A 71,562-nucleotide genomic window follows, 5' to 3' on the forward strand; every position below is an offset into this window, starting at 1 on the left:
CAATAAGTCAATATTTTAAGAAAAGTCATGAGTTTGAGATGTCATTATTAAGAGAAAATAAGTTTTTTGAAATTTAAAAAGTCATTATTTAAACATAGTAAGTCAATATTTCAAGACAATATGTCATTATTTCAACATACTAAGTAATCAGTCTGGACAATATGATATTATTTAGAGAAAAGTTAACATTTCAAGAAAAATCATGACTTTGAGATAAGTGAGATAAGTTTAATGAAATTTAATGTAATTATTTCAAGATATTAAGTTAATATTTCAAGAAAATAAGTCATTATTTTGCATACTAAGTAACATGTATAGACAATAAGAAATGTTTTTTTAGTCTTTATTTTAAGATACTAATTCAATATTTCAGGAAAATAAGTCATTATTTCAACATAGCAAGTCAATATTTTGGGAAAAGTCATTTTTTAGATGTTTTGTCATTATTTAGAGAAAATAAGTCATTATTTCGAGAGGCTAAGTCAATATTTTGACATAAACAGGTGACCTTTTCCTCTCTGCCTGGCATTAATTAGCTTCCATAAAAGAGCTCCACATATTCAATAAAGTAAAAAGCTGCTGCATTAAAACAAAGTAAAACTGCAAAGAGAAATGAAACAGTCAGTGAACAGCACCCTACAGTGACAGTGTGCTCAGACAGTCATAAATCCGGTGATGCTTGTGAGAGCGCAGCGTTTAATATGCATCCAAAAATCAGTTTCATCTCAGCCTTTCTCGCCGGCTGCGTTTCCTCCAAAGGCCAGAAGGGGTCAGTGTAATGCAGCTCCATTTACACTGGTGTCCCTCTGTGCTCTGTTGTCAGTGGCTGTGTGTCTGTAACAGACTCGGTGACACTTATAACTGTATGAAGAGTGAAGAGGACGAGCAGTCGTTTTAAAACCCACGCTGTGTCATCCGCTCAGCACTGATTTTCAGCCCACGTCGCTGTCTGCTGCCCTTCTGCCATATCCGGCTTATCTTCATGTTTGGGTTCAGTGTCTGTGTTTGTATGGTCCATTTATCCACCTACATCACTGTTCCTCTCTTTAAAGCAACAGTAAGGTGGTAAAAATAAAAAAAGTGTGCAGTTTGTGTGGTTTATGCACCAAAAACATCATTTATTTTATCATAATTCATTTCTACATTGTTTTCCTATTAAACCAACTGCTTTTGTTACTGTGCCTTTGAGACTGAACTCCCCCAGGTAAAATGATATATTTTGTTGACTTTCTAAGTTAAAATAAGTGAACACATCCCCTACAGAGAACTTCAACATCGCATTTATCTGCTAATTTTAGTGCACAGATTCTATTTATTCTAGTTTAACACATTAAAAAATTAAATGCAAAGTATAAAGTGTGCCATAACTTTGCAGATAAGCAGTAATTGTGTATTAAAGTGTGCAGGAGTGTGTTCTCTGCAGAGGATGTGTTCACTTCAATCAACAACACACATCACTTGACCAGGGGCACACAAACTTTTGCACACAGCTGTATATGTAAATGAGCTCTATTCTGATTGCCTGCTATCATTTCAAAAGCAGCCTGTTTAACTTCAGCGCGAGTGGGCAGGGCTAAACAGCCGCAGGCTGAATCAGCAGATACATAAAGTGTTGGTTTTTGTGACATCACAAAAACACTGTTTTCAGAACAGGCTGTTTTCACAGCTTGACTGTATGAACTGGGGAGCGAATAGAAGGTTTTGAAACTGACAGTGTTTGAATACTACATCAAACTCAACTAAAGCAAAGAAAATTCAGTTTTGCATGATATGGGCTCTTAAAGTGTTGTCAAATAGACTTGCTTGTCTATAGAAATGGACAAAAGTGGACGGATGTGTTTAGACTGGAGATGTACTTTTGTTCTCTTTCGCCAAACTATCGCTTTAAAATCTCAATCTGATCAGTAATTTTCACAGAAGACCCTGATTAGTTGGATCAGCTGTGTTAGATCTGGGTGGACTTTATACTGTTGCATGCAAAAGTTTTGGCACCCCTGGTCAGCATTACACACTGCTGACTTTCTAAGTGTAAATAAGTGAACACATCCTCCACAGAAACACACTTCTGCACATTCTAACACACAATTACTGGTTATCTGCTGAATTTAACACAAAACAAATGTGGCCTGTGCAAAAGTTTAGGCACATTTATATTTTATGTTTTATTTTTTACATGTTAAATGGCAAATAAATTGAAACTGTGCATTAAAATTAGCAGAAAAATACCATTTTTTCAAAGAACATGTCACTGGACCGGGGGTGTTCAAACTTTTGCACACTTTGTGTGCGTGTTGGTGCTCACTGCATGGCTAAACGCCGTCTCTCAGGGCTTTTTGGCAGCGATGCGCTGTTTCTGTTTGCGCAGGTGAGCCTCGATCTCATGTCTGAAGAGCAACATTCCCAACTGGCCGTGCGACGCCTCGTTCATGGCCTTGGACTGCATGCACATCTTGTACTGGTCCGGAGGGAGCTCGTCTGTGCAGTGCTTCTCGTGCCACAGGTGGAAGAGTCCTCGGGATGGAGCCCGGATCACCAGCAGGTTACTGTGGAGGTACTTCCTGTAAAGATGAACATCCTCTCCACCCCAGCCTTTAATATCCACATCAAAACCACCTGAGAGGAGAAACACAGACAGAGAGTGAGGCCTCTTTACCAGCAGCAAGCAAATGATCTGAATGTGGCGAATAATTCATTCTGGAATGTTAGAACAGATTATGATCAATTATAGTGATATGTATAATAAAAAAAGTATTAATATTAAAAGTATGGTTGAGGAATTCTGAGCCAGAATTCTTTTCCATTTATTTTGATGCTACAAAAAGTAACAAAAAATGATTTGGAATAGGCACTTTCCTCACAACTTCTTCACTTCTGAGGTACAAGCCAGAAATAACTAAAGGGCCCATGGCCTACACCAGTGGTCGCAACCCAAATGCTAAGAAGACCAATTTTGTCCTTTCAACAAAAATCAAACCACTTCGGGAGCCACAACGTTTAATATCCATTTTACCATCTTGGCTGTAAATTTGTCTCAGTATGTGCTAATGTACTAATATAGGCTAAAAAATATAAACGAAAACGCAGACTTACTGTGCTCTGCTTTAAACTTTAGCTCAGCTGTAGACACTTTTCTCGCATCTCCAGCAGGAAACATTTCCACAAAAGTAGAGTAGTTTCTTGTAAAATGTCTCTCAACGGCCGACTTTTTTACGTGGCTTAAGTCAGCTTCTCATTCGCCAGCTTCATGTTCAAATTTTTCTGTTCCACCTTAAAAGGTGCCTGAGGTGCCAGAACATAACTGCTGCCCCATTTAAGGTGGAACGGGAGAATTCAAAAGAGAAGCTGGTGAATGACAAACTGACTTCAGATTCACAAGTTTTTAGTGTTTGACAGTTTCTCATTGTAGATTAAACATATCAGGAAACCAGCTGGAGTGATTAAAATACAAAAAAGTCCATTCATCTTTAAATTATCAGTGTTCGTCGTAAAAATCTTTCTCTTTCCCATTTCATTAGCTACTAGCTAAGTAAGATTGTTGTCTGTGCTGCTATGATGACCAGCAGTCCGTGTGCCAGCCTTCAGGGTTAAAGAGTGAACTAGCAGTTATGCAGAAACTCCAGCGTTTAAGACCATTTAGTGTTAAAACTGTGTTAGAATGATCAGCAGAGCTTTATTTTACTGCAAAGGAGGATCATTTTATTTTTACCTAAATATCTAGTTCTGCTGTGGAACCACAACAGGGCAGTAAAAGAGCCGCATGTGCTCCGGAGCCACATGTTGCCAAGCCCTGGCCTACATTGTCTTGCATTTAAATTTTTCCCACAAGTTGTTGCATTTTTACCCATGAGTTTTATGTAACAACATTTTAAAATTTTACGTTACACGTTTTACATGAAACCTCTCTTTATTCCCTACAATTAAACAAGTTTTTTTGTTACTGTACCTTTAAGACTGACACATGTAAATGAGCTCTGTATTGATCAGCTTCATTCAAAAATCCTACAACAGTTTAGCACCTCCCACTCACACTGAAGCCAGAGGGCAGCCAATCGGAACAGTTGGAAAACTGTAATGTAGAAACAAATGATGACTAAATTAATTATGTCTTTGGCACATAAATCCATGCAAATGTCAAAAAAGTGGAGACAAAAAAGTACAAGAAAAGTCTGATGGGGCCCTTTAATATATAATCACATGCTTTGCTGTCTGTGGCAGTAGCTGTGATGTTGAAGGGTTAAAAGCGTCTCTAGTCTGAATGAGCTCTAATCGCTGATAATACTGAGCTGCAAACACACCAAACGCACTTTCATCAAAACTCAGACGATCGAGTGAAAAGCATATTGACTCAGTGTGATTGATGTTTGCTGCTGGTGTTCTCCTGAGAGCATAACAGGGCCAAAGCAGCCGCTCCGCAGACACAGCACAAATCACTGCATTTCTTCACCTGCAGATGGACCCCGATCGGCTAATGATGCCTTTACTGCTAATTTTCTCCCGCCGTTCAGACAGCACTTAACTGTGATTCTGCGTACATGCCCTGGAACCCATCAAGTGGAATGTGACTCATACAGACTGCCATCATTCCTCCAGTAGGAGCCTGACAGTTTTACTCTGATGAGGCTACAGAGGGCGTAGGGCACAACTGGGACTCAAAACTGGCCCTCAGCAGTGAAGTTCACCTCTGTAGAAACAGCAGTGAGCTACAGATGCTCCAACCATGCATGCAGGACCTGGCAAAAAGGTCATAAGGTCATAATAATAATCCAGTTTTCTCAAGGAGGGATGTGTACCATTATATACACTGAGTTGCCAGTTTAGGTGGTAGGTAGGTGTTTCTAATAAAGCGGCCAGTGAGTGAAAGCACAAGGCAGGTGTTTCTAATATAGTGGCCATTGAGTGGCAGTACAAGGCAAGTATTCCTAATAAAGTGGCAAGTCAGTGGAAGCACAAGGCAAGTGTTTCTAATAAAGTGGCCAGTGAGTGAAAGCACAAGGCAGGAGTTTCTAATAAAGTGGCCATTGAGTGGCAGTACAAGGCAAGTATTCCTAATAATGTGGCCAGTCAGTGGAAGCACAAGGCAAGTGTTTCTAATAAAGTGGCCAGTGAGTGAAAGCACAAGGTAGGTGTTTCTAATAAAGTAGCCAGGAAAGGTAAAGTATGTAAATACCCCAGCAACACTGCTGTGTCTGATATACTTGTACCAGCACCACACACACCACTATATCTGTGTCAGTGCTGTGCTGAGAATGGACCACCATCCAAATAACATCTGGACAACAGCGGCCCTGTGGTCAGAAACTGACCAGTGATGAATGTGGTGGAGGGGGCTGAGGAGTTGTGCAGGGCTATGGTCTGCAATAGTAGAATTATATAGTGGAATTAAGATAGGTGGAGCTAGTAGTGTGTGATGTTAGTGGGTGATACTGGTTTATCTGGTGTACTGGTTGAAATTCCTCCTCAGGTATGAGTTTTATCTTTACCTTTTTACCAGCATGTCAATAATAAGCAAAGACAACACAGCATACAAACAGTACAAAACACACATAGACTGTTTAGCTGTCATCTTTTGAGCCATGTTTTAGATGAAGATGAAAACCAGCAATCCCTCGATCACATCCTGCTGTGTGGTCTGCTGCAGTCTGAGGTACACATACACATCTTGTTAACGTTAGGGTTACAAAGCACTAATGATATAAGATAATATAGATATAGATCCTCCCATCTGGCAGGCGTTACAGGAGCCTCCGCTAGGCTCAAGAAGAGCTTCTTTCCTGAGGCAGTGACCCTGCTGAACTCCACACCACCACTTTCACCACATCTTTGCACTTTACTGTACTTTATGCCCTAGTATTACTGCGCTTTTCATATTTGTACAGTCTATTCCTGCACTATTCATATTTGCACAGTTACTGTGCAAGTTTACTCTGTATACTTATCTTTTTATATATGCTGCCCTCACACTCCATACTACCTACATTTGCATTCTGTCCACTCACTCTGTGTGTATATATATATATATCGCTGCTTTTTTACAATTTCGGACCGTTTCCTTGTTTCCTTTGGTCCTTTCATCATGAAATTAACACACAATCTAAAGGGCAACAGGCATTTTCACATTATGTCAAAAAGTGAAAAGTAGGTATATATACATGTACATACATAATGTTATAATCTTTGATAGGCAGATACTTTCACAGCTACTGTAACCCTGCCGAATCATCCCAAGAACCAGTTGGTCTGGATGGAAATGATTATTTAATTGAGCCATTTGCATACATCTCACAGTCACGATGAAGGCTGAGTGCAATTTGCGTTTCTCCGCTGACGTGCAGTGTATTTACCTATGTTGATGAAATCAGATCTGTACTGGCAGGTCATTCCGAAGCCAAAATCCCGCCAGAAGCCGGTGTCCTTCTTAATGACCTGCAGAGAGAAAATTGAGACACTTTAAAGTCCTCATATTCTGTCTCTCCACTTTCTAATGGTAGATATGCTGGTCTTAAAGGAACAGTTCAGAATTTTTCAGCCTCATCTCTGTTTGCTGCATCTGCATTGTAATGTTGATTACCACAGACAACACACTTAACAAAAGCCTCAGCATCTGCCCATTGAATTTAAAAGTTTGTAGTATTCAAAGGAGAATTCCACCAAAATTTCTGCATAAATAAATGGTTGAGATATAAACAAAGTCATTCAGAGTGGTTTGGTGTAAAATGAGAAATTTACTAAGTCAGGGTGCAGGGTGTTGTGAGGCAAAAAAGGCCCCAAAGAAAAACACTTTTTTTTTTTTTCAGATTTTCCACTATTTTACCATCATCAACATTCCACATAAAAGCTCAGAAGACACATGTAGGTTTACTGGTGGTTTTTGATAGTAAATAAAATGTCTATATTTAAGTTGTAGTCATGGCGACCCCTGGTTCCTATCACCACCACTGTGAAGAAATCAGAGTCTCTACAATCAACCATTTCACACCAAACCACTCTGAATGACTCTGAGTACATCTTAAACACTGAACTAGTAGGGGAATGTTTGAGAAAGAACTTTAAGTTGGCTTGACAAAGCTGTTTCTATGAAATCCCAGATGGTTGCTAGGCTGTTGTTATGTTATCCCAAGTGGTTGCTAAGATGTTGCTAGGCCATTGCTATAAAATCCCAAGTAGTTGCTGAGGTGTCGCTAGGCTTTTCCTGTGCTTTGTTATCCCGGGTGGTTGCTAAGATGTTGTTAGGCCATTGCTAAGCTATCCCAGATGGTTGCTAAGGCGTTGCTAGGCCTTTGCTATGATAACCTTGTATCCTAGGTAGTTGCTAAGGTGTTGCTATGTTATCCCAGATGGTTGTCAAGGTGTTGTTAGGCCTTTGCTACTGTATCCCAGACGGCTGCTAATGTGTTGCTAGGGCATTGCTATGGTATCTCTGTGATTGCTAAAGTGTTGCTTGGCCATTTTTTGTTATCTCAGGGGTCAGTTATTAAAGTGTTGCTAGGTGTTGGTATCCCAGGAGGTGCTAATATGTGTGTTAAAAAGGGGCAGTGTAAGCGGAGGTCCATTTGTGACATCATTTGAGACAGATTAAAACTTTTCAAACATTCTGCCATTTATTTCCTATGGGAAAATAATCATGTCTGAATAAATACTGTATGAAAACTGTAAGTGCGATCAGTCCCAAAAGCACAAGTACACTTTTCCTGAGTAGGCTCTATGATTCTGCAAAGTTTTGTGGTTCTAGTTCAAAGATTCTAACACGTGAAAATGGGACAAAAAAGATCGTGGAATATAAAACGAACAACAGTAATTTTGCTTTGTTAGGCCAACTTAATTATGCAGAAATTTTGAAAAAAATGGTGAAATTCCCCTTTATTCCCTGACTTTGATGCACTTTATCTGTGAGAACATCCTGCTTTATCACAATCAAGCCCCCGGTACTCCTCCAGAATGTAAATGCTGGATATTTGTAATTACTAGATGTATTTAATCACACCCTGGGCTGTAATCAATCACATGTGACATGACTGATCATTCCAGCATGCTGATAAAAAGGTAGCTGCATTACCAGCTGCTGCTCAACAGGCGGAACGTGCTCGCTGCTGCCATAGATCACTGCCGGGTTATACTGACTGAACAAGACGGGGTAAAACACCTTCTTTCCTGAAACAGACCCAGAGAAGAGAGAGGCCAGCAGGTTTAAAGCAAAAGTTTAACAAAAGATTAAAGTTACACAAATTTAGTTGATCAATTAAGTTTGGTGTCTGAAGTTTTCACTTTACTCGTAGAACTGGAGCTACCCACCAATTAGTACTGCGCTAACTGCAAGAATGAATCAACATGCATTCGGGTCATTCTTCATTTAGAGTGGGAATTCAGGTGGATATATTTTTAAAAAATCAGTTTCTTTCATCCCAAAACTAAATAATCTTAATATGTCCATTACCATCTCCTATTATCATATGTGCAAAAGGGAGAGCTTAATTCTAAACATATTTTACAGTCACTGGTGTTGTATGAATGTGGTGTAACACCAGTGACTGTGACTGCAGTGACATTCTGGTTAAAACTGAGGATTTTGTAAATTTGCTGACTCATTGGTGGTCAGGTGACCTTGTGCAGCTATTTAAAATCAGTAATAAAACTGATATATGACATTGGCATGATAAAACTTGAATTATCCAGCCATTAAAGCACATAACATCCATGACACATAGAAGCTATTCGCTGCCTGATAAACAGAATTATTAATAAATTAATGAAATACAGTGAGAAGTGTGAACTCGCCTTCTCATGCCTTGAGATGCTTCCTCTCTGATGAGCCTTGACCCAAAGAAGCAGATTAATAGAGCTGAAAATACTGTGTTAAAATGTGACATAAGAGTCCTGACAACACCAGTGACCAAAATCTGACGAATTTTTTAAAATAAATACATATTTTTTAGATGTAGTATAACATTAATGATATAAAAAGTAAACATGAACCTATTTTATACAAATTTCTCAGTTAAACCTCTTAAAAATATTGTTTTTGAAAATGGTTTGAAAATTGCTTTTGTGACGAGTTGCTTTTTCATATGCAGAGCGATTATGAAACAGGATAAAAAAGAAAAATCAGAAAATCACAAGGGGAAAGGATTATTTAATCTTAGGTCAACTGGTCATACTGACTTTTGGAGCTGTGCCTAGTATTTCAGGCATCTTTTTAAGCCCTGAAACCTTTGTGACATGGTTTCCCACTCCAAATGGAGAATGACCCATTAATTTCTGAGTTGAGTTGTCTGGTAATCTCTATTAGACTTGATTAGCGGTTTCTGACACTGTATGACTCACTGTTATCTAACAGAAAAGTGTCCCGTTCTGAAAGACAGTTAAAATCATTGAGAAACACCGGCGATAATCACATAACCCTACATCTCCATGTAAAATAAATCCCATGGTGATAGTACTTTATACCTATAAAAATGCACTGGTGCATCCATGATGCATCGACTTGACGGTAGTGATTTAACCGAATCAATTTTGGAACATCAAAACCAATTATAATAATATTTGAAGCTACACTGTGTAAGATTTTGTTGTTAAAACTGAAAGAAGTGTCATTACTGAGTGAGGAAAACAAAAACAGGCTAAAATATGGTGGGCGTGCAGTGCTGTGAGTCACCCTGTAAAGCCTGAAATAATAATTTAAAAGTCAGAGGTGTTGGGTCAGGAGTTTTTCACACCACGTCATATGTCTTTACATATTAACGTCACACGCACAGACTCAAGGCCCAGCTCAGTGTTTAGGTCTCAAATGACCTGAAAATCAACAGTATACTGACGAAGATGTGAAGACCAGGGTAGATAATTCACTCACATCCTCAAAAGACGGGTCCTTCAGCAAGATTTGACTGAGTTCTCTTTGAATCCTCGTTTAAGACACTTGCAATCATCAGATTCATCTGCTCGGTGAAGTGGTCCGAAACACAACCCACGCTACAAAATGTTCTTCCACATGTTGTGTGCAATTACCCAATTCCACCAGAGGGGTCTCCAAATTCCCAAAACTTACACAGTGCAGCTTTAACCCCTTAAAATCTCAGGCTTATTACATACCAAGGCTTTTTATTCAGTAACTACAGAGACTAAAGTGCAAACTGGTTGAGCTATTCTTACTTTATAGAAGAGTGTAATAAGCTTTGTCCTGAGGGTTTAATAAAGGATGCACATTTCTTGGGCTATTGTCAACCATAAATATAAAAAAAGCTTGATGTATTGTTTTTATTGTCTGTATTTCACTACTGTGTAAATACTCCAGTTACATTTGAGCATCAGCATATTTTTTAATTATTCTGAATCATACTGAAAGAATTAAATAGGATCAGATTGAATAATGTGAAATGTGAGATTTTATAATGCACTAAATTGTTTTCAAAGTCCCATACTCTCTCACTCTCACTCTCTCTCTCTCTTTCACCTGGTTGGGTGTTCAGTCTGCAGGTGTTGAGGAAGTCGGAGGTGAAGATGATGTCAACGTCGCAGAAGAACAGCAGGACATTTCCTCCCTTCCACGCTCGGGCGCCCACATCTAAACCACGGCCGCGAGAAAACTCCTCATTCAGCTGAATCAGAGTGAAGTTCCGGAAATTCAGTCCTCTGATGAAGAGAAAGAGGAATAAAGAGCAGCTGTGGTTAACAAGAGCTCCTGCTGAATATACACAGAGTCAGTTTACTAGAAACACCAACACTGTACTTCCGCTCACTGGCGACTTTATTAGAAACACCTACACTGTAACTCCACCTCTAGAGTTATCTGTAGATGTACAGTTTGTTTTAGCCGTCCTCTAATCCTTCACCAATGATTTATGACCACAGATATTTTCGGGCGCTGGTCCACTCTCAACCTACTGTGTACAAATCCATGTCAACCATGTCCTTGTTTATATCAATTGTGCAGCACATCTTTTTGCCACACTTTCTCAAGCCAAACAACAAAGAGTTAACCTGCAACAAAACTGCAAGGTTAAAAAATACTGAATTAGAAGAGGAGGCACATAAGAGGAGGCCACAGAATAAAAGAGGCAGACAGACTAACCTGAATGTGCAACACTAGAAAACTCTGCACAGATTACTGTGGTTTTAAAACCAGGTTACTGTAGCAGCGCAAGAGACATTATTATATATTATATATATTATTTATAGCTATAGATGCAGGTATCTGTCTCTAAATGTTGCATATATAGCTATATATGCAATACTTGCAGATTTTTTTTCCGGTTTGAAGAAAATTAGAAATTCTGAAATTAGTTTTTGATATAAAAACAACAATATATATTCATCATAAACAAGGAAAATCAAATGTAAATTAAAGAATTTTGGCTTTGCTGATTGTTTACTTTCAGAGAGCAGACCAAAACACCATGGCTAACCTCTTTCTACACTCTACACTAATCTGACTAATCTTTTTTTTATTCACAGGACATACAGATGTAAATTATTATTTAAATAGTTTTATTTAAATATTTTTAAATAGGGTAGCAAAACAGTGTAGACTTCTAAAGGTTAAACTCTAAAGGCTCAAGTGTGGATCAAAATTACGTTCCTCACTCTCACAACCATTTCAATATGGATACTGAATAATTCATAGCAGATGCTGAATAATTCGTAGTGGATACTGAACAATACATAGTAGTTACTGAATAATTCAAAGCGAATACTGAATAATTCATAGTAGTTACTGACATTCACAGTGGATACTGAATAATTCATAGTAGATACTGAATAATTCATAGTGGATATTGAATAACTCATAGTAGTTAATGAATATTTCAATATGGATACTGAATAATTCATAGCAGAAGCTGAATAATTCATAGTAGTTACTGACTAATTCACAGTGGAAACTAAATAATTCTTAGTGGATACTGAATAACACATACCGAATAATTTAGAGTAAACAATGAATAATTCATAGTAGATACTGAATAATTGGTAATAGTTACTGAATAATTCATAGTAGATACTGAATAATACATAGTACATATCGAATAATTTACAGTAAACAATGAATAATTCATAGTAGATACTAAATAATTGGTAATAGTTACTGAATAATTTATAGTAGATACTGAAATATACATAGCAGTTACTGAAAAAATTCAAAGCAGACACTCCATAATTCATAGCAGATAATAATTCATAGCGGACATTGAACAGGGGTGTAAAGTGTACTGAAAATCCCTACTTAAGTATAAGTACTGTTACTGTAGTGATAATTTACTCAAATACAAGTAAAAGAATTAGTAAATAAAATTACTCAAGTACGAGTTACTTAGTTACTTTTTCGTATTTCCACAACCTGAACATATGTCTGAGCTGACTCGTCTACATCACTGGAAATAATCTGCATAGAAAAACACTAAAGCTAAAGTTCTGAGAGCTGAGACTGATCACAGTCCGCTCTGCTAGTGCACATTTACACACCTTTCTATGAACTGTGTAAGGAACAAGGTTTACGTTACACTGCATGCATTTCATCGTTTGATGACTATATATGATGTCCTAGTTTATCTGTTTCCAATAAAGTATTTTAGAATCCATAAAAGACTGCGCAGAGGTTGAGTCTTATTTGGAGGTTTCATTCTTATTTGTTTCTCAGCTGCTATGCTCATAATTTATTTTTACTCTGTGATGTTATTAAAAAATAAAGTAGCAAAGTATTTCATCAAAAATTAAGAGTAAAAGTAAGAGTAAAAGTACTATGATTTAATTCTACTCCAAAAAGTACTGTTACAGGGAAAACTCTATTCGATTACAGTTACGAGATTAAATGTAATTTGTTACTTACACCTCTGGTATTGAACAATACTTAGTAGTTACTGAATAATTCAAAGTGGATACTGAATGATACTAAATGATACTAAATATTTCCTAATAGCTACTAAACAATTTATAGTATTTTTGGAATAATTTATAGCGATACCGAATAATCCATAGTAGATATTGAATATTTCATAGTGGATACTGAATAATTCATAGTAGATACTGAATAATTCCTAATAGTTGCTAAACAATTTATAGTACTTACAGAATAATGTTCAGTGAGAACAAACTCAAATATTCTACTTTCCGCTCAACAAACCACAGTGATTACAGTTAGACAGCACAAAACTCTTAATGAGAAATGAATCTTTTAAATATGTGTGGACAAAAAAATTGGTCTGTGATCCTGAAATATCTCTAAGGCTCATTTACATAGAGAGAGTGAAGGTTCTCCTCAGGCTGGCAGCAAAGTGCTTAATTAGAGCTCCTTCATTAAGGAGATCCGTCTACATCACACGAGTCCCAGCAGAGGACCTTCACAGCTGGAGATCAGGAGGAGTGTTCTCCAACCCTACAGCGAGATCTCAAGGTGTCAGGAGCTCTCGCTGCTCTCTCTCATGTGACGTCACTGTATGCACTAAATATAAAACATGTTCTAAATACACATACAGGCCTGTAAACGTTGCTGAAACATCTGATATTATGTTTAGTTGTCGAGGCCTCTGTGTAACTTTCTGTTTTCAGCTTTTTTCCCTGAAGCTTGTATATAATGGCCATTTTGACAGGAAATGAAATAAAGGAAGGGTGGTCCCTGACCTTTGCACAGTGCTGTACATATGGGTGATTTTTTTTTTCTGTTGTTTGATTTGAAAAAAAAATTATTTGCAGTCTTTATCTCAGATAAGACACAACGAGCTATTTTTCTGCTTGAGAGAGAGTATAAAAAGAAAGAGAAGGAAAGAACAGGTGAGTGGATGCTGAAAAAGGACCATTATAAAACGCACAGTTGTGGTCCTAAAATCTGATTGGCTGAGCTGTGTTCGAAGCCATTAATGGAATAATCTTTGACTTATGCTGCTTGCATGGATCACAGAGTGTACTGAGGTAGTAAGAACACGTTTTTTGTTTAAACCGAGGGGCTGGCGACTTATGTTCTTAACTAGAACTAGGCTGGTCAGCTAGCTAACAGGCTAAAAGATAGTCAACAGCCTGACTCCATCATTAATATCACAGGCTTGAATCAAAGTACTTATGGTATGATTAACTGTAAAACGGCAGTATAAAAGTCTAAAAAATGTCATTTAAACGGATTACATACTTCAACTGTTGTGTCAGTCAGAAGTAGCGCCAAACCCAGGTTGACTCCCAAACAGCTCTGTAGTCCCTTAATAATGTGCTAGCTATGAAAGTTCAGAGCCTCTACAGCCAAATAGTGCATCATTTACCAAGTATGGATGAGTCCCAAATGACTATTAAGTGTTTCTGTCTGTTCCTGATGGTTTTGTAATGGGTTGATATCACAGTGTAAAGGATCCTAATGGTTAACAGGTGACCGATGGCTGATTCTAATTGCATTTGATTGTTTCTTAATGGGTTTAACAGGAAAATTATGGTTTCTATTGGAAACCATTCAGCTAATTCCTATTAGAAAGCAAAATCATTAGGTTTTCTTCCTAATGGTTTCCTCGTTCAGCAGAGAAAGCAGTGATCCTCCAGATCAGCTAGTCCACGTTAGCGTTACTTTAGCTCCACAACAGCTATTCCCAAGAAAAAGAATGACCCTAATGTTAGCCTTACCATAGCAGTAGAGCCATCTCCTTGAACAGCTTGTTAATATTGTAGCGCTACATTAGCACTACAATATCTGTTCCTAACAAGAATGAGAGCAGAGTAATCTAATCAGCTAGCTACGTTAGCAATTTCTAATCAGAGAGAGCAGAGTAATCCTCAAAATAAGTCCTTATAGGAAAGTCTTCACTCGGCGGCCATCTTGGCAATGCTGCCGGGCAGTTATTTCCACTTACAAGACCAGGGAAGTACCTACAAACTCGAAAGTAAACGCCAAAATGCCGTTTCAAAAACATTTAAAAATCACTGATAAAATCTAACAAAATTCATATAAATAGTTTCTAGCTTTTGGCTCAACAACACACAAAAACCATGCATGACTGTTCTGGCTAGTGTACTTGTGCAAATCTCTGCAACTGAGGGGAGCTTTTCCCGCTCATGGCGTGACTGCAGGGCCGTAAACAGACGGCGTGTTGAGCATTACGAGCTTTCCTAATTATTTAACAACCAGCGACAGTCTCCTTCTTTATAATGTCTCTGGAGTAGCTAATGTTAGCCCTTTAATAGCAAATCCTAATGTGACAGAGTAGAGTAATCCTCCATAGCTAGCTAATGTTAGCCCTTTAATAGAAAATCCTACTGAGATAGAGCAGAGTAATCCTCTAAAACTAGCTAAATGTTAGCCCTTTAATAGAAAATCCTAATGAGACAGAGTAGAGTAATCCTCCATAGCTAGCTAATGTTAGCCCTTTAATAGAAAATCCTACTGAGATAGAGCAGAGTAATCCTCTAAAACTAGCTAAATGTTAGCCCTTTAATAGAAAATCCTAATGAGACAGAGTAGAGTAATCCTCCATAACTACCTAATGTTAGCCCTTTAATAGTGAATCCTACCAAGAGAGATAGAGTAATCCTCCAAAGCTAGCTAACATTAACCCTTCAACAACTATTCTTAACAAGCAAGCAATACTCCACATTTAGTTAACATTAGCTCTAACACAGACATTTCTAGAGAGAGAGAGAGAGAGAGAGAGAGAGAGAGAGAGAGAGAGAGAGAGAGAGATCACAGCTCACTAAGCTTGTTGACAACCTCAGAAAATAACAAGACTTGTAGAGCTAGTTTAAGCCTAGTCTTTGACTAGTTTAAGCATGTTCTTGGACTAAACTGCAGGGCCAACTATTTAGTCTAAATACAGAATGAATCATTATGTGTGCCATCAATATTTTATTATATTGTATATTGTATGAAGTGTCATGCTTAATATTTTGGCACCCCCAACTAAAAATCTTTAACCTTGACTGTTTGGCATTTAAATGACCCATATCCTACATTTTTTCATGCATTTTTTTTGTTCCTTGAAGTTCCTCCATGATATCTGTACAGATTTATGTACCAATAACACTCATAATTCATTTTCACATAACCATTTTCCAAACTCTCCTTACCTCTTAGAATGAAACAGGATGTTTTTGTTAAGGTGCCTTTAAGACTGACACACTTAGCCTCATTCAAAAAGCAGTCTGGGCTGAAACACTCCTTATAGCTTCAGCATGAACAGGTTGGGCAAAACTGCTGTAGGCTGAATAGATGGATATATATAAATGTATTAATTTTTGTGACATCATAAAAACAATTCCTTTAAAACAGGCTTTTTTCAGCTTATGAGCAGTACATTTTGAAACTTTACTAATGTTTACACACTACGTAAAACTTTTTTACATACAAAAGTGAGAAAATTTAGTTTTACATGATATAGGCCCTTTAAAACATTAAAACATAGTAGGTTGGAGGCCCAAGTCAACTAGTTCAGCTCATTCATAGCTCGACATGGCACAAATCTGAACCTCTGCGTGCTTGTGTTTGATATTGTGGGCCTTCACTTTCCCAGACCCAAATTCTTAGCACATGAACGCATTGTTTCGTGGAGCTGTGGGAGCCGCTTCACGTCAGATAAAAACCTTTTCAAACCGCTAATGCTTCAAAATAAGCTGCTAACAGCCTAAATGGGCCAGTAATCGGGGCGGATTTGGAGACGTTAAACGACGGCAAACACGATTTTATTGCAGGCATATTAGCAGAACGGGTTTAGCACAGAGCCTGGTGTTTTTACAGGGTGTGTGTGGGTGTGTATGTGTGTGTGTGTTTGTATGATTCAACCTGCCCTTGGCCAAAACTGACTGCAGATATTTCCTTTTGTGATACTGGCTTGTTTTCGAGGTTTGGGGACTGTCTAGGACAATTTCTTTTTCCGCCGCTGCAGTTTGTTCATCGCATTTTTGCACTGCACTGTAGCTCCAGGCCAGACTGTTATATCAGCAAACACACATACTCACACCAGCGTGCCTGCCGTCTCAAGAAAGAGGACACATTTATAAATAGTTTAGAAATTCGGTCCGGAGGTCCATGTGGTCAGAAGAAAACAAAAATATCTCATAACTCCCAGCATGCTCGCTGATTCCAAACAGTAAACACCTTTCATTACTCTCAAAAGCACCTGCAAACAAAGACTGCTTTCTTTAGGGGAAACATTCTATTTAGATTTTGGCCAAACTATTTAAAAAGTAAGTAAAAAGAAGGATATGGGGCCCATATGGGCCATATACAGGGCCCATATCCTACATTTTTCATGCATATTTTTGTCCTACAGTCAACTTATAACATTTGTTTAGCCACATGTACCAAAAAAACTTACCAAAAACAGCCCATTCTTACATGACTACTTTCCAACCTCTCCTTATCCCTTAGTATTAAAGGGCCCTTATAATGGAAAACTGAATTTTGCTCATTTTTTTCTAGAATAAAAGAATTGTAGAAAATGAATACTGCTAAATTTGTATATCATACCCCTGCCCATACAGTCCATATATGAAAACTAAGCTACAAAAATGTCTGAAGTTTTGAATTCATTGTTTGTGATGTCACAAAAACAAACGCGTTTACATATATCCGCTATCCAGCCTACTACAGTTTAGCTCCACCCATTCATGCTGAAGTTATATGAAGTGTTTCAGCCCAGACTGCTTTTTAAATGAGACACAATATAAAGCAGCCAATCAGAACAGAGAACATTTACATATATCAGTTTTAAAGGTATACTAACAAAAACATCCCATTTAATTATAGGGGTGATAAGAGATTAGAGTATGGTCATGTAAAAATGAATTAAGACTGAGTTCGATACACATCGAAACCATTATAAGTCAACATCAAGGAAAAAAATTCAAAATGGAAGAAAATGTAGGATATGGGCCCTTTAAACAGACGGTTTCTTACAGTGCCTTTAAAAGTGGTATATGCCAATGAGTTCTGCTCTGATTGGTTGCCTCAGTCAAAAGCCAGTGCAGGCATTCAAGCCAGTGCTGGTTAAATCACACCTTATAACTTGGCAAAGGGGAGGGGCTAATCTGCTGCAGGCTGAATAGGTAGAAAAGTGTAAATGCATTTGTTTTTGTGACATCAGAAAAACAATGAATTCAAAATGGACTGTTTTTACATCTTAGTTTCCTTATATGGAGTGTATGCACTGGGGAGTGAATGCTACACTTCAATCTATCTCATATTTCAAAAAAAAGCCATGATATGGGCCCTTAAAACACACAGGCTGTTCTTTCTTCCCCTCCCTTTAGACAGAAAGAAAGACGATGATCCTCATCACTCAGCAGAATATCACTGCAGTGCTTTCTAACACAGCCTGGCGGCTCTTTAGGGGTGTTTATTTCAGAGAAAAGCAACCGCAGCCACGCACCTCACGAAAGCAGAACAGTGATAATCAGCAGGGTTCAGCGATGGCTCAGACACCTGCCTCTAGCGTATAATCCACAGCGAAGCTGTTATTTCCACAGAGGCCCAGAAATCAAGCGTGTACAATTACCTCAGCTTACGAACTTCCTCTGAAAAACAGGAAAGGATTTTCTACAATTACTTCATTCCAAACGTCAAGTGCAGAAGACATTCATCCACTCCAGAGCTACTCTACCGTCATCAACATCCAGTTAGATACTCTTAGAGCTGAAAGAGGCTTTAAAACAGTAAAGTGCTGCTGGAGTGTTTCTACAGAAGCTGGTTTAGGCTTTAGGTGTTTTTATTATTACAATACAGACTGTTGCTAAAAGAAGAGGGGATGCTACACAATGGTAGACATGGCCCTGTCCCAACTTTTTTGAGATGCGCTGCTGCCATCAAGTTCTAAATAAATTAATATTTTTCATGAAATGGTAAAATGTCTCACTTCCAACATCTGATATATACGGAGCCCCGGAGATTTGTTTTTATAACTTTAAATATTTCTTTATTGATTCACATGCATTAAAGTGTTAATGTTAACCCTGCTTAAAAATCACCATTTCAAGTTTCTGCTGGTTCCTGATGGTGTCCAATAGTCTCTAATGGTGTTTAGTGTTTTCCTGGTGGATTTATATCACAGGACTACAATGGTTTAACAGGTGTTCTGATTCCAGATGCATTCGATGGTTTCCTAATGGGATCAAAAGTTGTCCTACAGGTATGTATACAATTACATGTTTTTGTTGATTCTCTAAGTGTAAATAAGTGAACACATCCTATACAGAGACACACTTCCACACATTTCAATACACACTTTCTGTTTATTAGCTGAATTTAGCATATTGGGAGGAAAAAAAAACTAAAATGTGGCCTGTGCGAAAAATGATGACACATTTTACATTTATGTTTTATGTGTTAAATTTAAGCTGAACTTGTTAAACTCAAGAAACTGTGCATTTAATGAGCAGAAAAATGTCATACTTAAGTGTGTCTCTGTAGAGGATATGTTAACTTATTTTCACTTCAAAATCAACAAAATGTAACTTTTAACTGGGATGTTCAAACTTGTCCATACAACTATTTATCGTATTTAACAGAAAATTACACAAACGCCTCAACAACTAAATATAATATCAGAGGTTTCAGTGTGTTTCACAATCCAAGTAATCAATTTTTTAAACACATTTATTGTCCTTTGATTTTCTGCTTCCTTATGCATGTGGATCTTATATCCAGTCTCCTCAGAAATATCTCCTGAAAAATTAATAACTTCTACTTAATGGCTAGTTTGACTGGAAACAAAATAAATGACTTCTGCACAGCACTGTATGTACCTCTTTAGTCCAGTGTTGTGTATCTGTATCTGTGTGATGGCTGTGCATGTTTAATTACACTCATAGAAACTGACTGTAATTTGGATAATGATCGACTGTGTACAGCTGAAGATAAATAAGAGAAAATCAGTCAATCAATACGTAACCCCGACTGACACACTTCATCTACCATGGTTCAGAGCGGTCAGAAAGCCTCGGGCAATCCACCCAACACACAGTCCCCATGATTAATTTATGAACACATACGCCCCCCCCGCCCCCTGCTCTTATATCCTATGCTGTGTGATGTGCTAACAGAGTTATCTTCAGTCCCAAACTTTCCATCTGCACTGCTGCGCTTTAAAGAGGCCTGAACACACATCCTTTTGGCCAAGGTGAATCAATAGCCATGAATAATTTGTGTTCATTTGAGAGGGAAAAGGGAAGACAGAGTACACATAAACATCCTCTTCTCCCAGAATACTGATGCACAGAAAAACGCCCGCTATTATTTACTCTGTGGCCACTTTCCAGTCAGAGGAGACACTTATTAAGCTCCTGATGCTATTCAGCACCGCGGGTCTCAATGCAGAGCAAAAATATTTAGAATATTTAGCTGTTTTTAGAAAGATTTAAAGATATTTGAAGAAGGAAAGAGTGAGAGTGAGACAGGCAGATCCACACCATTTGCTAACAGGTGGATAAAATTGAGCACATAGCCTTGCAGTCTCGATAGACAAACACTGGCAGTAGAATGGGTCGAACTGATGAGCTTAATGACTTTAAACATGGAACTGCCATAGGATGCCACCTCTGCCACAAGTTAGTTTGTGAAATTTCTTTCCTGCTAGATCTGCCCCTGTCGACTGTAAGTGATATTATTGTGAAATGGGAGCATCTAGGAGCAACAGCTCAGCCACAAAGCAGTAGACCACACAAACTCAGAGTGGGGCCACCGAGCACTGAAGTGTGCAGTGTGTTAAAATCCTCCATCCTCTGTTTCATCTCTCACTACAGAGATCCAAACTGCCTCTGGAAGCAACATCAGCACAACGAATGTGTGTCAGAAGCTTCATTAACAGGCATCATGGTGAGCAGTTAGATCCCATTGTTTTGAAGTAATTGTGTCCCAAAGTCGGAAAATCAGTGTGAAACATTAAGAATTGTCACTAACGAAACACAAATTTACTGTAGTTAAGTATGTTTTTGGGTTTTAATGAATGATACGTTGATTTTATGTGTGTACAACTGTTCAAAGCTGTGTTTGCTGGTTATATACTGGCTAAGTTTTTGAATTCTGCTCAAAATGAGCTAAAACTGTCAAAAATATTGAAAATACTGTTTCGGTAAAGTTTTGATTTGATTGTTTTAGTAGCGACAAAATGTATATATACACACACACACACACACACACACACACACACACACACATACATACATACATACACATTTTATATATATATATATATATATATATATATATATATCACCTACAGAAAATATATACACTACGTAGAAAAAGAAAAAGAGACGAGAGAACAAGAGCGTGAATGTCATGCTTTTTTCTCCCAGGTTAAAGGTCTCTGTAACACTGATCTGATGTTGTGCACAAGCAGCTTCCACACACACTCTCAAACCTACATGGACAAGAGACACTGTGTGTGTGTGTGTGTGTGTGTGTTAATGAGAAATTCCTGCTCTGTGTTGTTCGACTCTGAGTGTCACTGTTAGCCGTACACTGAGAGAGTGAATATTTTATTCATCAGATCACTCCTCTGCATGTGAATATATTCATGAAGGCTAGTTTAGCTCCAGCTCTCCGTTTGCTGTGTACATGAAAGGAAATTATTCATGTGCTGAATGTCAAAGCAGATCACGCTGCTCTGCGACCGTGGAGACAGAGGGACCACAGGTCATGTGACCCAAACCATGACATTGTTAGATGAGTAAGGGGACACGCCTGAGAGGAACTATTCCTTATTCACTAAACAGCGCACTCTTTTACGTTGTCCGAAAACACAGCTGAGAATATACCACACAATATACAGTCCCATAATGCACTCCAAGAAGTCTGTGTCATATGTGATGGAATGTGCCTACTGTGGTGATGTGATCAACACATGTAATGTAGGCTTATGAAAATACTTTAAAGTTTACTTTAAAAATGTATTCAGTTCTTTAATACATAAATACATACACACACACACACACATCTTTTTTTCTATATAGCATTTATATTTTCTCACTGTGAGCTCAACTTCCGAGTTCAAGTTTCAAGTTTATTTGTCATTTGCACAACATGTCAGGACATTTATGCATTGAAATGCTTGTGGTGAGGCTCAGCTAATCACTCACAGAAAGTAAATAAGTAAAAATAAAAATACAAGAAAAAACAACTGAAATATATTAAATATACACAAAATATACACAGAATATATACAGAATATAGAGACAATATACATTTTAAAGTGACTAAGTGACTCTGTGTTATTGTTATTTAAAGTGACTTGGTACTTTTAAAGCAAAGTATTTGTAATGGTCCATAATGAATTTACTTTCAATATCTTTTTTAATAAAACAAATGGAAGTAATGTGGTAAGTGAACTACAAGGCTCTCATTCAGTGCTCTTGTTTGGAGCACGAGAAGCTGCTGCTACTCATCTGTGATAAAATGCGCAGTTACGGTGAAATAAGATCCAGTGCCAGTGGATGTCCACGCAGCACGTTACAGCTATTCTACCCATTTTCTTTAGTGATTTTATAACTTCGGTTTTGGTCTCGTTGTAGAGACGGGGGGATCGCTGTGTCAGTAAAATATCCCTGAGACGGGTCGTGTGCAACATAGCACGAAAGCCCTGTTTTGCAACGACTGAGAACTGGCGTGCAGACTGCAGGTCACAATAGCAACGATGTGTTATTCACATTTATAAGCAGCGCAGTTGGTTTCCTGGTACGTTAAATCTGCAACGAGAGACTGTCACACACTAAAAAGTGGCGAATTCTCCCATTCCACCTTAAATGGTGCCGCATTTACATTCGGCGCCTCAGTAAGAATTTAAGGGTGAACAGTAAATTCGAACAAGAAGCTGGAGAATAAGAAGCGACTTCAGCCTCGGAAAACAGTCGAACATTTTACAAGAAACTGATCTACTTCTGAGGTTTTCTGGCGGAGACGGGAGGAAAGCGGCTACAGCTGAGCTAAAGCTTAAAGCAGAACAACGTAAATCTGCGCTCTAGTTTATATTGTTTAGCCTATACTAGGACATTATCACATACTGAGACATACTGGACATTAAATGTTGTGGCTCCCAAGGTGGTTTGATTTTTGTTGAAAGGACAAAATGTTAACATTTGTGTTGTGACTCCTGACCTAACCTGGCTTTAATGCAGAGGGAGCCGGTCGTATTTCTCGCTCTTCCACTTGTGTTTTTGTTACGTGCCGCCACAGACTGTCCGGGCGCTGCATTTCCGCACTTCCAAGTTCCGCCTTTTGCGTTCCGTCAACATTACGTTATAAATAAATATTTAGAAAATCGATTTTTGACATTTGTGAATCGATTCAGAATCGTTCACGTCCACATCACGATGCATCTAAGAATCGAATTTTTCCCTGCACCCCTAATATACACATACATACACCACATATATATATATAAAACAATATTATAATATAGCAATAATAGAACATTCCCTAAAATAGTGTTCTAATTTTCAAGTGTAGGGAAAAAGAACAGTGAGTAGGGGACTATTTCCACTCCCTACAATAGTGTTCTAGATAGTGTTCCAATGTAGGGAATAGTGACTAGGGGACTATTTCTATTCCCTATATCAATGTTTTGTATAGTGCTCCAGTGTAGGGAATAGTGGTTAGTGGACCTTTTTTTTGTTCCCTATAATAATGTTCTATATCGTGTTCTAGTGTAGATAATACTGATTAGGGGATCATTTCTGTTCCCTATAACAGTGTTCTATATAGTTTTCTAATATAGGGAATAGTGATTAGGGGACCATTTCTGTTCCCTATAATAGTTGTCTATATCAATGCAGTTAAATCGCCACCTTCAAATTAATGCATTTTACCCCTTAATAAATATATACAGAATGAACTGTACCTGGATGTGTTCTCCAGAGTTCCTTTGACATCATTTATTTGGTCTCGGCCAAAGTAGACAACAGTGAGGTGCACTCGTCCGTCCTGCTTTATGCACACCTCTCTGAGGAAAAACAAAACACACACAGATCAGTTTACTGTGCCTGAACAGATGAGCTCCACACCCTCCCAGTTCCCGCTGCCAAGAGCTCTGTAATAAAAAATGCATGATGACTATTTTAAACTAATGCTGACTCCTCTTAGAGAAGTAAAGAGTGACACTGCATCTACATTATAGCACAAACTCACATCTGCACAGGCCGAGAGAGGAAATTTCAAATCTGCCACAAATTATGCCACAAAGGACATCTCTCACACTGCCCCTCATAGACATATCATACAGACTCATAAGCATATTAGCAAAAACCTGGGATACCATAGCAATGCCCTAGCAACACTTTAGTAACCACTTGGGATTCCACAGCAATAGCCTAGCATCACCTGAGTATCCGCCTGGGATACCACAGTAATGGCCTAGCATCACCTTAGCAATGACCTGGGATACCACAGCAGTGGCCTAGCAACACCTTAGTAACCACCTGGGATTCCACAGCAACAGCCTAGCAACACCTTAGTAACCACCTGGGATTCCACAGCAATAGCCTAGCAACATCTTAGCAACCACCTGGGACAACATAGCAACACCTTAGCGACCATTTGAGATACCATAGCACTAGCCTAGCAACATCTTAGCAACCAGCAGGGATACCATGTCATCAGCCTAATAACAACTTCACAACCACCTAGGATCCCATAGCAATGGCCTAGCAATATCTTAGGAACCACCTGGGACAACATAGCAACACCTTAGCAACACACCTAGGATACCATAGCAATGGCACAGCAACATCGTAGGAACCACCTGGGATAACATAGCAACACCTTAGCAATCACCTAGGATACCATAGCAATGGCACAGCAACATTTACCATATAAGATACAATAGCATCAGCCTAGCAACACCTCAGCAACCATTTAGGATACCACAGCAACGGCCTAGCAACATCTTAGCAACCACGTGAGATTCCATAACAATGGCAAGACCTTAGCAACCACCAGCCAACTTGAAGTTCAGTCTAAACTTTCCCCTTCTCGTTTTACAATAGCAACTATTAGCTTGATTAGCTTTCCAACGCACTTACGTATATCCACCTTCAGCCTGCACCAGGTTAGCTCCGCCCACTCACACTGAGGTCATAAGGAGTGTTTCAGCTTGAACTGCCTTTAGAATGAGGTACAATACAAGCTCATCTACATACACTAGCATTCAAATGTTTAAAATGAAAGTTTCAAACAAATTACAAGTGTAAACGGATCAGAAGTGTTTGAGGAGATTAAACAAACACAAAAGAGAAGCGCAGACAGACGCGAAGCTCCAAAGTGACCTCGAACACAGTCAAAACATGGCCAGCAAACCGCGGTGTGAAATTCCAGCACTGTGAGACACATTCTGAGAGACGGACGCTAAATATTCCAGGTTAATGCTGACTCTGCATTTTTCTTTTATCTTCCTCCGCCAGCGGAAAAAGGCAAGGGCACTGCTGGGCTTGACTCTGAGCTTTCGCTCAGGGGTCCCTCAGGGACACGGAGAACTTCGTCTTTGATTATATTCCACATGCAGTGTCTGCGTCTGATCTCGCTCAGGTGCCCTTCAGTGCCAAGACGCCAAACGTGCTCATCTGCGTTCAGAGCAGAGCTCTAATGAGAAGAACAGACTGAGAGAAAGTTCAAACACTGCCAGACACAGACACACAGCTATTTCTGCCCTTTCACCGCTTTTACAGAAAAATACATCAAATAACTGAGACATATTCACACGATTAGCATTACAAAGATAAAGTTCTGGAGTGCTGTCTTTTATTTTCATTGTGTGTGTGGGTGTGCTTGTTTTCACACATTTTCAGGACTTTGTAGTAGAATAAGAGAAGCACAGGGCCAACAAAATGCTTTTCCCACTGATTTTTCAAATTTTCTGCATAATTTAGTGTTTGTGATGCAAACAGAGAGATTCGGAGTGGTTTGGTGTGAAATGGTTCAGATTTCTTTACAGTGGTGCTGATAGGGACCAGGGGTCGCCATGACTACAACACAAATATAGACATTTTATTTACTATCCAAAACCACCAGTGAACCTACACGTGTCTTCTGACTTTTATATGGAATGTTGATGATGGGAAAATAGTGGTAGAGACTATTTTGCCCCACAACAGCCTGCATGAACCTCTCTGCCATGAATGTGTTTTAAAAATTGCTCTTTAGGCCAAAACCTAAAACAGCCATTATATAACAGTGTCTCAGACATCAGGCAGCGTATTCATAACCATTTCATGTAATAACTTTCTGTGAGGGAGCTTTTAGAGGTGGACGTCTTGTTCCTATCATCACCATTGTGAACAATTTTGACTCTAAAACAGAGCATTTCACACCAAACCAATCTGAATGATATATAGAATATATATATATATTCTATACCTACATCCTCATATATGTGTGTACAGGATACATATATGTGTGACCCCCCATGTACTGACAAATGAGTATGAAAACAAATAAATATGTGAGTGTGTTTTTATATATTCTATTTTACATAAGATCAGTGTGTTCTCTTCAGATTTCTGTGATGTCGTCTCCTCTCTCCTCTGTCCTTCCCTCTTCCCCTCTTCTTCTTCCATGCATCTTTTCTGCTCTCCTATCCTTTCCTCTCATTTCATCTCCTCTCCTCTCCTCTTTTCTCCAGGCTCTAAATTATGCATGAGGCAGAAGTGAGTGTTCAGCTGAAAACTTGAGGTTTCTAGAGTAGAATCTGGTATTTTCAGTGGAAAAATACACAATCTGCACCAGTTTCAGTAAGAAGCTTGTGAATGCATTTTAGCTAATTTAATACATACTGTTGGATTGTATATGACATACATACAATTATATGTCCATATAAATAACACACACGTGTGTGTGTGTGTATATTCTGTATGTATATATATATATATATATATATATATATATATATATATATGTGTGTGTGTGTGTGTGTGTGTGTGTGTGTATATATATATATATATATGCATATGTATATGTACATGTAATATATACTAACATATACTGACATATTTTCTCATTTTGTATTTTTTTAATTATAAACACTTGTAAACGGTCTGTGCTTGTCTGGCCTGTTCAGTGTGTTACATATCATACAAGTTCTTTTATGTGTAACATACTTGGTGAAATAAAGTGATTGCAATTATGATTCTGATTGGGTTACAAACACCCTTATCGAACAAGAAAACACAAACAGTAATCAGGGTTAATTTAACTCTGTTGTGCTGGTTCAGCTCCTGGACTCAGAAGTTCCACTACAGTTCTCTACTTTACTCAGTACTTAAGTAGTTTTTTTTCAGCTGAAAATGTTGTACTTCTACTCAGGCTGTGTTTTGGAAACATACATTTACTCACTATTAAATTGAAGTAACAACAAATTTACTGAGTTCAATTTTACTGAGGTGTACTCTACTATTTACATGTTCACAGTTCTGATCAGATGATCTAAAGATGAATCTTTCTAAGACAGACTTGCAGCTCATACATCAGAACATCAGACAAGGCCAGAGTGAACCAGTAACGGTTCAGCTCAGAGGAACAGAGGGAGGAGAAGAGGGAGAAAGAAAAAAAAAGAAGAAAAACAAACAGAGGAGAGAAAGCCTAAGATAGATAGATAGATAGATAGATAGATAGATAGACAGACAGAGAGACAGACAGACAGACAGACAGATAGATAGATAGATATACAATGAGAGAAAAAGAGAAATAGAGACAAAAAGAAACAAGGGAGTTAGAGAGAGAATGAGATAGTGAGAGAGTGAGATAAAGAGAGAGTGAGACAGAGAGTGCGAGAGAGAGGGTGAGAGAGAGTAAGAGATAGAGTGTGAGATAGAGATAGAGTGTGATATGTATATAGAGTATATATATGTACATATGTAGAGAGTGAGAGAGAAAGAGTGAGTGAGATTGAGAGAGGTTGTTTGTGAAAGAGAGAGAGAGAGAGTGAGAAAGAGAGAGAGAGAAAGAGAGAGAGCGAATGAAAGAGAGTGAGATACAGAGACAGAGAGAGATGGAGAAAGAGAGAGAAATAGAGATACAGAGAGTTAGACAGAGAGAGAGAGAGATTTGAGTAGTTTGTACCTGAAGTTGTGCATGAAGTGTCTGAATTTGTCGGCTCGGTGTGAGAGCGGGAGGATGATGTTGATGAGCGCGTGCTGCGTCTGCACTCGTTCGTCCGAAACCTTCATTAACGGTCCGAACGGTCTGAACAGCACCAGCCTGCGGAGCTGCTGCGGCTGCTCTCCACGGAACGACAGGTCATACAGCGTCCCTTTATCCTTCTCTGTACGTGCAATACCTGCAGGGGGCGACACACAGGCACACACAAAAGACTCTGTATCAGAATCAGGCTTACTCAACATACACATTAAAGTGATAGTTCTGCCTGAGTCAAACTCTCAGATTCTCAATTTTACCCAACATTTAGTTGACAAGAAGTGTTTGGTGCCTGAAGCTTGCTTCTTTAGTTTCAGCACTGGAGCTGTGAGGCTAATGTGGCTAACAAGTAACAGAAAGCTAATGCCCCACCAAATTTTTAAAATTGTAAGCAAATTGTTCTGCTTGAGCTCTACCACTGGACTGTAAATACACTCGCATTTGCAATTGCATCTGGTATATTTTTTAATGACAGCTACGCTCTTAAAAAAGATGGTTCTTCAAAGGTTCTTGAGCAAAGAAACTGGTTCTGTATAGAAACATGAACAGTCAAAGGATCCTTTGCATGATTCAAGGGTGCTTTGCATTGTGAAAGTGTTCTTCAGATGGATCAAAGAATGTGTTTTAAATGATTCTATAGAGAACCTTTTTGAAAAGGGTTCTATATAGTACCAAAAAGGGTTCTGCTATTGTTACAATACAAGCTTGTAACAATAGCAGAAGCCTCTCTGCATCCCTTTTTGAGCAAAACTACAGCATAATACAGCAAATAACACACTAAAGAACCCATATTCTACATCTTTCTTGTATTTTTTTTCAGAAATCATAATTCATTTTCCTATCTCTCTTTGTCTCTTAGAATTAGACAGGTTGTTTTTGTTACTGTACCTTTAAGACTAAAATATGTAAATGAGCTCTATTCTGAATGGCTGTGCCTCATTTAAGAAGCAGTCCAGGCTGAAACATTCCTTATAACTGCAGTGCGAGTAGGCGGGGCTAAACTGCTGTAGGCTGAATAGGCAGACATATGTAAATGTGTGGGCTTTAATGACATCACAAAAACAGCTCAATTAAAACAGGCTGTTTTTGCAGATTAGTTTCCGTATATGGACTGTATTGAGTGAGGCACGAATGTCTACATTTTATAATTTTGACACTGTTTACATACTAAATCAAAATCTTTTATTTAAAAAAATGTGAAGTAAATATGTTTTTTTTTTTATAACACCGGCCCTTTAAACTCCAGTTTTAGACTAGAATGCCCTTTTACGCTAACTGGGAATGGGATCTTTGCACTCAGTTCTGCTTCCTAATGATGGATTACAGGGTTTCAGATGTGGAGGGGCTGCAGGAACATTTGAGACTTCACCTCAAGGCCTTCAAAACAGCTGGAGGACGGTCACGCACAAAGACCGTGCCAAAACAGATTCCATTACACACTTAAATCCATCAACATCTGTATCATTTTCTCACAGCGATTCAACAAAACCCTCTCAGTGGATCTGCACTGAACGCCATCAAACGTTCTATTGTTCAGATCGGAAATCAAAGTCAGGAATCAAAGACTCAAACAGACTCTTGGTTGTGAAGGAAATGTGGTTCACATGAGAGTTTGCACCGTCTCTACATCCGTTTCACTTCTGCCGCTCCTCCATCTGCTGTGGAAAACATTCTACAGAATGTCCCTATCAGATCATTTTTCCACTATATTACATGCTGATGTTTAAGGGGTTAAGGGGTTGTTTACAAGCTAATGTCTCCTATTCAAGTGTTTATGGGTGTTTATTTAACCCCTTAAATGGTCAGAGCCCACTAACAGGCCCAAAGTTTTATTACACACTTCCATAACTTAAGAATAGCTCAGTCAGTTTGCATTGGAGTCCCTGTAGTTACTGGATAATAAGCCTTAGTATGTAACAACCCTGAGATTTTAAGGGGTTAAGTTGCTTACGGACTAATATATCCTGTTCTAGTGTGTAGGAGTGTTTACTGAGGTTGTTTACAGAGTAATATCTCATATTCTCACATGAGTGCTTGTTGAGGTTTTCTATAGACTAATATCTCATATTCTAGTGTACTGAAATGTTTATTGAGGTTGTTTATGGACTATTATCTCCTATTCTCATGTAGAGGAGTGTTTGTTGAGGTTGTTTATGGACCAATATCTCCTATTCTAGTGCAGAGGAGTGTTGATGTTGTATATGGACTAATATCTCCTATTTTAGTGTGGAAGAGCGTTTGTTGAGGTTGTATATGGACTAATATCTCCTATTCTAGTGTAGAGGAGCGTTTGTTGAGGTTGTATATGGACTAATATCTCCTATTCTAGTGTAGAGGAGCGTTTGTTGAGGTTGTTTATGGATTAATATCTACTATTCCAATGTATAGGAGTGTTTGTTGAGGTTGTTTATGGATTAATATCTCCTATTCCAGTGTACAGGAGTGTTTGCTGAGGCTGTTTATTGACTAATATTTCTTATTGTAGTATATAAAAGAGTTTACTGAGGTTTTATATGAACTGATATCTTCTATTCTAGTGCAGAGGAACGTTTGTTGAGGTTGTTTATGGACCAATATCTCCTATTTTAGTGCAGAGGAGCGTTTGTTGAGGTCGTTTAATGGACTAATATCTCCTATTCTAGTGTAGAGGAGCATTTGTTGAGGTTGTTTATGGACTAATAACTCCTATTCCAGTATATAAGACTGTTTATTGAGGTTGTTTATTGACTAATATTTCTTATTCTAGTATATAAAAGAGTTTACTGAGGTTTTGTATAAACTGATCTCTTATACTAGTGCAGAGGAGCATTTGTTGAGGTTGTTCATGGAATAATGTTTCCTTTTCTAGTGTTTAATGAGGTTGTTTACAGACTAATGTCTCATTCTAGCGTAGAGAAGTATTTATTAAGGTTGTTTATGGACTATTGTCTCCTAGTTTAGTGTATAGGAGTGTTTATTAATGTTGTTTCTGGATTTAGGCCTCCTATTCTAGTATATAGGAGCATTTATTGATGAACATCTCTTATTCTAGCATATTTAGTATTTATTGAGGTCATTTATGAACTAATATCTCCTATTTTAGTGTACAGGATTGTTAACTGAGGCTGTTTATGGACTAATATCTTCTCTTCTGCTGTATTGCACACTGTATTTCAGATGTTAAGCTTGTGCTGAATCTGGGGCACTGTATCTATGGGACTCTACAGTCATAAGACGATGTTCCTGTCAAAAATAGAAAAAAAAAATTCAAAGGTGTGCAACAGTGAGAAGACCTCAGTGTAGGACTGAAAGGGTTAATGCCAAGCAAAATCACTAGAAACTCTCAAAAGCATGGCCTTGGCCTACAAGCAAGAGCAAAAGAAGAAAAGACTCAATCAAGCAGACAAACCATAACGGCGATTTCATTATCACTGAAGTGCGAGAAGAGGAGACTTTAAAGGTGAAACGTGTGTGACACACAGGGAAATGTTCTTATTTCTTTTGAGCGCTGCTTCCTTAGAGTCTATCAGCACCATCTTGTTCCATTTCACACACACACACACACACACACACACACACACACACACACAAAGTCCATTTACTGCAAACGCTGGGTTGTTACAGAGGCCATTTGAATCAATGCAGGCCACTAATGGCTGAGACATCAAAGCAAAGCCTCAAGGGCCAAAACCATAACCAGCGCACGCTGCAGTGAAGCAACAGTTAAAGGAACGGTTTAGCGAAAGACTAAATTCACACTGTTTTCCCATTTACCACAAATATTCAATCAACTAAGACATTTGCTGTCTAAGGTTTCCCTGTTTAGTTGACTCTAATCATCTGTTTTACCTCAGCTAACATCATTAGCTCAGCCACATCACGTGTCACTTCTTTTAGCTGGAAAACACTGAGCTAGTGAAGAGTTAGTTACCTGATAAAGTCACTAAAAAAGTTAAACGTTTTATTCCATTAAATCTATTAGATAAGAGTGTAAAAAAGGACTTAAGCTTGATGTTTATTGGCACTTGTCCGCGATGCTTCCTATAGCTGCACTTTATACTGCATTGCAGAGCTTCTTGTCTGATGTGCAGTAGCCTTTAGACGGCTGCTATGGGTTTAGAAAGGAGTATAGAAAGTCTGACTGAAATGTAAGACAGCTCATGGCTCTTATAAGAATGTATAATGCTAGTGCAAGCTCATTTGCATTTCAAAAATCCTAATGTACAACTTGTTTTTTGTGTTTCTTGTTTAACAATCATGACTATACACTTAAAATCCCAGTCTTCTTACATACTAAGGCTTATTGTTCAGTCACTACAGGGGCTTCAATGCAAACTATCTGGAGTTATTCTTACATCATAGAAGCATGCAATAAAGCTTTGGGCCCACCTGGGCTTTTAAGGGGTTGAAATATTTTAACATTCTGACTCATCCCCAAGGACGTAGCTGTAACTTGTAGAAAGCAGTGACCAGGGAAGCCCCAGAGGTTTTATTGGGGTGGCACAATGCTAAGAAAACAAATAGTGTTACCGTATTAAAATAACATAAAATGTGATTTTTTTTTTCTGTACATATCTACATCTGTCCATCATTTCCACATAAGTAAAATGTTACATCAATACAGTTACTGCTGAAAGTAAACAAAGACAAAACTATGTTGATATTATATATTTTAGTCATTCATGAGGAAACTATATATTTGAATATATAAAAGTAAATCAAATTACTTTTCAGTGCAATGTTAACTTTAAGAAAAACATTTCATACAAACAGGTCATAGAAGTTATTCATTCTACATGCTATGCATGAGTCTAATGATTAGAAAGCAAGTGGGACAGCACTGTATAAAGGGTATAAGACGTCGTAACCCAAATGTTAAGAAGAGCCATTTTGTCCTTTTAACAAAAATCAAACCACCTTGGGGCCACAATATTTTATGTCCATTTTACCATCTTGGCTGTAAATACGTCTCAGTGTGTTCTAATGTCCTAGTATAGACTAAAAATATAATATAAACGTAAACGCAGACTTACTTTGCTTTTATCTTTAGCTCAGCTGTAACCACTTTTCTCGCATCTTCGGCAGGAAACTTTTCCTCAAAAGTGGAACAGTTCATTATAAAATGTCTCTCAACAATCGACTTTTCAGTCAGCTTCTCACTCAGATTTTTCCGTTCCACCTTAAATGGTGCCTGAGGCGCCAGAAAGTAAGTGCTGCATCATTTTAAGGTGGAACAGGGAAATTCAAACAAGAGGCTGGCGAACAAGAAACTGACTTCAGCTTCATGACTTTTTAGTGTTTGACAGTTTCTTGTTGCAGATTAAAAATATCAGGAAACCAGCTGGAGTGATTATAAATGCAAATAAGTCCATTCACCTCTAAATTATTGATGTTCATCTTAAATATTTCTCTTTGCCTTTCATTAGCTACTAGCTAGGCGAGACTGTTGTCTGCGTTGCTATGGTGACCAGCAGTCTGTGCGCCAACCTTCTGGGTTAAAGGGTGAATTAGCAGTTCTACATTAACTCCAGCATTTAAGACCATTTATTGTTAAAACTGTGTTTGAACGATCAGCAGAGCTTTATTTTACTGCAAAGGAGGATTATTTTATTTTTATATAAAGATCTAATTCTGCTGTGGAGCCGCAACAGGGCAGTAAAAGAACTCCAGCTCCAGAGCCACATGTTGCCAGCCCCTGGTATAAGGGAACGTACAGCACATGCATGTGTTTAACCGTAAAAAGTAACTGGCATTATAAATGATTATGACTGACTCATTTTTAAAATAACTAATTAATCTTACCAGCCTATTCTGAGCAGCACTGCTGAAGGGACTGAGTGCACATTCACCGCCTCTTTGGCTCAGGAAATCTCAGCAAGATACGTTAATTATTAAGTGCAGCATCATCAGACTCTTTTAACTGATTGGCACTCTCATAACAGATTTCTACCATAAAGGGTTATTAATGCTTTATTGATGATGGCTGACTGTCTCACTTTCCAAATCTGGGGTGGCCAGAGGGGTGACCAAGCTTCACTCTAGGGTAGCACTGGCCACTATGCCTCTGTTAATCCATATTAACCACATACCCAACTTATCACACACTCGCCTCAAAACATCTGGAGCGGTTAAATAATCTCTAACAGACTTGATTTTGTGGTTTCCCTGCTAGAAAACCACAACAGAACAGCATGGCTGGTCAGCAGCAAAACCAGCATACACTCTCAGAAATAAAGGTATGAAACTGTCACTGTTGAGTTGCTCGGGTGGGACACTCAAGGGTTCATCTCAGTACCTTTAGTCAGGGAACATAACTGTACCATAATCCATTGAAATTATATTTTCTAAGTTGTATTGACTCCACACACCCCGTCTCGTCTCCACGCTTTTTATTTTATTGTTCTGTTTTAAAACATTCAGTTATGAAAAGATACAAATATGTACTTTTCACCTGGAAACATTTCTTTAAGGTAAACAATTGGACCTTAAAACTACTGTTGTACCTTTGAGGGAACATTTACATTGTTTGTACCTTGATGAATGAAAAACGTACCTGCACAGAACCTTTATTTCTAACAGTGTATTGTTGCTATTGGAACAAAACCTTCTGTCTCCGAAAAGGTAACTTTACAAGAGAAGTAAAAACATCCTTAACTTTGAATGAAAGCCAATGGAACCATTTTTTTCACAGTTGATTTTTGAGCATTTCTATTGCTCCAATCTTCTTGAAATTTTGATACAATCTAAATGTTAACTGCTGTTTTCAAATCGCGCTAAAAAGTGAAAAACGTCAAAAAATACATGGTCAATCAACATGATCATTCTGGGTGACCAGCTAAACCAGCACCAGACCAGCATAAACCAGCTTAGATCGGCAGGGAAAGCATGCTGGACTGTGCAGTTTCAGCAGGTTTCTGACACTATGACTGTTATCTATAAACAAGGACTAAAGTACAGAAGCATAGCTGAAAACAGTACACTCTTAAAAAGATGGTTCTTCAATGGTTCTTTAGTAAAGAAAATGGCTCTATATAGAACCACGAACATTCACAGAACGCTTTGCATGATTAGAGCATTCTTTGCATTGTGAAAGGGCTCTTCAGATTAATGGAGAATGTGCTGTAGATGCTTCTACATAGAACTTTTTTGAAAATTGTTTTATATATAGTACCAAAAGGGTTCTTCTGTTGATACAAGCTTAACATCGTAACAATAGCTGAAACCTTTTGGGTGCTATATAGAACCCTTTTCAAAAAGCACATACAGCACATTCTACATCAATCTGAAGAACCATTTCACAATATAAAGAACCCTTTAATCATGCAAAGCGTTCTATGAGTGTTCATGGTTCTATATAGAACCATTTTCTTTACTAAAGAACCCTTGAAGAACCATCTTTTTAAGAGGGCAGGAGTCATTTTGAAGCCTGAATTTCTGTAGTTTTATCCATTTTTATAGATTAGCTTCAGTGCAAAACTAAAAAGTGAACTTCAGAAACTAAACACGTCACGACTGATCGACCACATTTGTGTAAATTTCGTTTATTGGTGATCTACTCCTTTAAAAGTCAAACAGCAGAGCTAAATCACAATACAGCACAGCACGTGCAGACATCAATAACCAGCACAGAACAAAGCAAACAGGAACAAACACAACCTGTGCAGTACAATCCTGTTCCACTTCCTGTGATTGGAGTCACATACAGTCCTGCTCACCATTATTGGCACCCCTTCCTTTTTTGCATAACCTGTACAATATCTTCAGAAATAAATGTAAATGTACCAAAGTTATATCTTCAGGATTTTTTAATTGGAGGTCCAAAGTAATACAACAAAAAAAACATTGTTTTTCAACTTGCATGTTGCAATTTTAAAGAAGAAACAGAATAAACAGCATGTGCAGCAATAAAGGCACCCCTTGTTAATATTTGGTTGCACACCCTTTGGCTGTGATGACAGCCTCCAAACGTTTCTTGTAGCCATCTATAAGCTTCTTGCACTTCTCAGCTGGTATTTTTTCCCACTCTTCCTTTGCAGTTTGTTCAAGCTCTTGAATGTTTGCAGGATTCTTTTTCCCAATGGCAGATTTCAACTCACCCCAAAGATTTTCAATGGGATTGAGGTCAGGACTCATTGCTGGCCATTTTAAAAAACAGTCCATTTTTTCCTTTTAAACCATTCCCGTGTACTTTTGGATGTGTGCTTTGGGTCATTGTCTTGCTGGAATACCAATGATCTTCGGCTTACACTGGGTAGGACATTTCGCTCTAAAATCTCTTGATAATTCTCTGATTTCATGATTCCTGCGATACGGTCAAGGCCTCCAGTACCAGACGCAGCAAAGCAACCCCACAGCATTATGGATCCTCCACCATGCTTAACTGTTGGTAGGGTGTTCTTTTCCTTATAAGCTTCATTGCGCCGTCTGTAAACAAACTGTTGCTTTGCATTGCCAAAAAGCTCCATTTTTGTTTCATCTGTCCACAAAACATTGTCCCAGAATGATTGTGGTTTGTCAAGGTACTCTTTGGCCTAGATCAGTCGTTCCTATTTATGTCTTTTCTTTAGCAATGGTTTCTTCCTTGGCCTTCGCCCATAAAGCTCTGCATGGTTTAGTGTGCGGCGTATGGTACTTGTTGAAACCATGACCCCAGACTGTTCCAGGTTGGCCTTCAGTTCTTTGGATGTTTGCCTTGGTGTTTTTTCCACCATTCGCACCAACCTTCGAAGACTTCTCTTGTCAATTTTCCTCTTTCACCCACGTCCAGGGAGGTTCTTGACAGTTCCATGCTTGGCAAACTTCTTAATAACATTGTGCACTGTTGAAACCGGGATACCAAGGTCTTTGGAGATGGCCTTATACCCTTTGGAAGTCTTGTGTTTGCTAATAATAGCACTTCTGATGTCCTCAGACAGCTCCTTTGTCTTCACCATTGTAACAAATGAACATGGCCCAACGTATGGCTTTTTAAAACCCTGAAGTCATCATTCATTGGCTAATTCATGTCACATGGGCACTGAATTTGTCACAGGTGATTATCATTTGCGATTTACCACAGGTGAGTGAAAATGTGTTTCCATACTAATTTAATGTAAAGGGTGCCAATACCAGTGTCACAGCAAGCTTTAGGTTTTTTCTGTTTTTCCCCTCACATTGTTTTTTGTTTTAAATTGTTGTTTATAGTTTGCTCTTTTGTTTTAAATATGAGTGCTCTATACAAAAAAACTGTTTCAGTTGATTAATTTTTTCAGGGGATATTCCACAATATGTACTTAAACTTCATGGGTGCCAATAATGATGAGCAGGACCGTATATCTCACGTGTAAACAGTGCAAAAAAAACGCATGTTTACACATAATCACACATCATCTCACACGTAAACACGTAAAAAATTTCACGTGATCAGATTTTTTCACGCAATAACACACTTTTAACATGCAGTGTGCAAATACCACATTTATATTCAAATTTTTTAGTTATGCATTTGAGCTAATCAAGAAAAATTGCACAAAATAATAATTATGGAACAAGGATTGTTGCCACTAATGTACTTTTGTAGACAGAAACCACATAATCAAGTCTATTAGAGATTACTATTTGTGCTATGAGGCTAATGTAGCAAACAAGTAATGAAAGCTTGTAACCATCTGATTAGCATAATGTTAATTACGCTAATTCATCACACACCACACTGAATTGTTTAGTAATCTCTCTTAGACTTGATTATGTGATTACTGTACAATGAACGTCACAACGTTATCTATAAACATGGACATAATCAGGGTTGGGCAGAAAACTTAGGCTTTGTTCACACAGCAGGTAAAAGTGACCTAAATCTGATGTTTTTCTTTATATGTGACAGAGATATGTTGTCTGTGTGGCAGTGTGAACAGCAAAAAACACTGAATCTGACATTTTCAATTCTGATTTGGAACACTTTTATACGTGGCACCTCTATAGCAAGCCATGTTTATAGACAACAGTGAGTCACACAGGGTCAAAAACCACATATGAAGTCTATTAGAGGTTCCGAACAACTCCACACAGCCTGAGGCAAGTGTGATGATTCAGACATGCGGTTAGCATCATGCTAATTTGTGTGCATAAGTTCCATTATTTGCCAGCTACATTAGCATGGTATCTCCAGCGTGGAAAGTGAAGAAGTGAACCTCAGACACCGAACAGTCTTGGCTGACTGAATACACGTTGGGTTGGAGGGGAAATTGGCTAAATTTTTTGTTGGATCATTCTGTCAAAGATGTCTGCTTTTAGCTGTTTTTTTGGGTGTCTGTCAAGATTGAGTATTTGCATCATTTGTAGGGTCCTTCAACAATATGAAGTTTGTTTTTCATGCTGTTTTCCCAGTCTAGCCCCATTTTAGCAAGACAGCTGGGCAAATTGACACTGGCTGGCTGCTGCACCGTGGACAGTGTAAGGATTCAGTGACCGCATGCTTTGGCTGAGAAATTAACTCTGGCTCTCTTCAGTTTCCTTACAAACTCGTCTTTGTTATGCAGACTGGAGAGCAGTCGAGTCATTAGATAATCAAATAAGAGGACTGAGCAGTGTTGAGCATGAATTGAGGAGGAGTGGTACAACAAGTAACTGCAAATGTACATTCAGTTCCATTTCAGCCCAATTAACCCTTACGAGTCAGCTATCTCTCTTTCTGTTATTCTGCTTCTAAACTGTGGAGCTCAGTTCACCTTTTATTAGACAGGTCAAGTGCAGTAAATACTTTTAACAATCATTTGAAATCTCCTAATGTAGCCTTTCATTAAATTTTGACCTCTAATTTTGCATTTTCCTTTTGAACAGCTTAAAATCCCAGGTTTATTACATAGTAAGGTTTATTATTCAGTAACTACAGGGACTTCAGTTCAAACTGGCTGAGCTATTCTTAGGTTATAGAAGTATGTAATAAAACTTCGGCCCACTGGTGGGCCCTGGCCATTAAGGGGATTAATTTGATCTGTTATTGCTTCAGGTTTAAATTAACACTCAGCTTTCATTTATTGCCTATAGTGCTGTTACTAAACAGTAAAAAAAGAAATATCTAACTTTTCCATTTTTCTTCTATTACTGTTAAACTTTAACTGTCCGTAAAGCACTATGAGCTATCACTGGTATGAAAAGTCTTTATAAATAAAGACATCCTAATTATCTTGAATATCAAGTGATTTTTTTAAAACTACAGTACTGCACAGAAGGCCATCCTTAATTTATTTAATTTCCAGTCAAAACAGCTATTAGGTACAAATTAGTATGAATGTTCAGTGAGTTACTCTTTCTCTTTATTACAGCTTCCATTCTTTCCAGGAGACTCACTTTCAGTTTCTCACAGAAATCTGCAGACACACCTCCAAAGTCCAGTCTTAGAAGTTGGTTGATCATTTTCTGAAGCAATCAAACACATTCAGTGATGTTGAGGTCTGGACTCTGGGGTGGTCAGTCCATTGTTCAGCTTCTTTGTTTGATGTGTCTGTCTCCTTTTCTCAGTAAGTCTTCTTGACAGCTACACATCCTTTCAGACCCATAACGCTGAGTTGTCTTCGCACAGTGGAAGGATGGACAGAAACACCTGTGGATGTTTTCAGATGTGAAGCAGCTTGATTTTCTCCTCTCTCTCAAAGATGAAAGCTTTAAGTGTTGTTTATCTGATGGGGACAGTTTTGGTGTCTACCAGGTCTTCCTGGTGGTTGTTAGGAGCTCCATTTTCTCTGCAGCTTTTAATCAGTGTTTGAACTGAAATTCTTATCTAATCTGCTCAGAAATATCTCTTGAAAAATGAATAACTTGTACTGAATGTTTTGACTGGAAATTATATAAATGAAGGATGGTGTCTGACTTTTACACAGTACTCTATGTAAATGTGTCTGTGCAGATGTAGATGAGTGAAAGCAACTATGAGTAGTTTTTCTCTTTTGGGCAGTTGGGCTGTTTCACTCATGACACACTCTGACTCTGACTCTAACGCGTGTGTGTGAAGTTTCCAAAGGCGAACACAAGGAGGAATCGGTCATTTCCTGAGACTGTGTGTATGTTTGTGACCTTTGAGTGGAACCCTTGCCCTGCTGTGCATGTGTGTGCTGTGGAGGTGGGGGCAGAGACATGTCTCAGCTGTGTGTGTGTGTGTAATAGAGCAGCTGGGCTTGTTTCCGTCCATGTTTGTCCACACGTGTATCCACATCAGAGGATTTCCTGACTGCAGCACCTCGGTCTGCTGCACTTTGGACTTAGAAATACAGACAGCGCCACTAAAACTGGAACTCCATCAAATTTTTCACGGATATCATAAACCTGGGTGATAAAATTATGATCAGGGCCACCTATAAATCCATTTGCTTTGACTCTATACATTAATTATGCTTATTTGATTAGAACATTCCATTTTGTCACTACTGAAACTTTACCAAATGTTTCAGCAGTGACTGTACATGACTAGCAAACACAGCTTTAAACAGCTGCACACGCATAAAATCATCATACTTTTATTAAAAAACAAAAACGTTAGTTATAAAGTAATTACAGAAAATATGTGTTTTGGTAGCGACATTTCATGTTCCACACTAATTTTCAGACTTTGGGACACAATTATTTCAAAACAATAGAATCTAACTGCTCACCATGTGGCCATGAAGGACAGGGACGCAGTCTCGCTTCCTGCTCTAAAATGCAGGGGTGTGGCCAAAATAAGGCTCCGCCTACAGACTAAAACTGTGTGTTTCAGGAGTGACACACAAACGTGGGACAGCATTTTTTGAAAAGGTTTGAAAGTTTTTTGTTTAATTTAAAAGATAATAAGTATTTAGTAATAAGTATTACGTTCCCAAGCGTAAATTTAGGGGTTAGTGTTTGGGACAGACACCAACTAATAGGAAGTACTCAATGAATGATGATTTTGCACATATTTAGCTTATTATTATCAGTATTAATGTCTTGGGTTTGAATAGATCATAACATAGTCATTGTAAATATCTAAGTTCCGAATACATAATTGTTTTTTAAATTAAGTTTGTTTTTTTTGTTTTTTTACTGCAGGACAGTAGTTTGAACTAATTAAGGAAAATTGTCCATTAATATAAACAGTGTATCATGTAGAAACATCTTAATGCTTTTATTTACCTTCTGATGGGTCACTTAGGCTATTAAAATGTCCTACGTATATTTTCATGTAGGGTGCTCCCTATAAATAAGAACATGGACATTTCAACAAGGAGCAAATCAAAGCGGCGCTCCAGCACCAATGATTAATGATGGGGTTGGAGGTGCCTACACTTTTTTAAAAGACGGTTTCTCAAGAGAAAAGACAATGGCTCTGAATAGACCATGAACTCTCAAAGAACCCTTTGCATGCTTAAATGGTTCTCTGCATGGTAAAATGGTTCTTCAGTACCAAAAAGCTTTTGCTCTTGCTACAATGTCAAATTTGTAATAACCCTTTTTGGTGCTATATAGAACCCTTTTTTAAAAAAGGTTTCTATATAGAACCATATACAACACATCTTCCATCAATCTGAATGTTTTCACCATGCAAAGAACCTTTTAAGCATGCAAATGGTTCTTTGAGTGTTCTTGGTTCTACACAGAACCACTTTTTTTACTAAAGCACCCTTGAAGAACCATCTTTTTTAAGAGCGTAGATTTAAACCTCATGAATTTGGGGAGAGGTGGGGAATGGAAGCAAGGCAAAAGATTTTTTTCAGGAGGCCAGAAACGTCTCTGTGCAGACATGACTATGATATTTATCGATATCAAACAATATCAGTTTCGCCAAGTGGGAGGGCAGGTCATTACTCCAGCCTCATGCTGCCTTGCCCTTCTCACACAGTGTCACTGATGCTGAGTTCCACTCTTCCACAGCACCCCTCCTGCTTTTCTGCATGTTTCTGATGAAATGAATGTTCCTTATATAATAAACTTAATTGTTTACAAAAAATATTATTATTCAAGTGATGCTACAGAAAATGAGGCCAGGAAAGTCCCGTCAGAGGCCAGCAAACGCTAGAGATGCTACAAGAGAACTGTTAATTATTATTGAGGCATTTACAAAATGTTCTGTAAAGCTGCACTATGTATTTTTTTTTTGTTAAAACTGTCATTACTGAGTGAGGAGAACAAAATCAGGATAAAATATGGTGAGTGTGCGCTGCTGTGAGTCACCCTGTAAAGACTGAAATAATCCTTTAACAGTCAGAGGCGTCGAGTTTTTTACACTTTAAGAAGCTTGCACAGACGTTCTGGGGCAGCTTGCTGAGATGGAGGAAGTCCTTCCTTCCCAGCCCCGTCCCTTAGCAAGAAAGAGCAATCATTGAAGAGTGGGAGGAGATGGGATGGTGGGGGAGAGGCAAAGTTTTCGTCACAGGAAAGCTGAAGGGAGAGGGGACAATTTATAGGGTGTAGAAGGTAGAGGAGAATTTTGGGCATCAGCCTCCTCCGAAACTTCATCATAACTCCGTTTAACCTCTTAAATGACCAGGACCAAAAGATTTATTACACTCTTCTATAACATAAGAATAGCTCAGTCGGTTTGCATTGAAGCCCTGTAGTTACTGAATAATAAGGCCTAGTATGTAATACGCCTGTGATTTTAAGGGTTCATTAAATTCATTTACAGTATCATGGTCATTTTTTATGCCAAATTCAGTAACAGTAATTAATGCTGTTTCTCTATTTACTCTTAATTATCGTTACATTTAGCATTATTGAGGTACTTTAGTAAAATATTCATAGCAATCATTTTTTCTCCCCATATCACTCAGCTCTGAAACTAAGCCACAGTGGAAACACATCTCTGATGTTCTTTGAGAAAAGAGTGAGTGAAAGAGAGCGAGAGAAAGCAAGAGAGGCTAAAAGTGTCAGCAGGAGCTTCACAATTTATTCATGTGACCTTTTTGTGGCCAAATATATCTTGCTGCTGTGATTTTCCTCTCTGACACTCAACAGTACAAATCCAGAACTGAAGATCTCACCTGTTTTTGGATTATTCACATTAAAATATGTGTGACCAAACATTCACAGTTTGTGAGACATCTCTCCAAAAGTGCTAATTACTGAAAATAACAATAGCACTGCTAATTCATTTATTTGTTTATTAAGTTTTCACTATTCAGAATGAAAGACCAGCTTGTTTTGAAATATTCATAATCTATAATGTAAGACTAAATCTGTGAGATCCATTTCTGAGAAGAGCTGAAGCTGATGGAATGACGCCTGTTTGCATTCATTCATTTATAGCCTTCCTTTGATGTTGAGCTATTGTTAATTTGATGTACTATTTAAATGACATCATTAAGTAAATAGTTATGCAATGAATGAACATTTGACTCCCATTCTATAATGAATATGTGCTTTTGATTTTATGTTCCAAAAATGACAAAAAATGTAAAGGATGTTTTTCTTTCTGCAAAACAAGACTGCATACACAGCAAGTGCATTTACATGCACACCAACACTACAATCAGTTATCTGATTACCAAGGCGATCGTGTAAACAGCGTACTCCAATATCTTAGATCAGATTAAAGCCAATATCGGATTTCTGGAAATCTGATAAAGAGGCTGGATTTGCGCTCAGTAATTGGATTTCTCAGTGCATGCATACCCTTACTCTGATTTCTTTTGTTTCTCTAAGTTTGCACATGTATGAAAACAGAGCACTGTCCCAAAAACAGCAAGCAGCGTTTTACACAGCACCGCGAGACGCTACACAACACTTTGGGAGCGACGCTGAAGCCGACTACATGTTTGATGAAATGAAGGATTTAAATATTCTTCATCTTCTAGATGATGTTCATATTTTCCACTAAACTGACTTCAAGTTTTAAAAAAAGCCACAAATGATGTTTGCGTTTTACGTTACATTTACGTTATGTTTTGTTCTGTGAGTTTTTTGGCTGTTTGTAAAGCAGAAATCCGATTACTGCCTGACTCAAGTAGACCTGGAGTTTCCTTATTATCTGATTACTCAATAGCATTAAAACACACTGAATCAGTTACAGATTTTTGGCAGTTGTCAGATTATTAAGTGCATATAAACCTTAAATCTTAATATTATATCGGCTCTTCTACTTGGAAACCTGTGGTGTGAATGGAATGCTTAGAATTTACACTTTTCACAGTTTCTCCACCTGTTTCAATGAGCTATGAGTCAGAAATTATTCATATAAATTTATACCAAGCTTCTGAAATTACTTTAGAAATTAGAAATCACTGAGATTCGTAAGATTTAACAGTTTATTGTGCCCATATCATGGAAAAATAAACTTCCTTCACTTTTTAGAAATAAAGGAGGTTGAAGTGATATGTAAACACTGTTAAAGTCAACATGTACCCTTTACTCTCCAGTCCATACAGTTCATATATGGAACCCAAGCTGCAAAAACAACTGCTTCTGTTATGTCACAAGAAACAACTTATTTACGTGTATCTACCTATTCAGCCTACAGCAGTGTAGCTCCATCTAGTAAAGGCTGGACCCAGATTTCTGTCATAATGTCTACTGTAAAAAGTGCTCCACAGATCAAACTGAAGTGAACTGACCCTCTATGAAGTCGGCGGGGCTGTAGACCTTGCTGGCGGTCCTGTCTCCATTCAGGTTTGGTGTGTTGAGGGTCTGCATGGCGCTCTCCAGCACTTCGTTGATCTCATCCCGCCGGTCCTTCCTCACCGGTTTCTCCTCCGGGTGCCGTGTCAGCCCCATCTCCAGCTGGTACACACGCTGCAGTGTGAAACTCTCAAATGGCACCACCGAATACTCGCTCGGCAGCCGCACACCTGAGTGAACCTCTGCCCGGGAGAGCTGACTGCGCAGAAACTCCTACAAGTACAACATAACACATCGATCAATTAACAGTTCATACATTGTTTTATGTGAAACTGTAAAACACCTGTGCAAAAAATAATAATAACAGTTACTTTAAAAAGCATCAATGACACACATTTAAGATATTTTATGTTACTCAATCCAGCATTAGCAGCAAAGGGTTGAACTATGAACAGCTTCAGCTTGAACTATGAACAACTTCAGTAGAATAGGTGGTGAGGTGGGCTTTACTTTTTAAAGGGGGGAGCTGAAGAAGTCTAGCCATTCACTCACAACAGCACACAGCAGTGGAACAGTTCACAGAGTTAGCTGGTGCTAGATATTTTCAGTGTTTAAATTTTGAAGAGTAAAAAAAGACTGTGACATATTTATTAGAAGGAACAGGCAGCCAGTCTTTTCAAAAATGTTTAAATTAGAAAAATCACAGATAAAATTTCAAGCAAACCTTCGTTTTGATGTCCCAAGGTAGATGCTTGTCTTTACTAGGCTTGAGACAATCACGAAGAATGACTGGTAATTTCCATCATGATGCGCTGTCACAGCTTTAAGATGCACGAAAGTAACTGTATTTGTTTTGCAATCTGTTTTCTTTTAATTTGTTTTATTTTAATGTGTACCGTTATTCTACGTCCTGGATCAGTCCTGATATGGCTTTGGAATATTCTGAAGTAGCCTGAGGTAGAACTTTTTCACACATGCTGTCATGCTTGTTACTGCACAGAATGGCTTCCCTTACCAAATACAAAATAAGACTAACAACATTTGTACATCAGTTATTAACAAATGCATAGCAACAGCAACAGTAGCCTTTTGATTGTTACATATTTACGATTGTAACAAGAAGTGATTTATAGGCTGTAAAAACAAGATTTATTAAATTTATAGCAAAAACTACCAAACCATAGTAAGAACGACCAAATCATACCAAGAACGACCAAATCATACCAAGAACTACCAAACTATATGAAAAATGACCAAACTATACCAAGAATTACAAAACCATACCAAGAACAATCAAACCATACTAAGAACTACCAAACTACACCATGAACCACCAAACCATATTAAAAACTACCAAACCACACCATGAACTACCAAACCACAGCAAGAACTACCAAACCATACCAAGAACCACCAAACCATACCAAGAACCACCAAATCATACCATAAACTACCAAACTACACCAAGAACTACCAAACCATACCAAGAACTACCACACTGTACCATGAACTACCAAACCATACCAAGAACGCCTAAACCATACCAAGAACTACCAAACCACACCAAGAACGCCTAAACCATACCAAGAACTACCAAACCACACCAAGAACGCCCAAACCATACCAAGAACTAACAATCAATAACAAGAACTACCAAAATATATCAAGAACGACCAAACCACTCCATAAACTACCAAGCCATACCAATTAAATACAGTCAAATACAATGTAACTACCACCTACTCTAAACTAGTAACCTTGGCCCAAAAACTACAGACAGGTATCAAAATTCAATTTTCACTTTTTTGGTACCAACAAAATGACTTCAATACTACAGAGTATCAAAAAAATCCTATCCAATCAGTCTTAGCATTCATGACTGTAAGCCCAGGAATATGCTTGTTCCAAAACCTAGACTGTTGATTGGCTCTCTACATTCCATTTCATATGCATGTCATTAATGCCAGCTCTCCTTGACGGCTTCAATGCTTATGACTTTTCACATTTTCACCAGGTATGTTTATTAAAGCATTAGTAGATAAACTACAGGAGGGCAATTAAATAAAATTCAGTCCACATCAGTAAAATTTCCCAATTATGAATTGATTAAAAGGTCTAGGAGGTCGAGCTTACCTGCAGGTCAGTGTGGCTTCTCTCCTCAGTTGCCCCGGTGCCCGCCTGTCTCTCTCCTCCTTTCTCCTGAGACTCCTTCTCTCCCTTTATCCGCTCTCCGCGCTCCTGCAGGGCCTCCTTCAGCTGGGCGATCTGTTTCTTCAGGCTGGAGATGTGCTGTCGGTGCTGCTCCTCGCGCTCCTGCAGGAGCGCCTGGTAACTCTCCCGCCCACCCGATGGGCCCTGGGGGGCACCGCTGAGCACACCATGACCTCCAGGTGACCCTGCAGGGCCCGCCCTGGGCAACTGGGGGCCGGTCAGCGAGTCATCAGTGTGAGGGCTACAGGTGATGACGTAGAGGAGAGAGAGCACGCAGCACACGAGCACCAAAACTGCACCCACACGAGACAAACACGACACCAGACCTCTGCGCAACATCGCTCACGGGTCAGCAAATCAGTTGTTAATCAATAAAAAAAAAGGCCAACATGAATTGTCAATGCAGTAGGCATACTTAAAAATGGGCAATTATGAATACATGATGAAAAATCAGTCAATGTCAAATAAAAAAAGCCCTCTGTAATTCTCTATGAAGTTCATATGATCCACACAGTCATTCCAACAAACTGTAATCTGATAATTATTTTAGTAGGGATGTGATTAATTGACAAAGTCGATGACATCAACAATAAAAATAAGGGCAATGTGGATTTTAATTTAATTGATTTACTTCACCTCTTAAACTGCCGGCTTATTGTTCAGTTCTTAACCTGAATATTAAGATTTATTACTTGGTATAACAATATTAGCTACTATACATTATTTGGTACAAATTGCATATCTGGACCTGCCAAAAAGGTCCTTAGAGTTTAAGGGTTAAAAAGCGCTCTATAATGCTCATATGATCCACACAGTCATTCTGACAGACTGTAATGCACTAGAGGAAGTGTAGGGGGCGATATGGCTTATATTGTTTCATTTAAAAAGTGCTCTATAATGTTCATATCATCCACACAGGCATTCTGACAGACTGTAATACACTACAGGAAATGGAGGGGGCGATATGGCTTGTATTATTTTGTTGCACCATAAAAGAAAACCCGGAATGTCCAAAGTTTGCCACCAAAAGTGGTATCAATGCAGCATCTGTGGAGCAGAGATGATGTTTTGTTGATGCACCAAAGAAATAATCATTAGTTGTAGCCCTGGATTACTGCAATCTGCTGTTTGGGAACAGCTAATCAGCGAACAGCGCACGGATCAGCCAATCGGGCAGTTACGGCTGTCTTTGCTGAAGCTATTTAGCCTTTGATATGAGATGGGATGGGTGAGTGTTTTGTCTGGGTGAGCTAGACTATCACATTCCCTTTCTGATGGACGGACACAAAGGAACATTTGTTCGAAATCAGTCCGCCTGTCCTTCTTTCACCCTCTTTATACAACTTCTCTTAACCCGTGTTAAGAGCATGTAGAGCAGCTAACAAACAGTTTGGAGCAAATACAATGTATTAAACAGAGCACCAAATTATTATATCTGCAATATTAACCCCTAAATTGCAGGCATATTATTCACTAGCTGCTATAAATGTACTATTACATCTGTTAACCATTTTAACCCATAACATGTACTGAAAATCTAGTTTCCTCTCTTTCTTTATGTCTCCTTAATGTCTCTCGCCCTCATGGTCCTGTTAGAGATGCTGTTATTATTGCTGCACTCTCTCTCTCTCTCTTCAGCGGTGACTCAGACATGACTAAAATGACTACAATGCTTACGTCCACTCTGCCATAGTGCTAGAATCTCCCAGGAGTATGTTTTCCAGTCTGTTGGACTGTGCAATGATGACACATTTTGTCCGGAAAGAAAAAAAAAATTCCTCAGTGAATAATCCTCGTCCCTGGGTCCATATGCTGCTCCTTAGAGCTTCAAGCGGAAGCGGACTCATCCATGTGGTCTCATAAAACATGCAGTCTTGCCTTCACCTATCTGTGAAGGTTCATGTTTTGCACCCACATGCCATCAGAACAGATCCCGTCTTGTGTTTATTTTTTCCTCAATTAGCAGTTCGTAACCATACACGATCCGACATTTTCTCCAAACATCTTGCATATTTCATCTCCCACCGACGGTCTTATCCACAAATGTTCTCCTGTATGGAAAAGCACAAAGGAAGACGACATTTATAAGCCTGTTCTATGAACACACTGGGATGTTTTGCCAGTGGGGAACCCTCAGGACCTTCAAGGCCTCATAACTTCTGGCAACAAAAATACATTTCTTAAATGCATGTATACACACATATATACAGAGGTTTGTAATCACTTTAGAATTTTCTATATTTCTGCATAAATTTGACCTAAAACTACATCAGATTTTCACACAAGCCCTAATAGTAGATCACGAGAACCAAATTAAACAAATGAGACAAAAATATTAGACTTGGTCATTTATTTATTGAGGAAAATGATGGACAAGCCAGAAGGCAATTGGAACAATATAGACCAAAATAGATCTTTTTGGTTTAAATGGGAAGGAAGCATTGTGTTTGGAGAAAGGAAAACACTGCGTTCCAGCACAAAAAAACCTTATCCCATCTGTGAAACACGGTGGTGGTAGTGTCATGGTTAGGGCCTGTTTTGCTGGATCTGGGCCAGGACCAGCAAATCCAAAAGGAAAATGTCAGGACATCTGTCTGTGAGCTGAAACTCACAGAGAATGTGGGTCATGAAGCAAGATAACCACTATAAGCACACAAGTTGTTCTACCAAAGAATGGTTAAAGAAGAATAAAGTTAATGTTTTGGAACGACCAAGTCAAAGTCCTGACCTTAATCCTATAGAAATGTTGTGGAAGCAAGCAGTTCACGAGAGGAAACCCACCAACACAACACAGTTGAAGCTGTTTTGTACGGAGGAATGGGCTAAAATTCCACCAAGCCAATCTGCAGGACTAATCAACAGTTACTGGAAATGTTTAGTTGCAGTTATTGCTGCACAAAGAGGTCACACCAGATACTGAAAGCAAAGGCTCACATACTTTTGCCACTCACAGATATGTAATATTTAGTTTAATTTGGTTCTTTTTTTATCTACTATTAGGTGTGAAAATCTGATGAAGTATTAAGTCAAATTTATGCAAAAATATAGAAAATTCTAAAGGGTTCACAAACCCTTAAGCACTACTGTATATGGAGAGCAGTTAATCCTGGGTCTGAGTGTTTGTGTTTAATAATTCAATTAATTTCTTTATTCTGACATGCTGAATCACACACTGTGTCCTGTATGGATCCATAAAGGAACATTTAACTAACTATTGGTATAATTAGAATATTATAGCCGAGTTAGTTGTAGCTAAATTACAGTCATGAGCGCTCAATGTGCAGCGTTGCTGCAGAAGGTTTTCATTGGGTCCACAGTTTTAACAATAAATGGTCTTAAACTCTGGAGAAATGCTAATTCACCCTTTAACCCTGAAGGTTGGCGCACTAATCTCGCCTAGCTAACAAAATGGCAAAGAGAAAGATTTAAGATGAACATTGATTATTTGGAGATGAACTGACTTATTGCATTTACAAGCACTGTAGCTGATACTTTTAATCTGCAACAAGAAACTGTCAAACACTAAAAAGTTGTGAGGCTAAAGTCAGTTTCTCATTCGCAAGCTTCTAATTCGAATTGTGCCGTTCTACCTTAAATGATGCAGCAGTTACATTCTGGTGCGTCAGGCACCATTTAAGGTGGAACGAGAAATTCGAACAAGAATCTGGCAAATGAGAGGCTGACTTCAGCCTCCTAAAAAGTCAAACGTTGAGCAACATTTTTACAAGAAACTATTCTACTTTTGGGGAAAAGTTTCCTGCCGGAGATGTGAGAAAAGTGGCTATATTAAAGCCAAAGCTTAAAGTAGAGCAAAGTAAGTCTGCATTCTCGTTATTATATATATTTACATTATATATATATTTTTTAGCCTATACTAGCACATTAGCACATACTGAGACATACTTACAGCCAAGATGGTAAAGTGGACATAAAATGTTGTTGCTCCCAAGGTGGTTAAATTTTTGTTGAAAGGACAAAACGGCTCTTCTTAACATTTGCGTTGCCAATCCCTGGTCTTTTAAAATGTTGAAACTTAATATCATGCAACGTCATTTCAGTGTGCGGGAGTGTACCTTGTTTGTAGGTAGCATTATTCATATTTTGACTGCCAAGTGACCTTATAATTCAGCAGATCCAGTGACACTTGGGGGGGAAAAGCATACACAGGATGAAATGTATCAGGTTTGGAACATTTTTAATAACCACAGCGTGAGATAGTGGTGATATCTGAAAATACTGTTAATTATTCCCATAGAGAAAAACAGCTTGGACCTGCAGTTTTTTATATGGGCATTATGTCGGCTATAGAATGACAGACAACTTTAGCATGATGTTTTTTTTCTTTCTACAAGCTTTCAGATTGGCTGTTTACCAAATCACTCATTCATTTTCTTTCTCTCCAACTCATGCTACAGGAACCTTTTGCGTTTTAAGTTGTACAATTCAAACAAGTTTTAAAATATTAGTCAAGATTTGTGTGAAGTATGAAATCATGGTTCAAATCAGACTAAAAATCGTATAGTGTACGTCTGGCTTTAATCCATGTGCCCATAAAGTTCAGACTGCCTATACATCACCCAAATAGGTCAGTGAAGGTCTATAAATAGGTCATGAAAGGTCATCTGAATGCTAATCAATGAGGAAATAGTGCTGCTTCAAACATGCACTATTAAAAATGTCAGCCTGACATTATCAACCTACATTAGCCTCATTAACCGAACCTAAACCAACCGCTTAAACTGAAATTTAAATAAATATGAAAGTGTGATATGTTAGAGGCAGTGAAGGGCACGGGGTTCGTGTGTGTGTGTGTGTGTGTGTGTGTGTGTGTGTGTGTGTGTGTGTGTGTGTGTTCTCAGTCTGAAAACACACTGTGCTTGTTCTACACTGACCTGAATGTCTGGCCTGCAGCCGCACTGAGCCAAGCAAAGCATTCAGCTCAACAGTGAGTGAGTGAGAAAGTGAGAGAGCAGTGTTAAAGCAGGGGATTATGGGAAAACCGAATGAAGTGGCACAGTGTGAGCTAAGCACACATGAGGCATTCATACATACACACACACACACACACACACACACCCACACACCTACACACACACACCTACCTTGTATCTACTAGGGATGTGAATTTTGGTAAATTGTTCTGACTGATAAACGACCGTTATTAGTCTGTGATTAAGTGTTAACCGACAAATCTACAATCACAGATGCGAAAACATCAAACATAAAAGCACTGTGTTTTATGTGGATCATTCCACCAAATTAGCTCAGAGTCAGAGCTGAAAACAATACAAAAATACTCCATAATACTATATATATGTACATACATAGAACCTGACTTTTTCTCCAAGTCATTTTTGGGCCGTTTCTTTTGGTCCATTCTTCATGAAATTTGCACACAAATATAAAGGGCAACAGCCATTTTCAAATTATGTCAAAAAATGAAAAACGACAAAAATGGGGATATGAGGTTTTCTTCAGCAGCGATATATACACATAATCATAGCTCTGCTAAGGTGCAAAAAATATGGTATGGGTATTACACTCATATATAAGTTACAGTTACAGGTAACGGTACAGTTACTGTTACAGTTAGCGTTACAGTTATTTTGAGCAGAACTAAAAAAAACAATAGCCAGTACATGACTAGCAAACACAGCTTTAAACAGCTGCACACACATAAAATCAACATATTTTACATTAAAACACAAAACATTCACTTTATTACAGAAAATATATGTGTTTCAGTAGTGAAAATTCTTGATGTTCCACACTGGTTTTCAGACTTTGGCACAAATTTACTTCAAAATAATGAGATCTCACTGCTCACCATGTGGCCATGAAGGACAATGATGCAGCCTAACTTCCTGCTTTAAAATGCCAGGCCTAAAATAAGGGAGCATTCACACCTAACTTGCTTGGTCTGTACCTTCAGACTTTTCAGTCTGGTCTGATCCAAAAGAACAGGTGTGAAAGGTGCCTTGGACCATGGTCCAGACAAAAGAACCAAAATATGGCCTCAGATAAAACTAAACCACGGTGTGAAAACACTTTTTTGGATGGTTTGGACTTTTGGACCAATTACAGGAAGTGGAGGTCAGCCACTAAACAACAGAAGAAGAAAAAGAACAGGAAGAGAAGTAAAATGAGCCGTGATAGCACATGAGGAGAGGAGGAGACTAAATACTTAACTGCAATTTGGTCCAATGAAACAAAAAGTCAACATTTTTCTCTATTGAAACAGAAAAGACTGCCCGCCAAACTGAGAACATGCCGACATCAGGCGCTCCTCTACAGACCAATCAATAGCTGTGTCCCAATTCAGGGGCTGCATCCTTCAGAGGCTGCATTTAAAGGCTGTTTGCGTCACAGTGACGCGACTAGGCTGTCCCATTTTGAAGTCTCCATCATATGCGGCCGAGAAACGTGTCCTTTTCCATGCCATGGATGGATCCTTCGCCAGCCAACATATCTTGAGGTTCACTGCATGCCAGTGAGGATTCAAGAACATGGCATAATCAGCAGAGGAGAGAACGGCGGCTGAGGAGACACTTTTAAAAGTAAGTGGGTTTAAATTGAGTTGAGTAGCTAACAATATAAATGGAAAAAATGTGGTCTGAAGCAAAACTTTCGCTAACGTTTTGTTTTGTTTTAGGGAGCAGACAGAGAGAAGCATCTCCAGCTCTAATAAATGAAAAAAAAAACTGAAATCAAAGTTTCTGGCTCCATCTTTAAAGAACTTTAAAATAACTCGACAGGAGCGCAGTTTCATGATGCAACTGTAAGGGCAGGAACAGCGGTGCTGTGACCCAAACAGGAAATCTCGTTTTAGTTCAGCCTTTGCGGGTCTATGCAGCCTTCAAAGAACATGGCTTCATAGACCACATCCCTTGAAGGATGCAGCCCCTGAATTGGGACACAGATAATGTTAAGTACAGGGAGATGTGGCCCACGTAGGTAATGAAGCAACGCAGGTATGTCGTGTAATGTTCTTTTGTGCACTAGCCGAAATGCAATTTGAAATCAGAACTAACCAGATCAAATGTATGCAGTGTAACACAAACATGAACCTCGGTTCAGACTTTCAGGTGTGAACCAAAACCCAAAGACTGCAGTTGGAACTAGTTTGCTAGAATGGTCCATATAAGGCTTTAAGCTTTATTGAATGAAAAAATATGGCCTAGATACAACAGTAACATTATGTAGTCTACATACTTACATTTACCACATATTATTTACCCAAGTTAACCAACATATACGGTCTGGAGCTAAAACAGAAACATTAGGTTTACTAAAGAATGTTTAAAGAAGAAATTGGGTAAATTGGATTAATTTAGGTCGGTTTAATCTCTGCTATATCCCTTTATCTCTGGCTCTCAAGGTGTCCTGTTTAAAATTCTCGATTCCACTCTATAAAACTCAGAGTTGTGCATCACTACTGTTATAGTGAAAAAGGAACAGTCTCAGAGAAGTCGTTGAGAACAAGTGAGAGAGAGAGAGGAGAGAGAGAGAGAGAGAGAGAGAGGAAATGTAGCAATGTGTGTGTAATGCGTGCGTGTGTTGACTCACTGCACACTGAGCTCTTTTACAGGCTGAAGCTAGAGCTGCTGTGAATGAAAGGATTAGTGTTGTGAGAGTGTATCAGGGAGAGCTGTTCATTCTGGATGGAGAAAAACTCACTGTGTGTGTGTGCGTGTGAAAGAGACTCTAACAACCCCAACACACACACAGTGTTTATAACCCCTTAAAGAGTGTACAGAGGAGTGAACTGTTTAGAGCAGCTTAAAGGGGTCGAATGGGGCGCTGATACTTTTGCAGTATTAACCCGTAACATACACTGAATATGTACAACAGTTTCACACTCATCCTCTCCATCTCTTTCTCTCTTACACTTTTTTCTCTCTTCTTCCTCTTTTCCTTTTATTTTCTCTTCTCCCTGTATATTCCCGTTCTATCTTTTCTTCTCTCTTTTCTCTCTACAGTTCTTTGTCTTACACTCTCTCTCTCTCTCTATATATATATATATATATATATATATATATATATATATATATATATATATATATATACACACACACACACCTTTTTGCTCTGCCTCCCTTTCTCTTTTCTCTCTTACTTCACCCCTTCCCCTTGTCTTTTTCCTCTCTTTATCCCTTTTTCGCTGTGTTCCCGTTCCATCTTTCTATAATTGTTTCTTCGTCCTCTCTTGCACTCGCTCTCTCTGTACTTTATGTTGTCTTCTTGCTTTCTCTCTTTGTCCTCTCTTTTTTCTTCTTTCTGTTTCCCTTTTCTCTCAGTATATTCTCGTTCTATGAGCTCACACCTCCAATGAGGGATATTTCTGTGTCCCAGTATCTCTCTCTCTCTGCCAGTTGTTCTCTCAGCACCCAGAACTCCTCCAAAAACTCCACCTCAGAACTAAACTCACCACAGCTACACTTTGCTTCTTTAGGAAACGATTCAATACATCGTGAAATACAAAATTTCCCAACAATTCAGTTCAGTTGTCTTCTTAAGGAAACAATTCAATGCATCATGTGATATCAAATTTCACAGCAATTTGATTCAGTAATGATTCTTTAAGAAATTATTCAATACATGACATCTTAAATTTCACAGTGACTTGATTTGTTAAAAAATGATTCACAACAATACAATGATTCAATGATCTCACAGTGATCTGATTTTGTAATGATTCTTGAAAAAGATTTGATTCAGTAATGATTCTTTAGGGAATGATTCAATCTATCATGTGATGTCAAATTTTACAGTGATCTGATTCAGTAATGATTCTTTAGGAAATGATTCAATGCATTACGACATTTAAATTTTACAGTGATTTGATTCTTTAAGAAATTATTCAATGTGATATCTTAAATTTCATGAAAAAATACATCATGAAATATCACATTTCACAATTTAAATAGCAATGATTCTTTGTGAAATGAAATCTTACATATTAAAGAATCATAGCTAAATGAAATTACTGTGAGAAATGATTTAATGTAACATGAAATCCTTAATTTCCTACTCAATTGGGATATGATTGTTTGATTCTATGATTCTCTGTGTTTTATAAAATCTCACAAACGTGTCTGGAGGAACTATTTACTCAGTAGTGGAATATAAACTATACATTGTTTTCGAGGGAAAATGTTAATAATATCATCAATTACAGAGCTGTTATATTTGATTACCTAATCAGTACTCAGTGTCTTTCTGCAGCCTCTGTGTTTTTTAACGACAGATCTTTGGACTCCTCTGCTGGCGTAAATATCTGCCCCCTCCGGCCGTTAATTACAGTAAAAGCCTGGAGATGTTCAGGAACTGTCTAGTTAGCAAACGTAGCCGATTTATGCCAGTGCAGATCCTTTCCTGCAAGCCATCAGCAGCACTGACTGCAGAGCAGACAGGAAACCACGCAGTGTTTTTCTCCTCTGTTTGGCGTCGCTCTCTGGGAGTGAGTGAGCTCACACTGTTAGGAGAAACTTCTGCTTCTGCAGTCTAACGCTGCGCTGGAGCTTTCAAAGCACTTCAGACTGTACAACTGCAGTAGCTGCAGATCTCTCTCTCTCTTCCTCTTCCTCTTCCTCTTTCTCTCTTTTTTCCCCTTTCTCTCTCTCTTTTTCCCCTTTCTTTTTTTCCCCTCTCTTTCTTTTTCTGCAAGTCTTTTTTGACATCTCTGTGTCTCTTGGTATCTGTATTGTCCTCATCCTGCAGCTCTCTATCTTCTCTTTTGGCATCTCCCTCTCTCTCTGTATCTTTCTCTCTTTTGGTATCTCCTTTTGACGTCTTATGTAGGTCTCTATTTTAGCATGTCTCTCTTTTTTGGTATCTTTTTTTTACTCACTCTGTGACTCTTAGTATCTCATTCTTTTGGTATCTCTCTCTTTTTCTCTCTCTCTCTTTTGGAGTGTCTCTTTTGGTATCTTTTTAACTTGCTCTGCAGTTTTCTTTTAGTATCTCACTCTTTTGGTATCTCTCATTCTTTTGGAGTCTCACTCTTTTAGTATATTTCATTCTTTTGAGGTCTCACTCTTTTGTTATCTCATTCTTTTGGAGTCTCATTTTTGGTATCTATCATTCTTTTTGTATATCTTATTCTTTTGGAGTCTCTCTTTTTTGGTATCTCTCATTCTTTTGAAGTCTTGTTCTTTTGGAGTCTAATTTTTTGGTCTCTATCATTCTTTTGGTATATCTCATTCTTTTGGAGTCTCACTTTTTTGGTATCTATTGGTTTTTTAGATATCTTTCATTTGAGGTCTCACTCTTTTGGTATCTCATTCTTTTGGAGTCTAATTTTTGGTATCTATCATTCTTTTTGTATATCTTATTCTTTTGGAGTCTCTCTTTTTTGGTATCTCTCATTCTTTTGGTATCTCTCATTCTTTTGAAGTCTCGTTCTTTTGGTATCCTTCATTCTTTTGGAGTCTCACGTTTTTGGTATCTATTGGTTTTTTGGTATCTCATTCTTTTGAGGTCTCATTCTTTTGGAGTCTCACTTTTTGGTATCTATCATTCTTTTGGTATGTCTCATTCTTTTGGAGTCTCACTTTTTTGATATCTTTAATTCTTTTGAGGTCTCATTCTTTTGGTATGTCTCATTCTTTTGGAGTCTCATTCTTTCAGTACCTCTTTCTTTTGGAGACTCATTTTTGGTATCTATCATTCTTTAGATATCTCTCATTCTTTTGGAGACTCTCTCTTTTTTAGTCACTTTGTAGCTCTCTTTTAGTATCTTTAACTCTTGGTATCTCATTCTTTTGGTGTTTGCTCTTTTGGATTCTCTCATTTTTGGTGTCTCTCTTTTTTACTCGCTCTGTAGCTCAGTGTGTACCTCACTTTTGGTAACTCCGTTTTGGTATCTCTCTCTTTCTTTTGATATAGTTATCTCTCTCTATTTTGGTATTTCTCTTTCTTGGGATCTCTCTCTTTTCCTTGCTCTGCAGCTCTCTTTTGGCATCTGTTTTTGGCATTTTGTTGTCTTTTGATACCTCTGTCCTGTGGTATTTCTCTGTCTCTCTCTCTCTCTCTCTCGCAGAAGTTCCAGTACTGCTTCTCTCTCACATGCACACACACCCACACCCATACACACTCAGGAATTATTAACAAACAGCAAAAGGGACTACAGCATGTTTGTTAATGCTGATTGCAGAAAGTGTGTACAAACACACAGAAACATGTTTCCTGACTGAGCTCGCCCAGAAATACTCAGACCGGAGGAGGAGGAGGAGAGAGAGAGAGGAGAGAGAGAGAGAGAGAGAGAGAGAGAGAGAGAGAGAGAGAGAGAGAGAGAGAGACAGAGGAGGAGAGAGAGAGAGAGAGAGAGAGAGAGAGAGAGAGAGAGAGAGAGAAACATTTTTTACCAACTACTAAAAGTTTTACAGTGTGCTGGACAAACGTACTACTTATTTACTTTTATACATACTTGCATCTGAATGAATGGTGGAATGTTCACCTCAACATTCTAATTCAGAATTGCCTCTGTTTATGCCAGCAGACTGCAGGGCTGGGCAAATGCAAAACTCAACGTCTTCTGTCATTATTTCTTGCTTCTCTGCGTTGAACAGAGTAACAGCTGTTGTTAGCATAGCTTTTAGTCATCCGCTGATGCCCTGAGTAGAGTCTGTCGACCATCACAGTTCCTGTGTTCCTGACTCATTGACCAATCATAGCTTGTGTTCCTGACTCATTGACCAATCAGAAGCTGTGTTCCTTACTCGTCGACCAATCAGAGGCTGTGTTCCTGACTCGTCAACCAATCAGAGGCTGTGTTCCTGACTCGTCGACCAATCAGACGCTGTGTTCCTGATTCATTGTCCAAAATAGACTGAACTTCCTTAAATATAACTGTTTTTCTTAAGGCGTTATCTCTGGCCTTCACCGTTTTACAGTTCAAAAGTTCAGAGCTGAAAACACACACACACACACACACACAGTCCCATAATTCTCAGAGAGGAGACACACACATACACTAATCCCCAGAGAATGAGCAGCCTTTGAAGAGAAGACAGAATGACAATTTAGCACAAGATATCCGGCAGAGAGAGAGAGAGAGAGAGAGAGAGAGAGAGAGAGAGAGAGAGAGAGAGAGGGAGGGAGAGAGAGTTTTATTGCTGGGGAGATATAGAGAGAAATAGAGAGATAGAAAAGAGAAACAGTGACAGATTGGGTGAGAGAGAATGAGTGAGAGTTGGAGAGAGAAATGGAGAGAGAATGAGAAATGAAAGTGAGACCATAAAGAAAGAGAGTGATAAGAGAGAAAATGGTAGAGAAAAAAGAAAAGAGAAAGAAAAAACACAGACAAAAAGAGGGGAGACAGAAGAGAAATAAAATGTTGGATAGAGAACGAGAGAAGAGAATCAGAGAGACAAGGAGAGACAGAAGAGAAGAAAAACAGAAACAAACAGACAAGGGTGAGAGAGAATGAGTGGGAGAGTGAAAGGGAGAGAGAATGAGAAATGGGGGTAGAGAGAGAGAGAGAGAGAGAGAGAGAGAGAGAGAGAGAGAGAGAGAGAGAGAGAGAGAGAGAGAGAACAGGGTAGAGAGAGAGAAAAAAAGAGACAAAAAAGACAAAGAAAGAAAAGCAAAAGACTGAAGAGTGAAGAGAGAGAAGGGGGAGGAGAGAAAGAAGAAAATAAAAGAGAAAGTGACAAAGAGAGAGAAAGAAAGAAGAGAGAGACAGAGAAAAAACAGAGAGAGAGAAGAGAAACGGACAAACAGAGAGAATGAGCGAGAGTGGGAAAGCAAATAAGAAATGAGAGCGAGACAGAAAGAAGAAAGAAAGACTGTGAAAAGAGAGAAAAGAGGTGGGAGAAAAAGAAGAGGATAAGAGAGAGAGTGATTGGAGAAAAAGAGAGCGGTGTTATGTATGTGTATTTTGGGCCTCAGGTGATTCTCTCTCTAATTAAAGCTGGATGTACTCGTTCCTCCATCTGGCGTCCCGTGAAACACCATCTTTAAACACACACACACACACACACACACGTGCAGACTCTGGCATTAAAATGCATCCCGTATCTGGCTGCTGTCCAAACATGTATTTAAAAGATGCGTAATGTGTTTCTTACGTGATCCTGAGGTAGTTGAGCACACAAAGGGCCACATTTACAGATCATTTTTAAGAAGAAATTTCTTCTTAAAACCCACTTATGCAGTTTTTCTGCAAAGATTCTGACATTTACCAGTGTTTTCTTATTTGGGATTTGTTCTTAGGTAAGCACTGGAGAACTGCTATTTCACTGTTGCCTGGTCACCATAGCAACACAGACAACAATCTCGCCTAGCTAGTAGCTAACGAAATGGCAAAGTGAGAGATTTAAGACAAACATCGATAATTTGGAGATGAATGAACTGATTTACGTTTATAATCACTCCAGTTCATTTCCTGATACGTTTAATCTGCAACGAGTAAGTGTCACACACTAAAAGTCGCAGAGCTGAAGTCAGCTTCTCATTCGCCACTCCCTGATTGAATTCTCTGGCACCTCAGGCACCATTTAACGTGGAATGGGAAAATTCGAACAAGAAGCTGGGGGATGAAAAGCTGGCGGATGAAATGCTGACTTCAGCCTCGTAAAAAGTCGAACGTTGAGAAACATTTTCTACTTTTGAGGAAAAGTTTCCTGCTGGAGATGCGAGAAAAGCGGCCATAGCTGAGCTAAAGCTTAAAGCAAACCAAAGTGAGTCTGCATTTTCATTTATATAAAATTTTTAGTCTATACACTAGTTACATTAGTACATACTGAGACATATTTACAGCCAAGATGGTGAAACGTTACTTCAATAAAATGGACATAAAATGCTGTGGCTCCGAAGGTGGATAGATTTTTGTTGAAAGGACAAATGGGTCATTTGGATTGCCGACCCAAGTCTTAGGATCTTTCTCAAGATGGATTTAAGAACAAACTTAGGAAGATATTGGTGAACGAGGACCATTGTGACCAGAATGTGTTCAGATTTGGCTGTCCTGATCACAAAGCAGTGTGTGTGGGATTTGGTCTGACAGCAGCTATATTTCATACTTTACATGTGTATATATGCATAGAAAACATATATCGTATCATGTATCGCGAAAACTTCTTCATCATACTGCATTTTTGCATATCCCCACCTCTATGTTAATGCGGCCTTCAGTTTTGTATTTATAGGAATCTCCCCATTCTAAGAGACTTGTATGAGTGAAAGGCCCAGATCATCTGGGTTTCATGGGTGTGTCCTCAGGGGCCTGAGCCACTAGGGGGCCCCACCATGAGCACTACGATCTTTTTTCCAACCAGTGACCAATCTCCTCCTCCTTTAAAACGCATCAAGCTGTAGCTCTCAATGTGGCAGAACTGTCACACTGGGAACTGTATGAAGCTGAATACTATTCTGTTTGAGAATGAATGGAATTCATATCAACAAAAATATAATATATACAAACAGTTTTGCAGCTCTGACAGTGGTTTTCACCACAAAACCAAACACTGTTACTCACACACCCCAGAACTGCACCACTTGCCCAAACAAACAGCATTACTACAAGTTCTCAAAGGCCCTACATTTTTCTTACATTTTGTTTTTTCCCCCTGAGGTCCACTTATAACACTTGTGTGGTTTTATGCACCCAAACCAGTCATAATTCATTTTTACATGTCCGTTTTCCAACCTCTCTTCATCCCTTTAGAATTAAACAGCCTGTTTTTGTTACTGAATGCTATCATGAGTCATGTCCTTTTGCAGTTTTTAATACATTTTGGAATAAAGAACACAACAGCACTTTTTATTTTACACAACAAACAAGTATAGACAGCATTACTGCTTATTCAGATTGTTAGAACTTAGCTGAGCTGTGTGCGGTCCTAGTGTAGGCTACTACTTAGAGCTCGGCAATATGGCAAAAATACAATACTTCAAAAAGTTTTCACAATACACAAATGTCATGATATGTATTTTTTCTGACAAATTGTAAGAAAATAGTGCCACATGTAAATAAATACAATAATTTACATTCAACATTTTACACACACCCTGAACAGGACTAATTATGTTATTATATGCAGCTGGGAAGGGTTTTAACAATATCCATAAAAAGCATATTGTGATGTAATTTGTCAAAGTGCAGTCTAAAAATGCCAAAGCCTCTAAACTACCAGCATGCATGTGTGTCATATTTCGGCTTCTTAATGACCTCACAATTCAGAGGATCCAGCAAAGGTCTGTATGACGTCATACATAAAAGAATAAATATCTGAGGAACGTTATATGCTAGAGACTTTTATTTTGCCTAGAAGGGTAGTGTTGTTCCATTGACAACTCAGGAACATGGCCTCTGATTGGTCGACCAGTCAGAAACACGGCCATTGATTAGTCAACAAGTCAGGAACATGGCCTCTGATTTGTCAGTGAGTCAGGAACACAGCCTCTGTTGGTGGATGAGTCAGGAATACAGCCTCTGATTAGTCGATGAGTCAGCAACACAGCCTCTGATTGGCCGACAAGTCAGGGACACAGTCTCTGATTGGTCGAGAGACTCAAATCAAGGCATGCACAACCATGCTAACAACCTCAATAACTCTCCAAATAAAATTCTCCAAATAAAGACAGTGCAGTTCAAGGCTGGATTACAAAGCTTTTGAAAGAGATACGCTTCCGCCAGAAGCCTCACTGGAACAGCACAATGCTACCGTTCCGGGGACAAAAGCAAGTCTCTAGGTAGCCATCGTTTGAGGTCGTATACAACATCGACAACGTGTAAGGGTTAACACAGGGTGCAATAGTAGCAATTTTCAAAAATGCAGTTAATTTTTCCAATACAGAAAAATGGCTTAGATTTGAAGTCCTCAATATGGGCATGACACAAACTACAGAATGAAACAAGACTTCAGAGGTCTATTATACTTACTAGCTGACCCACCCCAGCCTGTAACCAATTATATTCTGGCTACGCCACTCTTACATGATAATTAATCTCTCTTTTATTTTAAGCTGTACTATGTAAGACTTTTTTGCTAAAAGTGAAAGGAGTGTCATTACTGAGTGAAGAGAATAAAACAGGCTCAAATATGGTGAGCGTGTGCTGCTGTGAGTTGCCCTGTAAATAATCATTTAAAAGTGGGGTCGAGTCGGGAGTGTCTCACACCATATCGTACGTCTTTACATGTTAACATCACATGCACAGCCTCAAAAAGAAGGTCCAGCTTGATATGTAGGGCTTAAATGATCTCAAAATCAACATTATACTGATGAAGATGTGATGGCAATAGTAGATAATTCACTCACATCCTCAGAAGACGCATCATCGAGTTTAGCTTGAGTTCTCTTTGAATTCTCTTCAGGAAACAGGTCAGAAGCACAACCCACATTACAAAATGTTCTTCCGCACATCACATGCAATTATACATTTCCACCAGATCCCCAAAACTATCACTGTGTAAAAGATGCATGAGGCTCCCTGTGTACAGTGATTCTTTCATAGCAAATGCATGAACTCATTCAGAGCATCAAGAGCTTATTATTAATTTTTTTTTATCAGAGTAACAATAAAATGCAACTGATGTGTGACATCTCTATTAATTTACTGTCTTGTTTAAAAAGTAGCTTGTGAGACAAACTAAATAGAAACATACTATATATTTTGACTTTAGATCACGTTCTTTACATATGAATCAAAGGCAATTACATCATTGAACACTGAGAAATCACATTAACATAGAAAGCAGATTAAATATCCATTTTTCAAATCAGCCAAACATGTAAACATTGCTAATGTACCAAAATGTACCGTTCACTCTCCAGTCCATACAATATGTAATCTGCAAAAACATCTTGTTTTGAATTCACTGTTTTTGTGATATCACAAAAACCAACACATTTACATATGATCACCTATTCAGTGTGCAGCAGTTTAGTCCAGGCCACTCACACTAAAGTTATGAGCGTTTCAGCCTGGCCTGCTTTTAGAATAGTGCACAATTCAGGTCAGCCAATCAGAACAGATCTCATTTACATATATTGGTCTAAAAGGAACAATAACAGCCTGTTTAATTGGCAGGGATAAAGAGATCCTGGGAAATGGTCATGTAAAATGAATTATTGCTCTTTTTGGCACCATAAAATCATTAGTGGCCTTAGAATGAGAAAAATGTAAGACATGGGCTCTTTAACTGTTTTAGTTAATCTTTTCTGCTACATAAGGACCATCTGACCACACGCACCCTCACAAACATAGATGCTTCAGCCATCATCCACGCCTCAACATCCACTCAGCCGTCATAATGTTTGTGTTTAATCCAGAGCATAATGGGTTTATAAATAGGCCACATAATGACTGTTTTGTTTGATGAAGGAGTTTCATGGAGATTCACGACTGGGTGTCAAACACTCCAACATGGTGAGTATCCAGTCAGTATAAATCAAACCAATAATGACACCACTAACACTGCGCTATATATATACACACATATCTCATATTTTTTTTATTCCAGTAAAACAACTGCTTGAATTCCTGAAGTCTAAATCTCCAAAGCTGCTGAAAAACAGAAGTTTAGCAACATAAATATTCATAAACATATACACATTGTTATTTATAAAATAAAAAAGTGACAGAGTACAAAATTCAAACTTCTAGATGTTTGCTACTATTGTAATTAGCAATGCACTGTAATTTACTTCAGGTTTATAGCTAACAGTGTGTCATAGTGTCTGAAACCACATAACCAAGCCTGTTAGAGATACTAAACATCTCCACACAGTTTGAGGCAGGTGAGTAATGATTTTAGCATGCTCAATGGTGGGGTATAAACTTCAATTGCTTGTTTGCTACATTAGCCTTGTAGCTAAAAAACAACTTCAGACACCAAACTGATTTAATACATTTGGGTAAACGTGAGAATAATACAGCATGTTAATTGCTACCCTAGCCTAAGCATTGTTAGCTACATTAGCCTCATAGCTTGTAGTGCAAAACTAAAGAAGCAGACTTCAGTACCAGTGATTTACAGTACAACTTACAGTTAATGGCAAACAGTTGCTGCTAGGATCTCAGGATCCCATGCAGTCACTGGCCACTTTACTGGAAACTACTACCTTGTGCTTCCATTCACTGGCCACTTTATTAGAAACACCTACCTTGTGCTTCTACTAACCTGGCCACTTTATTGAAAACACCTACCTTGTGTGACCACTTTACTGTAGAGAGACCACCCAAAAAGGGTACTGTCCCCAGAAACATCCCCCTTTATGAATTAGGGCTTGTACAACCACTGAATCTTCTGTGGTAAACATATTCCTGCCTCATCCCTGCCTAAGCCACAAGACTTTTGAGACCTTTTTACCGAGCGACTTTATTTCTAAAAAGTGACCTTCGTCTGAGGGGGAAAGCAAGAAGTATAAATCTTTTATAGGACTGTTGTAATTTATTCCCATGCATGCTGATAAGAATAATGTTAACATCAATCTCAGTCAGCAGCTCCTCTTGCAGAAGTCTGTCTGTCTTCTCTGTCTTGTATGTATAGATAATTAAATCAATTGTACGTTGAGTGTTCCATAGTTCACCACATATTCACTCACCATGGTAGCTACTGTATGGTTTTCTGACATTGTTTACAATGTTACTTAGTACCCAATTTTATCAGTTAGCCTTCACCATAGTTCATTACAGTACAACAGTTACATTTCACGGATAGAAACATTGGATATTTTAATGACATATTGAATGCCAAACTGGTAATGTCCTCGGTTTTCATATCAGAAATATGGTCACCTTACTGTATTGGAAACCCCTACTTTGTACTTGCACTCACTGGCCACTTTATTGTAAGCACCTCCCTTGTGCTTCCACTAACTGCCCACTTTATTAGAAACATAACTTGTACTTCCCCTCACTGACCACTTTATTAGAATTGTCTACCTTGTACTTACAGTAACTGGCCACTTTATTAGAAATGCCTACCTTGTGCTTCCAAACACTTGCCACTTTATTAGAAACACATACCTTGTTCTTCCACTCACTGGCCACTTTATCAGAAACACCCACCTTATAGCTCCACTTTGTAGGAGTACAATTAAAGATAGCAGCCCACCTGTTGCTGCAGAATTTACTCTTTACTCTATTCATCATTGTTCACTTTCTGACCACAGAACCGCTGTGGTCCAGATGTTATTTGGGTGGTGGTCCATTCTCAGCGACAGTGATGTGGTGGTGTGTCTGGTGGCAGTACGAGTGCATCAGACATGGGGTGTTCCTTGTTACACACGTCAGTGTCACTGCTAGATTGAGAGTGGACCACCACCCAAAAATTTCCAGACAAGAGCAGCTCTGTGAACAGAAACTGACCATTGATGAAGGATTAGAGAATGGCTAACACAAACTGTGCATCAACAGATGATCTACAGTCTCTGACTGTACAAGGGAGGTGTTTCATTTCCCTTTTAAAGTTGTTCTACTGCTGCTGAAAACGTAAAGCAAATAAAACTGAACTGGACTGAATTGAAGGCTTGCATGTGCAGCTGATAGTCTATAAACACAATGACTTATTTATTGACCTGCTCTCTCCGCAACTGCTTTGTGTTCTAGTGTTTCCCCCTGGCCCTGAACAACAGAACCCCTTTCACCACCGAGATCACCTAACACAACTGCACTTCATCACCATGGCAACCATGTCAGCGAAATGGCGGGGTTAAGGTGGAAGAGACGTTAAGGAGAAACACAAGCCGGACTGTCCTGCAACCACACAGGCCACAATATAGAACATATTTTCAGATAAACTAAAAAAAAAACAAGAATGAAAACAAAGTAGAAATAAGCCTGTGGTGCCAGTAATAGTTTTTAAGTTCTATCTTAAAAAAATTCCAAGTAGTTTAGCTGGTTTTATTCAGGTCCTGTTAGTTCTTTGATTAAAATAAATTAAACTTCAGATGAAAAACTTCACTATTAAGTATCTCACAAACAATTCAAATGAACCACCTTCTCACTTACAGTGCTGTTGCCCAATAAATCACATTAAATCATTATTACAAAAGGCTGATTTGACCTGACAGTTAGTCTAAGCTTCGGTTAACTGATTCATGTTGCAACTGACCACATTGCACCAATGTCTGCTCTCCAGAAGAACAGATACAGCCCATTTCCTTCCTGCAACTAAACTGAAATTAGCACTTACGGTGCTTCCCCGCTACATCATTATAAAGGGCGCTACTCAGTGACGCATCTTTCGGACTGCAGTGGTTTTAGAGCTGGTGGAGAGTGAGGCTTCTCGGTTAACACACCACAGATGCTAGTGTCAGTCTGTCTGAGAGCTGATGTTAGAGTTCAGTTTGTTTGATATTTGACGTTTCAGTCTGTTTCAGACTTGATGCTAGATTCAGTGTGTTTCAAAATTAAAAGATTCAATCTGAGTTGACACTAACTTCAGAGCTGATAGTAATTTCAGTCTGTTTCAAAGTTGATGCTAATTTGAGTGTTTCAAAGTTAATAACAGTTTCAGTCTGTTTCAGAGTTGATGCTAGTTTCTGTCTGTTTTAGAGGTGATGCTAGATTTTCAGTTTGAGAGCTGACGCTAGTTTCTGTCTGCTTCAGAGTTGATGCTAGTTTGTCTGTTTCAGAGTTGATGGTAGCTTGTCTCTTCCAGAGTTGATATGAGATTGTCTGTTTGAGAGTTGACATTACATACAGTCTGTATATGCTAGAAAGTTTGAAAGCTGACACTTGTTTTGATTATGCTAGATTCAGAGTATTTTTGATGCTAGATTTCAGAGCTTCAGGGTTATCTTAAGTTTCAATATATTTGACGAATGATGATGGGTTTAGTTTGTTTGAAAACTGATGCTAGATAAAGTCTGAATGTATAAAGAATCTGTCTGTTTCAGAGTTGACACTAGTTGTAGTCTGTTTCAAACTTTAAAAATTCAGGCTGTTTAAGAGTCAATGTTTTTTAGTCTGTTTGAGAGCTGAAACTAGATTCAGTCTGTTTTTTAGATCTGACACTAGTTTCAGTAAGGGGATTCAGTCTGTTTGAAAGTTGATCTAGTCTATCTCAGAGCTTGTACTAGATTCAGTATGTTTCAGTTGACATCTGTTTCAGTCTGTTTCAGAGTTGACACTAGATTCAGCCTAGTTTCAGTCTGTTAAACAGCACTTTATCTTAATCTGACTTTTAAATTGATCTTTAACGATCCTAATTTTAATCTCTAGTTTTATTTTTTATTTAATGTATTTCTCTTTTAATTCTATTGTTTTAATCAGGTGTTAATCATGTTGTTTACTTTGCTTTCTTTTAAACAACTCTGACTGTATTTTCTCATTTGTAAAGCACTTTGAATGACAGCAGTGTATGAAAGGTGCTGTGTAAATAAACTTGCCTTGCCTAGTTTCAGAGTTGATGCTAGTTTCAGATTGTATTGTTTCAGAGCTGATTTTACGTGTGTGTATACATACACATATACATACATATATACATATATATATATATATATATATATATATATATATATATATATACATATACATATACATATATATATATATATATATATACACACACACACACACACACACACACGTATACATACAGTGCTAATGACACTGTCGTGGTGGTGATGTGTTAGTGTGTGTTGCGCTGGTCTGAGTGGATCAGACACAGCAATGCTGCTGGAGTTTTTAAACACCTCAGTGTCACTGCTGGACTGAGAATAGTCCACCAACCAAAAACAAAAAACATCCAGCCAACAGCGTCCTGTGGGCAGCGTCCTGTGACCACTGATGAAGGACTACAGGATGACCAACACAAACTGTGCAGCAGCAGATGAGCTATCGTCTCTGACTTTACACCTACAAGGTGGACTGACAAGGTAGGAGTGTCTAATAGAGTGGACAGTGAGTGGACACAGTGTTTAAAAACTCCAGCAGCACTGCTGTGTCTGATCCACTCGCACCAGCACAACACACACTAACACACCACCACCACATCGGTGTCACTGCAGTGCTGAGAATGATCCACCACCCAAATAGTACCTGCAGTTTTAGTGTTTCAGAGTTGACACTAAGAATTACACAAATTCATTTTTTAGACCATTCTGTTTTTTTTCTTCCATTTGCATTTTGCATCTACCCTCAACATTGTTGTCTGATGTTCAATCTATACAGCTCTCATTTTTACTTGCTCTAAAATATCAATTACCTAATTTATCATGTTCAATATTCCCTCAGTATTAAAATACTTTAATACTCGCAGTCTCTTCAGTCTCAGCTTTGGCAATGCAAATGCACTGCTGTTCATGTTACCAGTAGAGCAGTATAAACTGAATCAGGCTGAGAAAAAAAAGTGAAGTGTGACTCGAGTCTGTCAGTATTTCTGGAAAGGGAGCCAAAGTGCATTTGCCTCTCTTCATGTGTGCGACAACACTGTTTGTTTGTGCAATATGTGCAGTGCTGTCTGCTCTAAAAGTAATCACCCCTTGAATTTGACTCTGATTTGATTGTAACTAAACTATAATAATAATAATAATAATAATAATAATAATCATCATATATAAAGCTTGTTTCATTTTTAAAAAAGCAGTAAAGTTGCTTTATACTGGGAGATAAACAACAAAATACTATGGGTAACTTACATCACAATTACAAAAGAAAAAGAAAACTGAGCATGTGCTAGCCTGAGGAAAAGTATTTTAATCTGCATTTGAAAACACCATTCTTCATTCCTAATATTCTGACTGGAATAAAATGTTATCAGCATGTATAATATTGTATAAATATTGAATTTATACAATTTATATTGTAAACATCTTTAATATTTTCACCTCCTATAATGTTCCTGTAGTTGAATCCTATACCCACCTAAGATTTCTTTCTCTGTTTCTGGTCAGAGTGTGTCAAAGATTGTACTAAGTTCCTGGAAATAATGACAATTTATAAAAAAAATGACTTATTATGTCAGAATAATGACTTATTTTCTCTAAATATTGACTTACTATGCCATCAGTATCAGCATCTTGAAACGATGACTTTATGTATTAATAACTTACTAACTTAACAAATCAAAATCATGACTTATTTTCCCAAATTCTTGGAATTTTGACTTATGTCAAAACAATGACCTGCTGTCTCCACATAATGACAAATTTTCTCAAAGATTTTGACTCGGAATAATAAGTCATTTTCTCTAAATGCTGACTTACTATGTCGAGCCATTGACTTAATTTTTCAAAATATCAAAATTTTGACTTCTTATCCCAAATAATTACTTTCTTTTGTTTCAAAATTTAATAACTTTTTTTGACAGAGTAAATCAGAATTTCATCTTAGTAACTCTTGTCTTTCTTTGAGTTACTAATTCAGCATTTCGGGAAGATAAGTGGTTATTTTGAAACAGGCAAAAAGTCCTTATTTTGACATGGTAAGTCGACACTTTGAGAAAAATATGGCCTTATTTTCAGAGACTCAGTCAACTTTTTGAGAGTATAAGTTATTATTTTAAGATCCTGGGGGTAAACAAAACTCCACAAACTGGACTGAACTAATGATGGTCAGCGGCTCCAGTTCAGACACTGCTCTGCAGCCTCTCTCCCACCACACACTGACCCACTCTCCAGCCTGACCCTGCACAAAACACACTCAGCACCCCCAGAGCAGCAGCTCTGCTCGGACACGGCGCGTGCAGGAGTGTGAGCGGACTCTCTCAGCAGCACCACAGCTTCACACACACGCACGCGCACACAGTTCAAGATCGAAGTCCACATTTCTGCATCTAACTTCATCCACAGCCCCAATAACAGAGGCAGCGCGCGCCTAAAGCAGCCCTCGTGCATTTACTGAGCTCGTGTTTTCACGCTGAACAGCGCAATGTGTGTGTGTGGTTCACTTACCGGAGCGCTCGCGCTGTCTGAGTCTGTGTGTGTGTGTGTGTGTGTGTATACACGTGTGAGTGAGGTTCACTTACCGGAGCGCTCGCCCTGTTTCAACCTCTGTGTGTGTCTCGGCGTGCGGAGGAGACTGAGCGCTGAGGAAGAGGAAGATGGGTTAATGAGTGGCGAGCCACGCCCCCTACACACAGTCCCGCCCCTTGCTGCGCTCACAGCTGCTTATTGTAAACTCGACGAGGCTGTAATCACTCGAATTTTCCGTTCCACCTTAAATGGCGCAGCAGTTAAATTCCAGGTTCAGCGTTCCACAAAGAGTAAACCGCGCCATTTAAGGTGGACCGGAAGCCGGATGGTCCTTTGTCAGCAGGGTATAAAGCTACTTATGAGGATATGTATAATTTCTTACTTAATAAATTGATGTTCAAAATATATGTGGAAAACACATTAACAGAAATGACACAGCAGCCGTAACAACTAAACCTAATATCAGCTGTTTGAGTGTTCAGTGAGTCACTCTGTACCTTTATTACAGCTTCTATTCTTTTCAGGAGACTCACTTCAGTTTCTCACAGAAATCTGCAGACACACCTCCAAAGTTCAGTCTTAGAAGTTGGTTGATCATTTTCTGAAGTAATCAAACACATTCAGTGATGTTGAGGTCTGGACTCTGGGGTGGTCAGTCCATTGTTCAGCTTCTTTGTTTGATGTGTCTGTCTCCTTTTCTCAGTGAGGCTTCTTGACAGCTACACATCCTTTCAGACCCATAGGGCTAAGTTTTCTTCTAACAGTGGAAGGATGGACAGAAACACCTGTGGATGTTTTCAGATCTGAAGCAGGTTGATTTTCTCCTCTCTCTCAAAGATGAAAACTTTAAGTGCTGTTTATCTGATGTGGACAGTTTTGGTGTCGAC

The 71,562-nt window shown here is 38.5% G+C and overlaps 1 protein-coding gene across 1 annotated transcript; it reads right to left on the reverse strand.

Moving 5' to 3' along the window:
- Nucleotides 1-2,206: 2,206 nt before the first annotated feature.
- On the reverse strand, nt 2,207-47,351 carry csgalnact1a (chondroitin sulfate N-acetylgalactosaminyltransferase 1a). The gene is made up of 8 exons (XM_036595313.1): nt 46,730-47,351; nt 44,593-44,869; nt 27,998-28,214; nt 23,787-23,888; nt 10,445-10,623; nt 8,054-8,148; nt 6,342-6,423; nt 2,207-2,613 (listed from the first exon to the last, which is right to left on the reverse strand). The coding sequence occupies exons 1-8, from the start codon at nt 47,144-47,146 to the stop codon at nt 2,324-2,326; spliced, it is 1,659 nt and encodes a 552-aa protein (XP_036451206.1). The 5' UTR covers nt 47,147-47,351; the 3' UTR covers nt 2,207-2,323.
- Nucleotides 47,352-71,562: the final 24,211 nt, after the last annotated feature.

The sequence above is a fragment of the Colossoma macropomum genome, unplaced genomic scaffold, assembly GCF_904425465.1.
Source record: "Colossoma macropomum unplaced genomic scaffold, Colossoma_macropomum, whole genome shotgun sequence".
Taxonomy (NCBI): domain Eukaryota; kingdom Metazoa; phylum Chordata; class Actinopteri; order Characiformes; family Serrasalmidae; genus Colossoma; species Colossoma macropomum.

Bases quoted from the DNA above. Each gene is read 5' to 3' on its own strand.
- csgalnact1a (XM_036595313.1), bottom strand. From the start codon at position 47,146: ATGTTGCGCAGAGGTCTGGTGTCGTGTTTGTCTCGTGTGGGTGCAGTT. The intron at 23,889-27,997 runs GTACAAACTACT...GTTTTTCCTCAG, and splicing joins CACTTCATGCACAACTTCAG to AGAGGTGTGCATAAAGCAGG. The intron at 10,624-23,786 runs GTACAGTTCATT...TCTCTTCATCAG, and splicing joins ACTCTGGAGAACACATCCAG to AGGACTGAATTTCCGGAACT.